Genomic DNA, 71,739 nt, shown 5'->3' with positions numbered 1-71,739 from the left:
TAACAAGACTAATTTCTAAATAATAACGAAGCAAATGACACATGGCTCATTTTACTATAAAGTTGTGTGGGGTGCTGAAACAGGATAAATGCAATATGGTAAAAAAAACATATATATATATATATATGCAGGCTTTAAGTTTCTGTGTTTGACCAACTGATGGTATATGTAGACATAACACAAACTTTATTTATTTAGGATTTCAAGCAGCCAACGCTATATTCATCCCATATATTATCATTGTTACCATGGAATCGCACAATAGACAAGAAAGACGTTTTTTTCTTCTTCATGTGGTAATAGTCTAGCCTATTGAAACAGTAATGTAGCTTCGCCTCAAGGAGTGCAAAAAGCCAGACAGGCAGACGAACAATAGGGATTCATCAAGCGGCCGCCTCTAAAGCCCCGGATCGTGACAGAGTTAAATGAATTGGTCTATCAGTGCGACACCTGAGAGACAGTCTTTGGGAGTCTGTCAAGATAAACTCTTAAGGATCTTGCGGAGAGTGCATTGCAGCAAGGTCATCGTCACATTGCATCAAACAGGGCGCTGGGAGGAGAGCTTTTGTTCTCTCGTGTGAAGTCCCATTTGCCAGAGGTAACAATTAAGACTCATCTGTCAGCGCACGCTAATGTGTTCATTCCTGATTCCACACTGGAAGACTTCACTTGCTCATTTGCGGTTTCATGGCCATCATTAAAGTCCAAGGTGTTCCCGGCAAATGTTGCTCCCAGATTGCAGCAAAGTCTGTAATTTGCAGCTATAATATTGTTCGAGTTTCGGGGTCTGCTGCCTTTGAGGCTGGGACCTCTTCTTCTCTCAGCTTGAAATGATCATTCGGTTAAAGGTGTATTTTGGTGTCACATGAGTTTGGCACCGACCAATCTCCCGGTCTCCTCGCTGTCCCTGGGTCGCCCAGTCTGTTACAGTGAGCTTTATCAGATGTGACAGCTTGGGTCCAATAAAGTGGAGGTCTTTAACAAGTGTTCTTTTAGTTGAATTTGTGCAGAGGGCGAATGGAAGATTGCATCTCCTCGTCTTGAAGCAATTTCTTTCTCAGATTCCTGTGTTGTTTGATGTTTTATCACAGCCGAAGGTCAAAGTTGGCCTTCCGAAGGTACCGACTATTGCCATGGAAAAAAAAAAAAGTTAAACTGTGATAAACTGCAGCCCTGTGTAAACTAAATTATGATGCAAGTGTTACACACAAGCCGAAGGGATAGAATAGCAACGTATACTTGATTTCGAGCAGCAATGAAGCTGCACTTGAACGAGCGGGTTGTTGTGATTCAGGCGGTTTGGGAATAACAGACTGCGAGTCAAATCCAGCAGGTCCGTTGGAGAGTGCGGCGCCGAGATAAAAGCGAGGCGACATTGTTAAGTCTTGATCCTGATGCAGCACTCCGCTGCTTGCACATTTAGAATGTAGAAATCAGGCTCATCCATTGTCTTCTTGTCCCCACTGCGCAAATGCGGAGAGAATCCAAACATTCTCCCTCCATCTCAAGATTACACTTTGCTTGTTTTCTCGCCCGGCCTCTCCACCCCTCCCCTGGCCTCTTCTCTTTGAAACTCTTTCATTTCACAAACATCTGTTGGCAGAAGGGAATCCCTAATCTCCCAAGGGCTTTTTCTTTCAAATTTCATTATTGAGACTGAATGCAGATTTGAGTTACTGCAGATGCCGTCGTGTTTTTATATATATTTTGTTTCATTCTTCACTCCACTTTAATGGATTTATGAAGAGAGAAAAAATCTAATGCCCACCACACAGTAAATTACTAAGGTTTTCAATCCCGCAGCTAAACAGATTTTGATGGCTTCTGTGATAATGTCACTTGATTGTTGTCAGCTCGGGCTGCCTGCCGGCCGCCATTATTTTGATGCAGAGGGAATGCATGTGTTCAATAAGACCTCGAGGAATAGTTTGACATTTGGGAAATGCATCTACTTTTTTGTACAGAGCGTAAGAAGAAAAGATCAATGCTACTCATGTTTGTACACTATGTGAAGAAGGAGCCAGGTTAGCTTAGCATAAAAACAGAGGGTGGGGACACAGCCCATTCCTGCCGGTGACCACAATGTATCGTTTGTACTTTTTAGTTTAAGATTAAACAAAATTCAGCAAGAAAGTGAATAAGAGTACTTCTCAAAATGTTGAAATCAATTGGTTCATTTCAAACCTCAATTAACCGTTGTATTATTTTACCGCTTGGGAGCAGTCGACACAATATTACACCTTAGAACACATATTTCACATAATGTAATCCATAATTAATGAAGGATATATAATGGGATATGGTTATACCTGCTTTAACTGAAGAAAACTAACTTTTTGAGGGCTTAAATTAACAGTTACACCACAAAGGTAGAAAGCCCAGCAGTTCAAGGCCGATTCAGTACAGATGAAAAATGAAGACTCTGAAATGACATTCAATGCTGAAGGATGAAAGAAGAAGTGTATTCAAGTTAAATCAAATTACAGAAGATCTATGCTACGCTTGTATTCGTAGTTTTGAGCCTACACAGTCCAAAGCAACGCTTTTTATAATAATTTCATGTTTTTTGTTTTCATTTCTGAAGGAATCAGCTCAAGACTTTACATCTTGAAGAAATTACCGCTTTGAGCACGAGTGTTTTTACTATTCCATCGTTTGGAAATACCGCAGTTATTCACGTTACTGTACTGGTCTTTCTCAGACAATATGAAAGAAAAAAGTGCTTCTATTCCTGTTCAAACTCCATGTAAGATTATCAAACTTTTTATGTATTTTTTAAAGTCAAAGCTTCACTGCGGTATCAACTGCATCGCCTGGACCGGGAACATAATCGCTAGGCAGAATAGAGACACTGGAAGTCCAAATAGAGACATTCTGAGTAAAGTGACTTCATGAGTTTGCCCATTAAAATACTATTTAATGTAGTTCTTCCCCTTTTGCACAACAAAATGATGATTTGTATCTGTTGAAGTATTAAAAAAAAAAAACATTCCCGTGCCAGGATATTGAAATACGTCAAATCATCTTCAAACCGTTTCCTCACAAAACCACACCAGAGGAAATCATGTGAAGGGAACATTTGAAACATTTGAAAAACGTCTCACTTTGACATCACACAGCTTTGAGAAATATGCCGACGCTGTTCATGTGCTGTAGATTGATTGAATAAAAATAAGAAAGCAAACAAGTTCCCCCCATTCATTTGTGTCGATTTCCTCTTCTTCCGGCTTTGGACGCGTTTCCAATGCAATCAGATGTTCCAAGAAAGCAGCCTCCTCATGCCAAGATGGTAACACTTCAGATTATAATATCAGTCTTGAATTAATTTGCTTCTTTCATCTGTCAGCGCTTACTGTGCCTTCTGTTAACGACTTGACAGTGACAGCAGACGCGCTCTCGCCAAACACAAATAATAACAATAAAGAAAGAAGAAGCCTAACAATAGCAGCAGCAGCTGGTAAATAGGTGAAGTCAAACATGAGGAGTTCTATTTCCGAGGAGCTTTTCAATATATAACACAACAGACTCGGTGTGAAGTGAAGGTGTTTTTATTTGAGCCTCCTGACATCCCGAGGAGGATGCCAGCCATTTAAAAGATTTACAGCCAGTAAGTTGGCCCGGAGTCCCAGGACAGAAAGAACCGATTTTTCTGAAAGAGGGAAAGAGAAAACCTGAGACTGTGGACACAAGGATGTAAAAACCAGCTGCTTCACAGGAAGCGGGTGACCTGCTGACTTTGTGGTGCCGGAAGATGCTTCAGGGATGAACATTATTATTTAGACTTCATCATAGGCACAAACATTTAGCAATATATAGCTGAATCTGTGTTTATGGACACTTTATGTAGAGGTTCGTTGAGCATTATTACCTCACTGACCTGACCTGTTTGGATCCAGCACTCAACAAACCCTGCGCTGATGTAAGGCGTTACTTTTTTTAAATGGATTTCCAAACAATCAAACTTTCCCAGTCAATGGATGGTCTAATTTTGGATCAAAAATATTGTAAAAATAGGAGGATTGCTGTTATACTACTTATCATATATCACAAATAACACCAGTAGCAGTTTAAATTGCAGGACTCGCAGAGGCTTTATAATTATATGTATATGTGCATATATTTTAATGGTGCATAGTTATAGGTCTAGAAGCTGTAATAACAACAATAATCCACAATGCTACAACTTCCCAGCACTGCTTTGGCAACACAGACCACATGTTTGTGACTACAACACACACTGAAGCAGCTACAAACATCCCACTGCTGTGATTGGTTCATTGGTAATCAGCAGGTGTTTTCTGCAGAGCATGCACAGACTGAAAATGTCTTTATGATGAATGCTTGAAGCCATGGGCTGACTAGTCAATTGCTATTGAGCAAAAGTCTAAAAGTTGACCTAACATTTGAAAGAAATGAAAAAGGTTTTCTTTGTGCTTGAGGTGGAGAGCAACAACAAGTAGGTGAGTGCAGCCATGAGCTGGAAAGTTAGTAACTGTGTAATGTACATACTAAGAGTCCATGCTTGTTTTTATTCATTTAATAGCAAACTGACTTCAAGTTGTCAAATTCCTTTAATGATGTTTTACAGGACTTATTGCGAAAACGGTTTCAAAATCCCTGCAGGGAGAAAACATTTATCCTCTTTTACTGAGAGCTTACATGGCTCTTAGATACTTCTAATGAAATGTTATTGTAGTCATTTTACTGAAATGTGTATTTATTCGGCTGTGTTAAAAATACCCACAGAATGGTTTCATGAAGTGAGTTTTTCCGTCATTGTCTCACATTCATAAGCGGCTTCACTGTCAAAGCAATTTGGCAAAAAATGATGAAGAATATAGTTCAGAGAAGTTTATCTTTATCTCCCATTGATTCAAATATATAGCATTTTGTATTGAGGTTTGATTTGATCAAAACTATAACCATGCTATAAATGTAATTCCTTTTTTATTATTTACACTTAATTGGTGGTCTATTACTGTAGTCAATGATCCCGTGGGACCAATTCCCATTAATGATACTTTATTAAACATCATTATCATCATTAGTTTACACAAAAGCATTTGCTGGTATTCAAATATATTACTCAATCGTGAAGATAATTGAGCACAAAGGCCAGATTCTGAATGCAGAATATAAATCATGGTACAGAAAACAAACACTGGCTCTCGTATATATTTTGATTTCAAAAGCAAAGAACACAATACAAAAAAAGGTAACACTATATATACACTCATACACAACTGCTAACTTGTAATTAGCCGCTGTGCAGCCGTCAGCAGTGGTAACATGCAGCTGTTCAACACAATGGAGAGGGTGTGTACTTACTGTGTTCTTCTGAGCAGTGGACCATGGCTGTGCTCATTATACAGTGTCATGCTGCTGATGCTATCATTGTAGGGAGTGGGGGGGTCTCTCCGCTGTGCTCATTCCACTTGCGCACGCCGGCTCAAACTACAATACAAAGTATTGATTCATGCTATGTGTATCTTATGGTCAATTGCGTGGACGTTGTGGTAATTGGTGGCCATTCAACAGAAAACAACCCAGCTGGGTGGCCTATCCAGTCCTGGAAAGAAGAGGGTGAGTGGTGGGAGTCATTACAAGAAGTAATTGCTTGTAGTTTAAATTGGCTCCGTATAGAGTCAAAGTTATCTCAACGGTGACTCACTACCGCAGATTCCTTCCCCCCCCTGTAAAGGAAGGAGAAAAATCTCACTTTGGTATGGAAATGAAAAACAAAATTACAGTTAAAAGGGAGGCATTCATCTCCTCAGGGGCGGGTTTGGGCGGAGGGCTCGGGACAGGGGCGAGGCAGCCCAGCAGTTTAACCCCTCTCCAATTAGCTGTGAAAGTCCTTTGATTTGAATGCAGCGCTACAGAGCGGCAGTACAGTACATGTCCCTCAACCCTCATTATTCCGCAGCCTAATTTTCTGACATAGCTCGCAGTATCTCCCCAGATGTAACGAGGCTGTTAATTACCGCTGCAGAGCCGGAGAGGAGCCGTGTGAAGGACGGAAGAGTGAGTAACCGGACTCTTCTCCTATTGAATCCTGTGGTACGAATCTGTGAAAATGTATCGGTGTGCAAATCATCCAAACACCACCGAAGGGACTTGTGCAGTGGGAGAGTGTATGCTAATCAGGGCGGTGTTCCCAAAATAAGAGCACATAACTTAGAAGATATTCCTTGTTCTACATTAATGCTCATTGGGGAGAGTGTCTCATCTGACTGCTGCTTAAAGGACGAGTGCAGCACCTCTCTGTGCACCTGGAGTCAGGAAATATGTTTCTTATCGTTAACCGACACCTTACATGACATCAAAGTGCTCAAAACAACGCGACACAGGTGACTCCCAGAGAAATCCTGAACTCCCATCTTGTGATTCCACCAAGGTGACATTGCTTGGGAAAAAATATATTTCCATCTTCGTCTCCGCTGTGCAAGTAAAGTCCTTTGTGACAGCGGCTGGTGATCCAAGCACTCTTCTTGTGCAGCTGTGATGTACAAGAGCACTGCTAAGAGGCAAAACACGGGAGTTTCATTATTTAAATCATAGGAAGGAATAGACAAAGTAAAAAGGGCAGGGCAAGGGGACGTCTGGCCCAAAGTTACTGAGAAGCTCATGAAATAAAAAACACCACGAAAAAGTATTCTTTCCCACATTTTCTCTCTCATATCCGCACTTCATAAAAGTGCCAAGTGCAGCTATTCTAGACCGACCTAATAGACCATAACTCCATGCAATTAGGGACAACTTAAATGGAGGACACTTTTCTGATAGATAAGTGCATTGTTATGGGGTTATTGCAGGATTTTATTTTATTATTATAACAATGTAAGTGACGATGGTTGCGCCGGAGAAGGTCAAGCCATTATCTTTTAATTACAAAGGTCATAAAAATAGCAAGTTAACAGTGAGGTGGTATGATGTAAAACGACTTGAGTACATGAAGTAATGACCTACAGTATAATCTGGGATCTGTAACACTGTGTAGCATTTAGAGTTTGAATTTATTGTTTTTAAATAAAAAGGAAAATAAACTAACATAAACTGTCATCATTTCAGTGTGTTTCTCTATGAAATATGACCTGTGTTGGACATCGCCGTCACAGTGCGTTTTCCTCTCCGTTCCTTCTACACCCTCTGCTCTGTTTTCTTGCATTATGAATCTAAATGGATATTTCTGGCATCATACAGTTTAATTATTCCCTATTCTCTCTGGCGCATTTGTGTGTAGAATAACTTCCTAATGATATTTGACACAGTGCTTCGCTTTGGAGAGAATATATAAGCCTTCAACAATATAAATCCCCTGTGCTTCGTCATCAACACAGTATATATTTTAAGCATCTTATTAATGATTTTCTTAGTGGCCTGTGATGCCGGGGTCAGACTACACAATGTTGCTGTGTTTTGAGATGATCATTATGTCAGATAAGGCAATCTCAGAGTCATAAATTATTGCAGTAACTTCCCCAAGAGACATAGCAGACTACTCATTAGCTCCCAACCTATTGTATCTTGTCATCTTTATGACTACTTTTCATATGACAGAGCGCATTTAAGTCTGGCCCACACCGGATGGTAAAACAATTCATCTACTAACAATTATCTCTTGCCAGATCTACGTTGTTATCAGCTGCCCCGCCAAAAAAACAGAGCTTTTAAGAAGACAAGGGTGAGGCGTAAGCAGGAAGAATGGGAAAACCGGGGGATCTTGACAGTTTACTAGATCTACTAATAACTCTACTTCTGTAAATTAAGCAAAACAATGTAGACTATGCAAGTTCTAGTGGATAAATCAGAAAGCTATATGCTGTATTGTGTTTGCAGGCGCATTACTGCTAACACTTAGCACCGCTATGGGAAAATATGCTTCAAAGCCCGGCGCTCTTCCTGGAGGCTTAGCGGCTCGCGGCTAACTAAGCTAACAAAGCTAACATCAAAAACGGCGCAAACAACAAGATTGTTAGCCTGGGGTGGAACTGGAGGGCGTGTGCCGAGTTTCTGCGACAATGCAGGGGGTTGGACGTCATCATCATCATCGGTAATGTCCTCATAAGCATGCACTAAAACGTGCACGTGCTGCAAAAAAAAGCACAGAAAAGTGTTGAAAAAGGGGGCAGCTAAGGAGGTTTTGGCTTCCTCCCATATGCCCCCCTTTAAAAGGTTTTCCAGGCACCGCCATGTGGTATGAGGACCAGGGTCAGACCCAGAACACGTCGGGAAGAGCTGGAAAACGTTGCTGTGGAGAGGGATGTCTGGGATGTCCTCCTGCAGCCTGGTGACCCCGCTACTGGCTCCTGCTTAAGCAGAGGAAAATAGATGGATTGATGCTTTATCTATGTAAAAACCTTTAAATCCCACAGTCATTCAGATGTAGACATGTTCACGCTATTCGTATCGAAGAAAAAAATGTATAAATGGGCGCCATGAATTCTTAGAAACAGGAAATGTAAGTAAGAAAAGTTTTCGGCTCGATGAATATAGGAGAATCCATTTGAGATTCATTCAAAGCTCGAGGCAGCAGTAAAGGATTGACAAGTGTCTCAAAGGTATTAACACCGCAAAATAAAGAATTTAAATGGGTCATTCTTGAAGCATATTAATCAAAATGTCAGTAAAACTTCATAAAAGAAACTATTAATCGGCAAAAGCTTGTAATTTCACGAAGTGCAAAGGGTTCACAAGGTCGTTGCCTCTCCTCCTTATAACCAGTTCTTCACTTTACCTTTTCATTTCTGGCCTCTACAACCGAAGGCCACAGTGCCTCCTCGCCTCATAACTATGCTGCAGCAGTTCCAGGATTATCCTATGATTTCATAATATATTGATTTCACTGTCTTGTTACCAGAGCCATTAAAATTATACATTCATTAAGCCAACTGGCCATTATTACATGTAAAGGTTTTGAAGGCTAAAATGGATGTGAAGAAGGTAAAGGCCGTAAATGAACAAGTGGGTGTGTGAGCAATAGAAAAGGTGAGCTCGCAGTGGCAAGGTTACCAGTTTCCAATATCTATGAGAGGCCTGTCCATTTATGTGATATTGAGTTTTCACCGCGAGGCCCATTTGGGTCCTGTACCACTGCTCATTTCATCTGATTTACTGGGCTGTGCGTGTGCTATGGCATCTATTCATCTGTGTTTAACATCTCCAGGGCCACGGGTTCACCTGCCTCCCCATGTTCCCACTGGAGCTTATTAACCGTTGTCGCTAACGGGAGCACTCCCAGTTAATTACATAAATGGATATGTACACGCCAAAATGTAGCACATCCTGGTTTTATCTCCTAAATCATTTCACATAAATCTGACTCAATGTCCCCCAAGCAATGGCTCCCAACGATGATTGCATAGTTCACTCCTGCTTCTTTCAGGTTATTTTCTCAGATTGGACTGCTTTCTCGACACGTTGTGTGTTAGATGGAGAAATGGAATATTATCATAAGTCCCAAACACAAATGAATGTCAATACATAGCACTGTTAGTAAAACACTCAAATGGAGTTGTTAAAAAAATTTAAAGCCTTATACTTTTTATTTAACCTCTAAGTTGGTAAAAGGTATACTTCTTTACATTTTAAAATATCTTCCTTAATCACCAATCAGCGGATATTCTTCTATTTATTTTTTCCTCATCTTATTCGTATTGTTCAACTATACACAATTTGGTTTCCTGTTATTTTGGTGGTTAAGCATCTTTCTTAGCCACCAAGCTGATGTCAACAAAGTTAGCTAATGCTCGTTCACAGACATTACTCTTCTATTAATCTCCATTGCATTCTTCATTTAAGTGCATGAGTCTTGTCTACAAGCAACTTGTAATTACTTCTATTACATTTTCAGGCAAGAAAGTAAACATTTGGATTCTCAATATAAGTATTTATATTTAATATATGTGATCAGTTTATCCAAATAACTGCTATTTGAAAAAGCTTTTGGAGCAATGAGGAGTTGCTGGCTGTGTGAGACCAGAAATGACATGTCTACTGTGTTTTTGTAATTAGTCAGGTCGAAACCTCATGTTTTTATTGTGAGGTTAAATTAAATCAAGAAGCACCAACTTGGCAATAGCTAGCTAGCTACTTACCTGCTAGCAGACAGACAGGTTGGTTTAATTCGCCCTCCAGTTGAACTAATACTTTGTCAGCCCTTCTGGTAGTGAGAGTATTTATGTGCTTTTACACGCCCTGTCCGACCGGCAGGTGTACTGGTATTCTTTGGTACTTTTGTAGGTCCTCATAGAGCAGCTATCTACTCCGGGATTTCAGGCCATTTTCAGATGTCGTACCCGTGGTCACTGATGGCTTATGGACGTCGCAGTGTAGCAGCTGAATGTTCCCAAATATCATCCATTGTTTAAGATAAGATATGATTAAGATAATCCTTGATTATTCCCACGCTGCTAGCGCTAAAACCGGAAGAACAAACACAATTGCGTTTGACACGGTTGTGGAAAATGGAAGGAGCATATGGTGATTACCCTCATGCATACTGCTGTAGCATTACTGTATAAACATATGAAACAGTAGCAAACGCTTTCTAACCATACAGGAGCCAACAATATTATATATGCAGTCATATCTACTGTATCTTGAGTTGACAGTGCAGATTAATTAATACAAATTAAGTCTGAGGGCAATTAAGTTGAGGTACTTTTCAGATATGTTGATCCAACAGTCATTTAAACTCTCCGGTGCATTTGGTAAATGGGAGGGCTTAGATAAAACCAACATTTTATAGACGGCGCCTGATTGCTTTCTGAACCCCCCTGATGTCACCGGCTTTACAGAACAAACATCCGGCTGGACGGACTCACGCTGAGCTGGTTTGCTTCAGCCACGAGTCTTTTTTTTTTAGTGCTGATCCATCACAGAAAATAAAAACTTAAGAGGTAAAATGGTTCCCACCTCAAGCACAAGACATCTGTGTGCAGTACATTCTGTGTTCATCTTCTTACCTCTGCATTTGGATAGATATCTACAGGGACTTCTTTAAAGCCCATGACAGCATGCAAAGTGACCAATAGTAAGACAGTTATTAATATTTTCTTTTATGTTCAAGAACAAGTAAACTCCCACTTCCCTCTTACCCTCACATAATTAAATCCACAATGTTATAATCAAAATTATTATAAATATGCTGACAAAAGCCTTTGATGCTTAATAACATATGTTGCTAAAAAGTATAAATAGAAGTCACAGGAGATGGCATTGTGGAGCAACTTCTCTACTTTCACCAAAAGTTGCACTTGCTTTCGAGGAAAGAGACAAAGAGGGCGCTAAAAATATCTGTATTTGATGTTAATGCCAAAGGAAATATGTGCGTTTTATTCTTTCTGAATCTGTAAACTCACTTCCTGTGAGCTTTAAATTTCCAGACAAAGAGACAGAGGGTGAATTCTCGGGGTTTTGTTCGACAGTGTTTATTTTGGATGATTTCCACTAATTCCAGGCAAACAAGAAGAGAGGTTCATGAACGCTATTTTTGACCAACTCAAAACCATTAATTGGCAAACTGCTGGGCATGTGTGAGGTTTTCAAAGTTCACTCTTTTCTAACCTTGTAGGCAAAAATCATTTCCTTTCAGCCCGAGGTGCTTAACACGTACTGCACCTCCACGCAATCAGCAGCTGCATCTGACTGTTTTTCATAAGCCCAAAAAAAGAAGAAAAAAAAAAAAAACCCTATGCACTTGACAAGCAGCCAAGGTTGAGATCCAGCTCACCAAGGACCGAGTGGGTGGGGAGGAGCAAGGATGGGAACAAAACACAGCTGTTTGTGACCAAGGATTCATCACAGATGTTGTGGTAAATGGTTGAAGTTCATGTTCAAGGTCCTTTTTCTTTCTTAACGAGACAAACGCGGGGAATAAAAAGCACGAATATGAAGAAGATGTTATTGGACGGGCGACGAGTAGCTGATGTCCGTCACCTTGCTCCGTTTTCACCGCAGGGTTCCTCGTGCAGAAGACCTCGCTGCCTTTGTCACTTCAGGCCTCACCGGCTCAACCATTACTAGAATATAAACGTAACAGCAATATTCAAAATCAACAATAAACTGTCTCAGCCGGGATATCCTACCCTATCCGTTGGTTGAAGTGAAGCACCTACCGCACATCTCGCATCCCGATCTCGCTCGCTATCGTGTACAAAGACGGCGTCGTCGTTCATCTCTTCAAATGTGGTGCAAACATTCAAGTAGATGCAAAGAGTTTAGTGACGGCTGTGAGGAGACGAGATCAGAGAGTTAACTACAGTTCATGGTGGTGAGAACAATGAGTGACGAGGGGGGGGTTGAAATACAACACACACACACACACTCACATAGCAAAAGGTATGCAAAAATAGCTGCTTTCGCGAAGAGCTGTTATTCAGTATTCAGAGTTACTTGATGCTTTCCACCTCAAAGAACGCATCTATTTATTATTTCATATGCACGGAGGAGGGTAAATTGAACCCACACATGCACGTTTCCATTCTTGTTCTGCTGCTTTCTGTGAGGTATAAATGCATGCAGGATTCAAACGGAAAAAGCATAAAATCACACCCTCTTTTTTTTTTATCCAAGATAGCCCCCAGAGGAACAAAGGAGACATCTAAATCCTTGATATATAGATTTCTATCGTGTCACAGACTTAATGTCTTTCTTTGTAATTGCAAGACAGTTGTTGCCAAAGGAAAGCAGTGATCCACTTAAGCCCCGGAGATTTTCTGTATAATTCTGTCAACTGTTTATGAGCCCTGCTCTCATTGTGAAGGGATTGTCAGAAATGAAATAATAATAACGACAATGGCTGTGAAGTTAAAACACCAAAAAGACAACCTGCAGTTCTGCATTCATTGACACGAATGGTACATTGTTAAGTATGGATCGATGGCTTTATATGAAATTGACTTCCACAGGTTCTCTTCCTAAATGTCACCTGGATTGGCATGTTCGCGGATGTGGTGGATTTTTATCACATCTGCCGAAAACGAAAGCCTCCAAATCCTCTTCTGATGGAGGCTTCATAAGCTCCATGGGTTGATATATAAAAGAAAATGTTCCTCCTGACATAGAGAGTGGCCTCTTCATCGTCCGCCGTCTTCGTTCAGACTTCACCGCCGGTGCGTTTTTTTGGGAGGCTTGGCATTTGCAGTTAACACCTGAAGGAATCTAATTAACAAGGGATCGGAGTATTTAATCACGTATTACGAGTTTGCAGTGCACCCTGTACTTCATTTATTAAAAGTATTATGATTTGAAATAAAGCCATCATTCACTGTCACGGCTCGGGCATTCTGTGCACACTGAAGGGCTAAGCTTGTGGGAAGAGTTTTCACAGTGAGAATGAGGAAGTGCTAGATTATATGTCAAATGCAGGAGAAAAGAACTGTTTGCTACCGGTGAAATGTAAACAAGGATAAGTATTGCTTTCAAGTACAATAGAGACACAACTGATTTTAAAGCTACTTTATTTAAGAGGGAAAATATTGTAGTTTTTTACTCCACTACATTAATCTGACAGCTGTTGTTACTCTACATGTTTAGATTTTTGCATTTGCAAAAGAAAATGCACAGCAATTGTTAGTGATTCCACAGAGAGGAATTGACCCTCTGTTAAGTCCCGCCCCTTAAACGCAGTCGGGCCAATCACAGCGTAGCAGCGGCCAAATCTGAGCAAGGTCCATCCACTACTGGATCTCATGCAACCGTTAAAGATTGTCTTCATTTGGAGGCTAGTTTCCTGGATATCTCGTCATGGTTAAACGTGATACTTGTTACCTGGAGAGGTAGGAAGGAGATGTGCTTATCTAAAACCGTATAATTATACACAGAAACCTGTGGAGCTAACATTAGCAGAGTACGATAGCGCATCATTAAATAGTTATGACTTGATAGCTATGCCAGCTACTAAAGGTATAATGAATAGTTTTTTAATGATTGCAACAGTGGAGAGCTATATTTATGGAGGGAGTGCAGTGTGGGCTGCAAGGTAGCGCTGATGGAGAGACGGCAGGGCAGGGGGCGGGGCTTAGGGAAGGGTCAATTCCCCCTCTTGACTTCTCACATGGTTTCATTTCAATACCTATTTCACAAAAAAAGAAAAGTTAGAGAAATGTCTCATTCATGAATGCAAATTTCTGTCACAGAACTTCTCCATCTCATGACCCCTCATATTCATTCTGTGACCCTTTGGCGGGGCCCGACCCCTAGTTTGGGAGCCAATGGACTAAACCACAGACGGGAACCGTAATAATGTCGCTAACTAGCTCCACCTCGAGCGGCTAAAAACTGATGCATCGGTATCAACAATCTAACAATAACTAAACAATGTAATAATATAAATTCAGACACATGGGACGACACATACTTTTACGATTTAAATTTCCAGTACAGTTTGCTGATAATACTTCTGTACCTTCACAAATTTTTCCTGTCCTTAAGTAAAGGATCTGTGGACTCATTTATCCCGACAAACAGCTTTTCTGGAGCATGACTTTAACGCGTGCGAAACATGTCGTTATGTTTAATTATAAAATTTAGGAGGTACAATTCACATCAGATTGAAGTGGATATATGTTATATGCTGTATCCATTAATTATATCCAGTAGGCTGCTTGTGCGATTAAATTTGATTAGTTAGAGTGGCTCCTGATTTATTCTCTCCTGTTCTTGTACCAGATGTCTAATAATCGCAGCTGCATCGGTTCCAGAGATGTAGTGATGCAACCGACACACGTGCACAAGTCTTCTGCTCGTAGGTCTGCTGCCCAGATGCATGATTCACTTCAGGAATTAGTCTAATCAGTGCAAACACGCATCTGAATCAAATGTGACAGAAAGCTGGCGAGACTGTGGGGATTTCTACTGATGTATATAGCCTACTTCTCCTCTGTAAACATATAGTGTATATTAACTAAATCCATCAAATTAGCATTTGTTTGGTAGCATTGGGAAGGGGAATTGCAAAAAAGTGTTGCTTATTTCCTTCTTATTTTCATAGTAGACGTGCATCAATTGCAATGTGATGGACTCAATGTGATGTTTAGTGGATACTGTTATATTCTACCTTTATGGACCACGTTTTAACAGCTTGTACATGAGGAAGAAGACAAATGGAGAAAAACGAACACATGGTCCCTTGATTATTGTGAGTGGCAGCATATTTCGTCGTACAGTCGATACACACACTGTGGGAAAAATTAACAGAAAGAATACACTGGAAGAAATGATGGTTTTAATTTGCTGAGCTCAAAACAAATGTGCAAATGTTTGGTCGAACAAACAAAGCAAATTTGTTGCAAATGCAGCTGGATGTTGTGCCGTAATTGCTTAGAAAACGGGAAAAAGAAAAAAAGACCAAAACTAATCAAAACAAATGCCAGGCATTAGTTACAAGTGCCCAGGCCTTGGCGGGCATGCAGGATGTTACAGCCCAATGACTTCTTCATTTAAATTATGACCGGGCAGAACAACAACAGCCCAAAAGACAGGACCACAACCATGACAAATCAGGCCAAAGTCCAAGGCAAAACAAGTCACAGCATTTCAGCTCACCCACTGCTTCAACTCCTCCTAACTGTGGTCGTCTTTCTTAATAACCTGATTCATATCGCTGCGGATATGACGCTTTGCTTCTGCTAGAATTAGCAGTGATTATGGGGGACGTGTCAGCCCCACGAGAAGCAAATATGAAGGCGGTAGGAAAAGCAGGTGAAAGTGGGGCGCAAGAAATAGCCATTAAAAAAATAAATAGACACTTGAAGTAAAGCACAAAGAATCTACACGAGTCTAAGGGTAAGCGATTTGGTGCCTTTCAGCGCTTCCTGCTTTAATCACTTTGGAAATGAAGCTGATTAACAGTGGTGGTAGGAGGCTCATAGTGCAGCATATCCCTCTGCCTGCACAGCCTATTCTTTGATGTTGTTGTTTTTGTGTGTTGCACCGCCCCATCATTTGAATATCACACAGAGAGGGGGCTCCTACTCGGCCACTTGCTGCGCCTTTGTTGCCGTGATTAAAGCAGGTGTCGCGCAGGGTTGTGTTTGTTAATGACAGTTTGCATTTAAATAGCTGTCACTCGTCTGTCAAGGGGAGGGGAGGAGGGGAAATGTTTGTTTCCGGCCCTCCAACGTACTCAGAATGCATCTCGTTTACATACGCTTAACCTAGCTTTGCAAATGAGCTGGCAAACTTTTGCAGGAGTGTGTGTACCTGTGAAGACTCTCCACTGATGCCGGCAAGCGAGAAAAGTCCAAACTTTTCAAAAGGGAGGCAAAGTGGATGCTAACCCAGTTGAAAGTGTTGACTTGTAAGTATTTGTTTACAGCACGGAGGCCTGGATATCATGTATGTATTGCACGCTTCTGTTGCACAGCATAGTGAATAAAACACATCTGAACTGACGGGAGAAGAGATTTTTATTTGTCCATCAGTCAAAAGTTACACATTGGGCCCGATCTTACAATGCCAAAGTATTTCCCTGCTATTTAAAGGGCTCGTTATTCAGATAGTAAGATGCACCTACATAATTATGCAGGTACGAATACTTATATTTCCTGCATTCTGGTGGGTTTTATGCACCAATTTATAGAGGATATCTTCCGATTTATGTTCAGGAAAACACAATAATCTGTCAAACACTGACAGGCTTCCCCACAGATATTTTTTCTCCCAAAAAAATGTGCCTTGATGAGTTTGTGAGTGCTGTTTTTACGCCTTGAATGGCCTGCAGTCGGCGTCTCTTCTCCTTCCTCCCTTTGTGTGAGTGAGTTGGCTACGTTGGCTACTTCTAAGTTTTAAGTTCTCGTCCCATTAAAGCTTGAGTTGGTAATCTTGAGAATCCACCAAGCCCAGTGCTGCAAACTCTGAACCAATGAAAGTAGCGAGCAGCACCAGCTCCAAAAGCTGCTAAAAGGAGCAAGAAGAGTCTACGTTGTTTGTTTGTGCCTTCCGATCATAAAACATTGCAGGGTAGAGAAAGATCGTTTAAGATCCCTTTGTTTAAAAACAACAACAGAAAATATATTGGCCAAAAAATATCCAACTATCGTTGGTTGTAGCTTCTCCAATGTGATGATTTGCTGCTTGTCTTTAATGTAATAGTAATAATAACAGTCAAATGTCTCTGGGTATCGGACTGTTAGTTGGGAAAAACAACAGTTTGAACACGTCACACATCAGTAAATTGTAATCAGCATTTTTCCGTCACTTTCAATCTGCAAATGTTTCAGTAATGAGAATAAGGGTTCAAAGATGTAATTGCATGTGAACAAATAATGTATTGTGTTTTGAGATTTCTCAATATTTAAAGCTCCAATAGCTTAACCCAACACTGGCATAAAGTCACCTTATTAAGTTGATATGTTGAAGATGTTTGCCAACAGTTGCACATTTACATATTCAGCGGATACAGGGAGACATTATTAAGTTACATATCAAGTGACCTGACGGGAGTATGTTTTATTATAACTCATTTTTGGTCTCCACCAACTCCCTTAGGAAACATCTGCTTAATTATCCCTTATCTTCATGTTGCACATGTTGTAATGTTATTATTTAAAACACATTAAAGCTTATTTGGCTTTATTTATCACTAAAGACATTGAGTAGAGAATTGTTTTATTTGCCACTGTCACACGTCTCAGTATTTCAGAATAAGTTGGGAAGTCTGTGATTTAATGTGCGGGGCTATGTGTCATGTTTCCTAAAGTTTTCTTGCATTTTAATACACTGTCTGAAAACAGAGCCTGGCCCACAGAGACTGCTCCGTGGCACAGTGTAGCATCCTTTCAGAGGAAAGTGACAACCGAGAGGCAAACATGACATTTTCTTAACACTAAAACAGGTGGTATTCCTGGGTTGTATATATATTAAGTGTATCTTACAGGACACAGGAAGACTGGTTTTAAAGAAAATGATCCGAAATGGCAATTAAACATCCCAAAAAAGCAACGCCTCGCTGAGGTTTTAACTCTAATCAAGGCACGAACGATGTCAGACCCCAATGTCAAGAACAATCGCATCGTCCTTGAAGAGCAAATTCCTATTTGACAATGACTGTTTAGCCGCCCTTCATGGGTCAACAACAAACAGCCAGCCATTCATTCATGAGCCTCTTTCATCATAAAAAAAGTTGGAAAAACAAAAAGGAGGTTGGGAGGGAATTGCCTTCTGGAAGTAATTAGCCATAATCATGCTGTTCTGTAGCTATTGGTGGCATTAGCTTACCTTCGCTCTTAATCACTGTTTGTTTATAAGCACCCAAGGGTCTGGAAATGTTAAATATAAGCAGAGGACTGAAACTTCAGAGGTGGCTTCATGGATATGTATATACAACATTTTCAAGTAGCAGAACAGAGGGTCCTGAAATGGCTTTTGTGCACTTTTACCGACATGCTACTAGCTAAAAACTCTTTTGTGTAAAATGACATTTTCACGTGTGCTTCACAGCTCGTCAGTTAAAAAGAAAAATAAGAAAACACTGGAGATATCTGCACCTCAAATCCTCCATCAATTGCATTACAAATCTGTATCCAGTATAAATCTAATTCTATTTATTAGCACTGAGATACCCGGTTGCTCATTACACTCACCTATTGATTGCCTCAACCTGAGAGAGGGGAGATTTGCAGTCAACTTTCAACACCCCGATCAATAATCATCTCCCTAATTGGGTATTAGCAGCAAGAAAGTGGACTCACTTGTGACACAAACAAGGCAAGAAAGGCTCAAACTCTGCATTCTGAGGCAGCAGGGTTTCGGCTGTTATTCATCCGAAGCTTGCTCTGGTATTTTTAATTTGAAATTAGGGTGCTATTCCTGTTAAGGATGTGCAGTTCTTGCTGTCTGTGAAATATCATAATCCAGGACTTACTGAATAATGGTACAGATCCCACAGGACGGAGGCGCGTGTTGTCATTAATTTGCAGACTTTCTTCTGTTCAGGAAATGTTTGGTAGAATTTCCTAGGTGCGCTGGCCAATTGTGGAACCAAATAATACAGAAATGAATTGACCGCGGTAGAGAGAAAAAACACTACCATGTGTGATTTTCGAAAATCACACTTTAAAAAAAAATCTAAACACAAACACTGTTTGGTATTTCACATGTTTCCTCTTCACGAGATCAGCGACACTCGATTTGTGACTCTTCGTTTTTTAATTAAAAACTATAAAACATCTTTGCATTCTTCTGCTGCACATGGTATTTATCTGTAATTGATTTGTCTCAACCGGTGTGCATGCCCTCTCTCTCTCTCTCTCTCTCTATCTCTCTCTCTCTCTCTCTCTCTCTCTCTCTCTCTCTTCCCATCTGGCTTCTCATTGAATCAGAGACAGATTCAAGGAAAGCAGTTGCACAGCTTCTCGCTCTATCTGGATAATTGAAACAAATGCCTGTTTGAAACCAAGAGAGTCTGCTTCATTTACAGACAGTATGATTCTACAGCACTTTTGGAGGCAACAACTCTCCATCAAAGCGACCCATTCATAACAACTAATAGCGGCGCTCAAAGCCCGGTTGGAGGGAGAGAAGAGAAGAGAGCATAATGTAACAGATTGAGATTTCCGCGCCCCCTGAGATGTTGGCAAATAAACAGAAAATATGAATCAGAATACAATGGTTTCAATGGAAGTCTGGTCTAGCGACATGTTGAGAAATGTGCACGTCGACTCAGAATTAAAATGCATCCTCCGTATGGGGTCAGATCAGCGTCGACATTAATGACTCACACATGATTTTGTGATTTATGTATAAATGGCTCCACAAAAAGTATATTTCAATCCACGCAAAATCAGTTGTCATTACATCTGAATATAAACAAAATAAACAAATGATGTATTGTTTTGAATGAATGCAATAGAAATCTAGAAATGTATGCGTTGAAAAGGATTTGAAAGTCATAGCGAGTGTGTGCATCAGAGATTTTTTTTGTAAATCCTGTGTTTTCTTATACTTCTATTTTGCAAATAACTATTCGTGTGCACTAAAAATAATTTGTGGGGATGTATTTTGTGAATTAATATATAAATCACAAAAGAACATTGTGACCCGGGTGTGTGCATTCATTAATATTGAGACTGATCTGACCCCATAGATGTAATTTTCATTGAAACAAACTTCAAGAAGATAAGCTTTCCCTATTGTACAAAACCGTTGATGAAACTGAATGCACTCATCCTTAACTGCCATGCATCTCACTCTATCTTCAATATGTTTTTCTGATATAATTTCAATTTTAAATAGTTTCTAATGCTGCGATTTGATTCGCATAAATGTTAATAATATCCCAGGCCGGTATTTAAAATGGATTTAGCAGCAAAATCTCTTAGTTTCTGTGTAATCCCTACGATCACTGGCTTCGCCCACAGAGTGAAGTAAATCTGCTTAATCGTTTGCGTTTTGGTCATTAAGACGTTGACCAACAGCAAACGGTGCTGCCAGTGAGTCCAGACTGCAGGAAGCAGTAATGCTCATTAGCGCTGTTGCACCTCCAACATTTAGCTCATTTAAATGTGAATCTTTTTTTTTATGGAGTTCTACATAGCTTGGAGAGCGACTCCCTCTTTTAGACTCCTATGTCTGACTGCTGCTATAATACAGACTGAGTTTTTCTTAATATATATAATATAATATATATATATATATATATATATATATATATATATATATATATATATATATATATATATATATATATATATAGAGAGAGAGAGAGAGAGAGAGAGAGAGAGAGAGAAACGTGTTTTCAACTCTTCTGTATGTTTGCACATGTGGAAGAATTGACAATAAAGCTGACTTTGACTTTGACTTGACTTTTTGACTATAGCACTAGCGCTACTGTCGCTTGTATTTCATGTTTTTAACACATTATTAGCTATTTGATTGCTTTGTACATGAAGTGTGCCAGACTGTGACATGTGCAGACCCGGTGCTTTTTGTTTCTTTGTTTTGTTCAGTCCCCCTCTCCTCCACGCTAAAGCTACCGCTTACCATCACACAGAAAGAAGTAAAAACACGTACAATAATTCATGTCTGCGATCGGTGGTCCAGAGTTTGTTTTTCTTCCATTTTTTTCTGGTAGCGTGTTGGTTCAAGTGACCTGACGTGAACACAGAATAATTTCTATCTGAACTGGAGGCTAAAGCTTGGGTCCCGACCAGACACTGCGGGGGACAGTTACAAGGACTGGCCGTCCGTGCCGGGAGCCGGGAGCCGGAGCTGATGGCCGGGGAGCCGCTGCACCCCGTCCCCTCTGCCGGTTCATCCGGCTCCCAGAGGGCCGCTGGTAAACACTGCACGTCAACCCGGAGGCCAATTAGCCTGCAAGCGCAGCCTAGTGAGAGGCCGGCTGCAGAGGGGAGGGGGACTTAATTCAAAGAGCAGACTCTGTGAGAGTTCAGCTATCCTAATCGCTAAAAGATCTCCGGTCCCAGGAGAAGCATGCAGGCTTTCAAGTAATATAAAGGAGTTTATTGTTTGCAAAAAAAAAAAAGAAACGGCTGAAATAATGCTCCATGGTGATTTTATATAATCATGTGATGTTAAAATAATAACAAGCAATGGAGAGGTATCTAGAGGTTGTTGGTCCGCGACCCTTAAAAGGCAGATCCATCTACAAACTGATCTCCTGTCCACAAGTCAACGCACCTTCTGGTTGTGCAATTTCGTCTATGTTTTGACTTTTTTATCTTCAGTTCCAGCGTCCATCGCGACAACGGTTGAGGCTCGCAAACCGTAACGCCGCGGCCAGCGTGAGAAACGCAGGTTAACGGGAGAGCATGTGAATCGCAAAAGCTGTTAATTAGAATCACACAGTATCCAAGCAACGGTAACAGGGCACGGAGTTAAATTAGCTATTTAGCGGGGCGCCATTCTGTTTCCGTTAGCTCTCCGGTTGACCCCCGTGCCCCCGGACACTTACTCCACACCCATCATGCTTCACTGCCAAGTACTGAAACCATGATAGCGAGACGTGTTGCGTGGGCGATGTGTGTGAACAGCTTTAAAAGATGTGACTGTCTTGTTTTGGTTTTTCTTTGCTGTTTTTCATGCTATTTCCTTAATTATTTGTTTCTCAATAAGTGTATTGTTCTCTTCAAGCGAAGACGTGCGGCTGGGGAAACACATCAGAGCCAAAAAAAAAACACAATGTTCAAGACCTAAGGATTTTATACAACGCATTTGAGACATGCAATTATTTTAACTTGCAGAGCAGAGATCAGATCAGGAAGCAGAATGTAGCTTTAGGCAGAAAAAAATGAACACAAATTTGAATTTCAATCATGTGAGATCCATATAGATTCTTAAGTAAGAGGTACTTAAAAGTATACATGCATAACATCTACTTTTCTTAAGACAGCAAAGATTGTACAAAAGAATAAGAAATAATTGTATACATGCTACATTTTCACTATGTAAATGCTGGGTTTACCATTGCACCTGTGTACATTGTATGTACACTAAAAATTGCACATCTGTACACTGGTCCGGTGCACACATTTTAATATTCATAAGACGCATAATGACATATGTTTATATTTATTTTGAATTGGATCCTACATTATATTTAATAATGTTATCGTCGTTTTTGCCCCTATTCTTAATATTATTCTTTATTTCACACCAATCTTCAAGAGTGTGTCACCCTGCGTTTCACAGCACATGTGACAAATAAAACCTGTGAATCATGAATCATGTGTGCTTTGATTGGAATAAAAATCTTGTAATACTACGGAATACAACAGTTTAGATAAAAGTGTACTTTTTGGGGTCGGACCTTTGTTGTTGCAACAAAACGTCCAGAATGCAACTTGCGCTCACACAGAAGTAGTTTTTTTTTTCCAATTATGTGTGCAGAAGTTGACTGGCCCGCTCAGAGCCCTGACCGCAACCCCATCAAACACATTTGGGATGAACCGGAACGTCGGACCTCATCGGCCACCTTCAACCTCTGTGACCAACCTTACTAATGCTCTTACGGCCGAATGGGAGTAAATCCCTGCAGCCAGGTTATGAAATAGTGATAGTGGAGGCTATTATAGCAGCAGATTACTGCCAGTGGATTTGGAATGAGATGTTCCACTATTGCATAGATGGATGTGTGTGTGTGTGTGTGTGTGTGTGTGTGTGTGTGTGTGTGTGTGTGTGTGTGTGTGTGTGTGTGTGTGTGTGTGTGTGTGTGTGTGTGTTGTCCACATGACGTTGGCATTAGGATAGGAGGAACTTGTGGGGCCATACATATATATTGAAACCGTTATTCTGGTCTTTACTGTAAATGATAACGTTATCGTGATGTGTTCACATGTTATCTCTCGTAAAATGTAGTTAGTGAGAAACTTGGATAAATACAGTTATTTGAAGGAGATGTTATCCCAGCAACATAAATATATATTAGAGAAATGACCTGTTAGCTGCTCATAATACATTATTAAAACTACTAAAGGCAAGATTTTTTTTTTATCAATGGAAATAATATCTTTTATTTTCTAATCATTTGAATTGTGTGCCTTTCTGAAGAAACAGAAAAAGTTAAAAGGTTTAAATTATGTTTAGGACGGTGGCCAATATCAGCCAATCTGGATGATCAATGATCTGAAAGTAGTTTCAACGGCAAAAAAACAAAAACATGATTAGGGATCTGTTATTAAAGTTATATTTCCTCCCTTTTTTCTTTTGTGCCGTCCGATCCAGGACTCTGATCCGCGATCAGATCCGAACCGTGAGCTTTATGATTTGTTCCACCGCTACTCAAGTGTATCTCTTGGTTATATATCGCAATGATGTAGTTCTACCACACAGTTCCACAGTTACATTGTATGGCGTGCAGGGAGCTCTTCCTCATCAGAATCAAGGATCTGAGGACAGACAGGTGTTCTGTACAGATTGCAAAGCCCTCTGGGACAAAGTTTGGAGTCCGAGCTGTAAAAGTAAAGCCGACTGCACAGGAATTGATTTGACTTCCCATAGCATCAAGCCACAATTCGGAGGCCGGTCCGGCTTTCATTCTCACCTCCAGCGCCGTCCCGATACCTTTCTCGATGCCATTATACAAAAAAGTTTCGGGCAGCTCTTCAAACAAACACACTCAAACGCTGCTGAGAGGAGTTATCCTGTAAAAAAAATGTGTTTTTGTTATCTTCCTGTGTCATGATAGTTGATTGTGAACTTCCTGCTCGACACAGGCCGTAAACCCGAACAGACACGAGCAGCCTAACGAGACGTAAGCATGTCTGCTCCAAGACGCCGAAACCTCCCTCTCTCCCTCCCTCCCTCTCTTTCCGTGTCTCTGCTTCAGAAAATGAGAGGGGCTTCTCAAAAAAAAAAAAGTCGCCCGGTTGTCCCCGAGGATGCTGAGCTAGCACGGTCTGCCAGTCTATCACACAGGAGCACACCGCCTTTGTGACAAACTGGCAGACTAACATCTTTCATTCCTGTAGCTCCTCTGTGCTCTTCTTTTTCTTCCAAGACAATCCTCACAATAACCTCGGCGGTGAGAGCATGACTACACAGCGTTCCCCGCTGCTTGCTGTTGATTCGGTGCAGCGCACTGGCGGATATCAGCGCTCCAACACTCCACATTCACTTAGGAAACGTGTCGAGTATACAGCAGAGGGCTGTCAAAACATCACGAAAGGTCAGAGTACAGATTTAATTATTTTTCATTGTGCATGCGCATACAACGCTCAGTCACAACACAACATCCCAGCTGACTCCCAGATTGCTCGCAGGCGGAGAAGTCACGCTTTGTCTACGTTTTTTCCAGAGGATGGACTCGTGCACAAGCTTCATTTTAACAGGTGAGCAGCCCGGCCATCCTCAAATCCTTCAGAGGCTGTATCCATTACTGGATCCATGAGAGGTGGGTAAGAGGCAGGGAGCATGGAGGGGCTGCTTCGCTGCACACCGCACACACAACCTCTCTTTACACTCTAACTGGCAATTGTTAAATTCACACTCGTATCAGTCTTCTTCACAATTTAGAGCCCTGTCAGGTATCTCCTTGTGGACAAAACTTCCCCGCAGTCGCTGATGTCTCGGAATGAAATAGCAAAGTCATTCTACTGTCTGATGGCGTCGCTTTCCATTCCTCTTTTTCTTATTACACAGCGGCCTTAAAGATTCATGAGGGGACTCGCATTCAAACAAGCTTAATATCCGTCCTTGTTTCATACTAGTAACAACACAGCCTGGCAGAGGGAAGTGAATCATAGCGCCCCAGTGACTTGGAAGTGCCCAGATATGCAAATGTGCGAGTCGGTGCAATAGATTATTCAAATGCGGAGAGACGCTTTGCCTTTGGGGTCGCCCCGCTGCCGGGCCGTGGTCACTCCCCGTGCGTAATAACACCCTTCGCTCCGGATTCGGGAGGGAGCGGTGACTGTTTCCAGTCACACGGGTGACACAAGGTGACACGGTCTCGCCGGTGGCTTTGCAGGCCACCCACACAAGAGCCGCATGGATGAAGGGCTGCTTGACATCCTTTCACGAGACGTCTAGCTTTTTCGGAAATAGAGATCTGCTCAAACTCGTTTTGGAATTTATTGAGATGCTTAATGTTGCCCACCAAATGCTGTGTTGTTTGTCAGAAGCCAAACAGAAAAGGGCCAAATTGAGGATGTGGTTTAAATAATGAAGCTTGAATCCATTTGCAGACCCGATGCATCGTCATGTTGTTTATTGTTCCCAGAAACATCTCGGGATGACGGTCTCATTTAGAAATTGGAGGTCTGTTGAAGGGAAGTAACAAACTTTTGACAGCATTAGTAGATTGCATGCAAAGTCAATGCACAGACGCGAATGGGTGCGGACAACGCAAATTTGAACGGCGCGAATGGATTATAGGCGAATGGCGCGAGTTGAAATATTCATATTCATATATAAAATGATATTTCAAATGACGTGAATGACGCAAATAAACCACATACACTCCAGTGAGTAAACTCACGCGATAAAGCGTTTTCGCTTTTGGGGTGAACGCAGCATAAGAGCTTGACAATTTGAGAAATGAGCGTATCTGCTTTCTCCCCAAGAGTAAGACGGAACCAGCAGCAGGTTAGCCTAGCTTAGCACAAAGACTGGAAACAGGGGGAAAAAGCTAGCCTTGCCCTGACCGAAAGAAAAAGAAACCTCCTTCCGGTAGCTTTAAAGCTCACTACTCCAAACATATTATCTCTTTTGTTGAATCAGTACATAGAACGCAGTTTAAAAACGACAACTCAACATGTTGGGGTAAATTGTCCCGGATTATTCCTCGGCTGGGACCAAAAACTTCCCGGACTGGCAACTAGTTTAACATGTGTTGATCACAATAGGCCATGTTCAAGCATTACAGCGGACTCAAAATGTGAATATTTTCTTTATTAACTTGTAATTCCTGTTTATTTGTTGCTGATTTTCAAATAAGATGTATACAGCTTGGCTAGACTTTCAAAACGTATAGTTGGACGAATCTATTTTCATAATCGCCAGATGTCTCCTTTCGCTCTCCAATTAAGAGTTTGAAACTTTTATGAGATCCACCACTCCTGTCAATTAAAAGTGCCAAAGTGCAAGGTGAGGCTGCTACATTCTGCATGGTTATTTGTCAAATTAGCAACTAATAGGAAACCTTCCCTCTCCGCAGTTTGATCCATCTGCCACCGGTCTGAGGCTGCAACTGCTAATTACTAACGCCTACACAAGCACCAGGCGAGGGTATTGATTCCTCGTCTTCACATCGCAAACACGTTGAACGACACTGAGAAACCGGTGGCGATGGACCGGCGCATTACAGGGCATCACGCTGGAGGAGGGTAATCTACTGGGACGTGCACACACTGCCGAGCTCACACTCCAAAACTACTTAGGACTGTAACACATGAGGACAGGTGGCAAGTGGTTATTGAAGGAGGAAATGTGCACGCACTGGCGAAAAGTACAGTATCAGCAGATGTAATTAAATCCCTGGTATTAAAAAAGCAAAGATAAAGTGTGTGTTTAGTAGATCGATAATGACGGACAGGGAAGACAAAGAAGATTAATAGAGAAAATAGAGCACTTAGGCAAGCAATTACTATGTCAGGGAAACCTCAAAGGGACAGAAGAAATCCGTTAAAATAAATGTAAGAAAGGCTTCAAGCGCTATTACTTAGGATTATCACTATTGATTTAGTCTATATCTGTGTGTGAGTGTGCTGTTAATATCTCTATTGATTTCCCACTTTTGAGCAGCTTTTGATAGACACCACTCACACGTTGCATCTCGGTTTAAGATTTCACTACATCATCTGGACCGCTGAAATGCATGTATTTTTGTGTGTGAGCGTAATACAGTAGAGCATCAAAAACAACTGGGAGCCCCCCCCCCTGAGTCAATATGGATGTTGGCCAGGACAAGCTAATTTCTTTGGCTTTGCTTCAGATGTTTTGCATAACATGACTTTAACTGACAAAATGCGGGAGGAGGAAAAAAGAAAAGAAAAAGCCCTGATAGAAGCAGAAATGGAAGTAGAGCTTACTGTGTGTATTAATCCCTTCCAATCACCACAAGGGAACTGAACTGTACTTTATATTACTGCTATGTTGTCGTGAACTTACAACAACCGCAGGCCTCTATTACCTAACGATGACAGCTGATGCTAACTAGCACAAATTAAAGGGTTCCGGTCTTTTCCATTTTGATTATGGTTATTGTTGTTTACTGTGGTTTTTATGTGCCGGACCCACAGGACCTGCAGACTCAATCCTCTGCAGCCGGCTTTGTTTCTGGCTCTATTGAACCAGAAAAGATGGACTCTTAGTGGATATCTGGGGGGCTCTTGTGCTTCTCATGGTCCTGTGTTCAATTTCATTACACTAACTGACACACTTAGACATTAACTGTATGAAGTCAGGAGACAGTAGTGCTATCTCACACCGTTTCTTAGCTCTCTTAAACTCCCAGCGCTATTGATTCCAGAGTCTAACATACGATATATACTCTGCATTATTGATTTCTGAATACATACATTATAATCAAGGTGTTACATCAAATATCGTTAGACGATTGTCTCCTCCTTTCCGTGAGCACGAGAGAAGAAGCTTCCCAAATGCTGGACAGAAATCTCCAGCCTGAAATCACTGCTGCACTTACTCTCTCGACTCGCGGTGCGAATAAGAGCCGCGGCCAGCCGGTATGCTCATCTCCAGATGTCAGCTCTCTAAGTTTCAACAGTAACTTCTTGGTCTTGCTCCAGCCGGCGTTTCTAAATGCCCCCTCTCTGTAGACACGTCTGCACATTTTCCTTTGTAAAGGCACTTAAACGGAAAATGATGGAGGACGTGTCAACCTGGTCCCTCTTCTCTTGTCATGATGATGCATGCAGTGGCAGCTGCAACTCTGGTGCATAAAGAGCACCGTCGAAACGCTTGGCCGCTCAGTCAATTAGTTGGTCTGCAAAAGATTAGTCAGCAACTACATCAATACAATGGATTTTAATATTATATGTCAAGCAACAATGCCATACTTTTGATTGTCCCAGCTTTACTCCCCCCAGAGGCCAATTTCAGCTTCATCCACAGAAAGCTCCTCTTGCTCTGCTTCCCTTCCTTTGGGAGCGTTCGGGCCGATTCGGCATCCTCCAAAAACTCCGGGAACCCACTCTGCTGAAATGTATTAATATTAAAGTAGTTCCACAGCATCACCTTCCTGCACCCCTGTTCTACGCCCGGGCCGACTCACACCGCGCTGTGACATGTGCAGGATTTTGATTTGAATCCGATAGGACCTGAAAATACTTGAAAATCAGCTGAGTCCCACCAGCTAACAGTACCGTTAGCCGGGTAATCAACACACCAATAAATGACCCACTTGGCTTAATTTGGTAGAGATATACCGGTTACAGTATTTGGCCAAAGGACAATTGACTATTGATTTTTAACGTGTGCCAGAGAGAAAAGTTCCAACAAGTGAGAAAAAGATTGGAATAATAACGCGAACATGACAATGGATGTTAAATGCAGCCGAGCCATCAGGAGCAGATTTAGCGATCACTGTTCACCACTTTGTCCGACGTGGTTTATGGCCCCATTCCCTCGGGTCTGTTAGTGTCTAGTTTATATTTGATGTGTTCAGACTTCTCGCGCGTGCACTTGTAAACATCTTGGATCGGTGTGAGACGGGTCCTTCGGGTCGGGTCACGGTCACTGCTCTTCAGTCGCCTCACGCCTGCTGTTTTATTTGCATGCTAAGCCGCTCTCAATCAGCCACTGGAAACCTGGCGCTCTGCAAACGCACCAGATGTGAATACTGTTGAGACCATTTTAATACTCTTGTAGAGCCATAATAGGCTGATTATCCTGTTTCCACATTTAGGATAACTTACTCTTTAAAATGGTACTAATCTGGCCCTTTAACATTTCCTTTAAATTGGTTAGGTGCAAATCCTCTGTAACGTTTGACCTCAACCCTTTCCTTCTATCATTTACTCTATAAGATAAAGAAGCAACAACTACTTTGGACACATGAAAAACTATTTACAATTTTAAATAGCGTGCTAGTATTCCACAGCTCAATCCCTCCTTTGTGTCACTTTGGCTAGCTAAGTTAAATTTCATCGCATTTGCCTGCTGCTTTTTGATAAAAACATCTTAAACTCAAAAACCACTTACTGCAGTTCTCCTGGAGCTTTCAGCACCATGCCATGGCTTTTGTCGGAGGATGGAGTTTCATCAAAAATATTTGTTATATTCAATTTATTCATCACGTATATACAACTAAATTGTGTTATAAACCATTTATTCATTCTACACTGCTTCTAAATACCCATTAAGGGTTTAAATGAGGAATTTAATATGCAAAATATGTAAAGCATTTATAAGAGAATATCATTTAGTAAGACAAATAAAACAATCAGTTTCATTTTAAGAAGCCATTTGATGTTATGAAATTACAAGTCTCATTAAATCTCCCTTTACAAGAAAATGATTCAGTGGTTATAATACTTGATTTACTCTAATTTCTTATTTACTATGTAAATAAACTCACTTCATAGGATTTCCTCCGTTTAGCCAACACAATGCGTGAAATATTTGTGGATTCAACCTTGCTGTTGAATGTTCAAATGTGCCTGGATTGAAAAATGTCTGGGATGAGAAGAAAAAAACTCTGTTGGTTTCAAGTAAATATGCTGAATTGACTTGTATGAGCGTGTGTGTGGTCCTCTGACCTCCGTGGCATTTCCTGTATTGTCCTACAAGGCAAAAACCAGCCATCTGGTACCCCGGGCAAGTTCAAGCAAATGTTAAGAAGTCCTGTATTTGCAACTATTATCTGGCCCCGCTCCACTGCAACAAATCCTTTCACTCCATTCTACTTACATGGTAATAAAAATAAATAAAAGCTCCATATTTCACATCTGATGCACTGTGGAATTAAGATGTTTGCCATTTGAAAGGCAGACAAACAACAGCTCTATTAGAACATCATACACCACAGCAGTGGCAGATGTATAGTAGCATAATTATACAAAGAAATTGCAGTTATTTATGTTTCAAAGGCACCAGTTCAAACACTCCTCACCCCCAACCTCCTGCTGTTATTGCTGCTGCTGCTGTTGTTCCTGCTGTTTGTGTTGCTGCTGCAGCTCCGTTCGCGTCGCTGTTAGCGCTATCTCTCTCAGCTGGCTCCTCCACCTTTGCCTCCTTCACTCGCGACCCATCTCATAGCCAGCTGTTAATTTGCAGATCGGGGGTGAAAACAAGCGAAGGAATCAGAAAGGGCCCCTCCATCTCGTGAGTGGGGTCATTTCTGTTTTCCTCTTTTTATTGTTTGGCTACAGAATAAAGAGGTGTTGATGGAGCATGAAGGGACTTCAGAGCACGCTGCCGATCTCTACTAAAACACAGTTCACCATATGATAATTAAAAAGAAATATTAAGTTCAACCACTAATGTACAATGAGAGCATCTTGACGATCCCAACTAATTGCTGATGCATTACTGGCCTCTAGTGGCGAGCGGGGATATGAGTGTAATAAATAGAGTAAACAGAAATAATGCTGAAATAGAGGCTCTCAGGCAGTATGGTGATGTGCACTGTAAGTTATTTATATGACACTTGACAGGGCCAGTGTTTACAAAGTCACTTCAACATTGACTTTACTCGGCGCTAAAGGCTGTTGGCTCTAATGAGAGTAATCACGCCGGCAGAATTCCTCTCATTTCCATCAGATAATTACACATTAGCGTCACATGAGACTGAGGGAGGAAAGATAAATTCAGTGATTGGAAATCCAGTCAAAATAACCATCAGACGGAGAACAGCTTCTCACGCAATCTATCGGGTTTCCAACAATGGGCAAAGAAACTAAACAATACACATCTGCGGACATGCATAATTCATTTCAATAACATTAAGCTACAGACAGAAGATATTTGTGCAGATTACAATGAGCTTGGGTGGACAACAGTGTTTCAAATGTAACCTGGAGGTCACTTGAATTGCTGACCTCATTGAAAAACGTGCAGCCAATGAATCCCACCCAGTGTACAAATCACAGGACAACCAGTGGTGATTACGGCATAGTAACTTTATTCACCGCACACAGCGATGGGCTGGACTTGTTCCTCTTGTACTCGTTTTGAAATGCATTTGGATATCTTCATTTCTTCTTCAGCATCGGCGCGTCGTCCCTCGGCACTGGGAATATTTCAATTTCTTTGATGATCCTCTGAGCGATAGTATCGTTGTTTGCCGACAGCATCCTTTGGGACATCAAATCGAACGGTCCCCCTGTGTTGTCAAATGAAGCCTTTATTAAGAGGGGTTCCACCCAAAATAATCCTGATGACCTTTAATCATTTGTCGTTTAATGTAGCATTATCCCTTGATGTTCTGCGGTCACATTTGAAAGCATACGCACCATCAACATCCAGTACCAGTCCTCCGGCTTCTCTGACTATGACCACTCCAGCAGCAATGTCCCAGCAGTGGATCCCGATCTCAAAGAAGGCCTCCGTCGCCCCCGACGCCACCAGACACATGTTGGTGGCGGCGGTCCCGGACCCACGGAGCCTGTCGGGACACAGCGGTTTGAGTTGAACGGGTCAGCTACACATTGCCCTTTAAGGCGGCAAACAGCAGGCTAACAATGAATGGAGGGAATCGGAGGAAGAAGGTCTCAGATCTCCGGGTTTGTCAGCAAACTCTGGACAACAAGGAAAAGTTGCGGCCCCATGAAGTATAAAAATGCAGATACGCTGATCCTGCAAAATGCAATGCGTACAAACAATGTGTTCTTTCTTATTAGTATATTGAAGAAAGTCAAATCATTTTAATAATTCAGCCTCCAGAGTGTAGCTTTTTTGCAGCCGCAGGTGTTTCGGCTCGTCTAATGTTCATATTCAAATCAATAAGTTAATTTACAATTTAATTGACTACATGGAAAATAAGTCATTTTAGGGTAACTATCAGGGTATGCAGCACAGGGATAAGCTTTAGTGTGGGGCTAACTTATGATTGACAGGTCACTACCACGGCGTAGCATCTGGGAGTTGACTAACCCTTTCAAAGAGTGTTTTTCAGTTAATTGTAACATTTTGGGCGCCTGAATATATCCAATTCAGGGTTCGGCTGTTCTTAGCTCCACCCTCTTGTTTCACTTCTGGTTGCCCAAGATGGCGAATAGCGAAAATCAAGATGGCGACGGCCAAATTGCCACACTAGCGACTTCAAAACCGTAGTCCACAAACCAACGGGTGACGTAAGGGCGAATACATCCACTTCTTACATGCGGTCTATAGCCTCGGTTATGCATTATGATGTATTATGGATATTTTACACTGTGTGGGTTTTTCCTCGTGGCAGAAGGACATTCTCAAAGCTCCTCAGAGTTTTCCATTTGTTCTAAGCCCATCCACGTCCGCACGGTTAGAAAATGTCGGATGAACCCTTGGCGTGACCATCGGCGATACGTCACGCTTGTGATCGTTTCACAGAAATGACACATTCCTAAAAAACCAAGTTGAGACCACTCACCCGTGCACTGGGATGCAGAGGATCTTCCGCATGGTGGAGAAGATCTTGGTTACTCTTTCTACGCTCCTGTCAACTCCATGCTCCGAGATGATGATGGACTTCTTGATATCTGCAGCGACAGCACGGCAAAGGGGTTATTGTTATGTATAATTATCGGTGGAACTGTGCCTGTAAAGGTGCACACACACACACAGCAGTCAAAAGTCCTCCAGATTGAATGTGCGTAACCTTTTTAATGGTTCTGCTTGAATATTTCATGACGTTCTGAAGGTCCTTGATGTGAAAGTGGTGATTGTGTGTGAGGTTTGTTTCCAGATCGTACATTTCAAAAGCGAAAGCGAAGGACGGCACATCTTTTTTGTGGTCCGCGCAAAGCTCCTTTTGTGTTATTTTTCCGACTTTCTTTCATTCGCAGAAAAAAAAACTGAACTAGTAACTGTTGACTGATAGTACACAGAAGAATGCTGTTACCTGTTACATCGGACACCTGAATCGGTTCATCGTTGCAGAAAGCTCCCTTCCCCTTTCTTGCTTTGTACATTTTGTCTTCCAAGCAGCTGTACACCACACCAAACTCCAACTGAAAACAAAAGGTCATTCTTTCAGGTTCCACATACCAAGTATGGATCAAGTACTTTTAATGACCGTTGATTGATTTGACGTACCTCCTTATTGACGGCAAAGGCGATAGACACGGCCACGAAGGGGAATCTGTGAAGCAGTAGCATCACATGCGTCAGTACGTTTGTCTTACCCTGTGCATCTTTTAATAGGCTTTTTTTTAAGTAGGAGTATGGGAAATTGACCCTCATCACTTTCTCTAAACATATAATATAATAAGCTACTTGAAAACCTGGCGCCCCTCATACAGACACCAAAGGGGTTTGCGGAGGGGCGTGGCAGAGCGCCGGTATTTGACACCCCGGGAACGAGACCTAGCTGGTTTGGTTTGATCCGGTTAAAGTGAATCCATTAAAAGGTAAAGTGTGGATACATTGGTGAGCGTCTGGCGGTGAAGTTGCAGATTGCAACCAACAGAGCACACCACTGCTCCCTCCTCCTCCTCTTTTCCAAGACAGCAGGAACACCAGAGGCCATTCTTACAACAACACTCAGCAGCTCATGTTACTGCAGATTCAAAGTCACATGACTACAGACGCCTTCAGGTGACATCAAACATCAAAGGCCCTTTATAGAACCAGAATTTAGTTTGTCCAATCTGGGCGACTGTAAAAAAAAATAATGGCGGTGCAACCTGGTGGGGTGAAGATGATGTATGTAAGTATGAAGGACTCATTCTAATTTAATCAAAAACACAACATGTCCTACACACTGTGCCTTTAACGCAAACAAATTGTCAACACACACACACATCACACGTCATACCCATGAACAAAGTTCGTGGTGCCGTCGACCGGGTCTATGATCCACGTCGGTTTATCCGTTAAGAGGCACGGCTCCCCATTTGAGACGGACTCTTCTCCAATGAAACTGCAGCACAAAATAACCAGGGAGACATATCACAATATGAAACACACAGTACAAAGATTCATATGCAGGTGTGTGTGTGTGTGTATGTGTGTGTCTGACTCACCAGTGTGTGCCATCTCCGAACTGTTCTTTCAAAGACCCGATGATGATTTTCTCCACCCTCTCGTCAGTCTTGGTGACGAGGTCTACAGCGCAGCTCTTCGTCTGGACCTTTATTTCTTCCTCCCCGGCTTTCCTAATTACCTTTACAAAAAAAAAGGAAAATAATTGGCACATGCTTCAGGATCACGTGGCTAAAGCAGGGCGTAGTTCATATGTTGATCCTCGCAATATCTTACAAAATATCCGAGCCAATTTTGGAAACACCAGAGAGGAACTTCTTACGTACCGCTCCAGCCGCTCGTGCAACTTGAACAGCAAAGTCGTATGCATTCTGCCACGGGTCCGACATCATGTGAGTACAGGGGGTTTACTGACCAGAGCCTGGGAAACAGATAAAGCTTGTAAGTGCAGCTATGACTATCAGTCCAGCTGAGGACAATCAGGCCAATCAGGCCTGATTGGCCTCAGCTGGACTGACTTCCAGGCACCGCCCCTGAGCCACCCACAACCACACCCCTCTGCAGCTGAGCATAACCACGCCCCCAACACCACAAGGCTTAACAAAAAGAAGGTTATTAGGATGTTGCAAAATGTGTAAACAGTGACACCCGTCTCTGAGGACCCACAAGACAATACTTCTATTCCTGCATGCTTACACCCTCCTCTCACAGTAGAGTGAGTTGGGCAACACTTCCTGGTATCTGCCTGTCTTGCATTCTGTTAAATCCCCACCAGGGGGCGCAGGTTTTAGATTTTAAAATGTAAAGAAACAGCAGGAGGTAGGTCCGGTTTTAAAAAATGGGGTGGGGAATAAAAAGTAAAAGGTTCTCCAGTGAGGGAATACAAAAACGAAATGCATGTGAATGCCTACTCCATCCTACTTAAGAAAAAGTATGTGGGTATTATTAATAAAGCTAAGTCTAAAGTCTTCCTTGTGCAGTAACATGTTTCCTGTCAGTGATGATTCTGGATTAATGTTGCTGCTTCATTATGTCGCATTTTACTGCAAACACCTGAGAAGTAACTAAACTCTACACTCAAGTAGAAATCTAGATATTGGTGCGTAAGATGTAGTTGGGTAGAAGTGTAAAGTTGCATAAAAGGGGGATTATTGTACAAATTGGAGATAATTGTACTTCACAGTACTTGAGTACTTCCCATCTACACATATTTATACTTCTACTCTACTACATCTCAGAAGCAAATATTGTACTCTTTACTGAATTTCGAAAAGAAAAAAAACTCTGATAAAATAGCATATGAATCTTGATGTTGTTGTTGTAGAAAACACATACTACACAGCATATGCATTATATATGCTATTGCAAGTTTTTGGTGATAAGTTACACAAAAGCGACAAAAGGTTATTCGACAATTATCCATCCATTATAGCACACACCTTTTTTTACACGGACACACACAAAGGTATCATCCATGCACTGTTATAATGAAAGAGAACCTTACCTTGAGAAGACAGATGTACAAGCTGTCAGAGGTAGCTCTAAGATGCTAGTGCGCCTTCCTTTGAAAAACGTAACCTTAAGTTCCCTTATTGGAGCGATGAAGCAACTTCTTTTTTCTTTTTTTTAAAGCTGGTATGACAGAATGGGAAAAGTACTGGCACCGCCCTCCGGGGTTTCTTCAACCCAAACCCAAAGGAAGCAGCATGCTATGTCGACAGACCTGCAACAACACGATGTGCAGCAAGTGCAACGAGGGCATCAATGTAAGCAAGTGGAAAATTTTGGAATTTCAGAAAGACACACCCTGTGCTGCGTACTTGCTTTTGTCACATATGAACATGCCAAAGCTGACATGGCTAGTAATTAAATGTTGAAATGCGCAGCATGAGAATTTGCAGACTCGTCGCGTTGTCGTCGGCTCATAAAACAGATTTTCTGCCATAAAAATCTTGCACAATTTCTCTGAGAAACAAGAGAACGCTCCAGCTCCTGACTTGAGGTTTTAACATGGGATTTGACGCGACAAAACAAAAGTTCCTGTCAGTTTTATATTTCCTGACACTGTCACAGCCATTGTGCTTTCCCTTTGTGTCCTTTCATAGAATTCCACTTTGAAAGGTCCCCTTGTGAGTCAGGTTATGCATGCCTGTTTATCATTGTGCAACAACAATATCCTCATGAACTGAATGAAAGTATTTACTGCAGATGCACAGATGTAGAGGTGTCTCTATCTACAGATACGTTAAAATGTGTATCAAACCGTTATCACAGCTCACTGTGAGGTGACTTAGATGCTCATTTATTCTCCTCCTCTGGGAGAGAATGAGGAAGTATCGCAATATCAAGAAGCAAATGATACAATACAGAATAATTAGGTACCACAGAATCAGTAAAATGTGCATCGCTAAACCGCTCTTTCATTCAAGTGCATGTTGCCCGTAAATCCTGAGGGAGTCGAGAATATATTCTCTAAAATCTTCAAGTTACTTCCCTTAAAGGAAAAGATAAAAGCAGGAAGTCATACATAAAAGCTGCATGTCTCAACATGATAACATTGGGCCTGAAAAAACAACCTGAAGTGTGAGGATAGTGGTGATATGTGTCTCATTTAAACGGCGATAGAGGATCCCGATGCAGGTCGATGGATCGCCGATCAATGAATGGATCCAATGTACATCACCACCTTCTGATTTCAATCAACACACGCCTCCTACACAGAGCCCAGTAATATACCTCTCATCATATTTTAAGTTGATATGAATGCAACCGGTGGTGTTAACTGGACATGTGTTCTAGTCTCACATCGATCGAAGGCCCCTTGACTTGAAGTCTGTGTTTTTTTCCCCGGGGCTCGTTCAGACATGATGTTCATCACCGCCACACCTTGCATAACTCGAAGGCTCGGTGAGGACATACCCGCTTTGACTGTTGAGCAAAGACAGGGTGAGCGCTCATGCAAATGTTGGATTATTACATTTGATCTACTTGTTGATCTCATCTGGATCCTCATATGATCACAGTGTTTGGTAGGAAACACCAGAAAACCTGCCTCGCAAGCTTTGGAAGCTAAGATAAAACAAACCTCCAGGTTGAAGCCGACAGGATCAGTGTGTGGTAAAGTTTTGTGTTTGACCGGGAGCAGCAGGAGAGCAGTTGTCATCGCCTTGTCCCCGTTGTGCACTAAATATAAGGGCGCTCTCTAAAATGTTGGGAGACAGGCTGAGGGAAGTGATAGGACAAGCAAAACAAATACATCAGTCCTGCTGTCTCCCTTGGCAGGTCTGTTATGAATAATTTATCCAGGATGACGGATGCCTTGGATGTTTGGTTCCCGGGAATCACAGCTGTAAGTGAGGCCTGCCGTGATGCCGAAGTTGCTGAAGGTCAATGGTGCACCCTGAAAGATGAGCAGGAGCTTCAGACATGTCGTTTCCTGTCTGGAGTTCTTTACAAGTCCCCCCTTTGACTTTTACATTTTGCCGCTTCATCATAAAGTGCTGGACAAACTGAAATGTTGACCTGATGGAAAGTCAGTTTATCACCAATTCAAGTCATCCTGTGGGGACCAGAAATGTCTGGGACAACTTTTATGTGAATCCAGCCAAAAGTTGTCGAGACGCTTCACTAAAAAAAAAACAATTGTCAACCAGCTGGTTGCGCAAGGAGAACTCAGGGGATCACCAGTCTGTAGGATTCATCCTCTGGGGACCATGAATGTCTCAACAGATTTATATGGCAACCAATTCAATAGTTGTTGGAGCATTTGACCAAAAAGCAAAAGTGTTAGACTTCATGATGGCCAAAGTCTGTAGGACCGTGAATGTGAATGCAACTTTCATGACAAACCATCTAATAGGTTCTAAAGTACTTTGGACCAAAGTTGTGAACCACATGTTCAAACTATATAACCACAATGCGTATGTGGCTATAATATAAGATATATATATATATATATATAATAATAATGTCGACAGATAAAGCCATTGGCAAAGCGCGAAAACACACATTGTGGTTTTGAAACAAAGCTGAAAAGCTAACAGAAAGGGAAAATTGTTCTAAAATGTCTTCGGGAGCCAGACTCTCGCATCTCCGGGGAAACATTTCAGGGGTGCAGGAAGAAAACAGTGTCGCCAACTTTTCAAAGAACAATGGCTGGTGCTTCTGAACGGCAACCAGGACACAAACATCAAAAAGACCGGGAACCGGGAACCGGCAACGCGAGTAGGTGTTGATGTAAAAAGGTGGAGTCGACAGAGGGGGCGGGGTGCTTTGCTTTCAGCATGGCCGACTCTGGAAATCATTCCCAACACTGGCGATTACGTCTGAACCTCCTGCTGCAGACTAACATGGACCATTGATTTCTTCGGAGGGGGGCCCCAGCAGGATAGGACCTGGGTTTGCTCAAGTAAAGTGTTTTAAAACCATTTGTTAGTCATCAGCGAACACAAGCTGGGATAAAAAAAAACAAGAGCAGACAGTCTGTGGAGAGCAAAACTCTGGGCTATTTCATGGAGCACATCGGCCCAGGGGTGCAGGCCGCCGCCCTGCATGTGCAGCGTCTGAAAGGGCAGCAGAGACTTCTACATGGTGTAATGGCTGTAAATGCTTTTATCTCTCTACTCCATCACAACGGAAGCAGTCAGTGTGGTTTTTTTGGGGGGGTTTTGTTTTCTTCAAGTGTTTTATAGTGTCAGAGGCCTGTTTTCTATTCATTCGCTTTTCTGTTTGCCACAAGAGACGCTTTCCTTTTTCATATTTTCTACTTTATAGATTTTATGAAAAGGAGAAAAAAAGGCAGCGTTCTAGGTCAGAGCAAATAAGGACGTCTATTTATGTCCCGAACACACGGCCGATACAGGCCACTGTCAGGATGTCAGCGAGGTGTTTAAGGAGCCTCGCTGGGGAGGAATTTTCCATTCTCCAACTGTAGCGCTAGATAATCTCAGATTTCAGAAGATATGGGCTGGTGTAGCGGCTTTTGCTTTGTCACGGTGACTTGGAGAAGTCTTGGCAGATTTCATTATGAATCTTCTTTACTTTCTGTATGTGTTGGGGAATTGTTTATTTACAAATTTCCGCGAGAACAAGGAATGACAGCAAACGCCCACATTTAGTGGAAGAAATTCAGCACTTCTCTGCAGAAACGTTGGCACTCAGCTTTTTACATCCCGTTGCCAATGGTGAGTCTTCTGTTTACGAGTACAGCCGACATGTGGATGCATGCTGACACCTGTCTGCGCGGCTTTAATGACATGCATTTATCCATCTGTGGTGTGTCAGAAAGAGGCTGGGCTTGGCAGGAGATATTTATAGTGCTCTTTATTCTCTCCCTTCATTACATCCATTCATTCTATTTCAGTCTGGACTTGAAGAAGTTAGACAATAAAGTCATGATATGCAGACATCGTTGTTATGTACATATTCTTGGATCAGCGATAGTGCAAACTAGTGATGGCACTGAAATTCATTTACATATACATGTGTTTATCTTTTTATATCATCCATAGCTTCCCAGTGTATTCAAATCCAAACATTCAAATTTAAGGACGGAGCGCAATTAAGTCCAGCCCACGCCGGAGGGGAAAACGATCTTTTGTCTCGTGTGAGGGTGCCTCCTAGTTCAACAACAGAACGAGCGCTGGTCGGTTGCACGATCCTCAGAGTATTAAAACATGAGACTGACACTCGGTATGCCTCACGTTACGTGTGCTGCGAGCACTTTGTGAGTTCACACGCACAAAAGTGTGCAACTCATGTTATAGTGGAATGTAGTTGGCGATGCATTAGAGAGCTATGCAGTATTACGTTTGCGGGTGCCTTTGCTAACGACAGTAACTGGCTAATACAGAGCTAACATTGGCTCACAAATTTCGTATTAACTGCACTTCTGGTAGACATGTGGGCCGATCGCAGAGACACGTCGCGCCATAAAATCATTGTTTTCTGCGTTTTTAAAAAGCCCAGCAAGTTAAAAATACTGTAAACTTCTCAGCGCTAGGCGCTCGCCAATGTCACACGGCCAATCAAATCAAAGCAAGAGGCGGGCTTTACTACTTCACCGCCGATGTCAGAGGGGCGTTTTTGAAGCGCCTGTTGCAACCATAAGATTATATATAAAGAAGTAGAGGTAGGTTTTTTTTTGCAACCAATAAATGGAGGTTACCATATTTGAAATGTGGATGTCAATCACAGTAAGCCCCGCCCTAAAGCTTACCCTGCTTTATGTTCTGTTTGACTCTAAAGGAGCATAATTTACTAAATGAACATCGTGCTGTATTGAAGAAGACTTGAAACTTGAATTGAGACCATAAACTCATGTTTACAATGTTTACTGAGGGAATAAATCAACGAGAAGTAGAGTCATTTTCTCATAGACTTCTATACAATCTGACTTCTTTTTGCAATCGGAGGAGGCGCTCAGTAGAGACAATGCCGAGAACCGGAGGTTGCCGCCTGGTTGCAACGTGTCTCAGTGTGATCGCGGCCATAAGGGGGAAAAATAATCATCACACAACACATACGAGTATACATACAACCCCACTTTATACAATCAAACTTAGCAAAACCAACATTGACTCAGCTGGTGCTAGTTGTATAATAATTGCGTTCACATTATTCATAACCTTATTGATCGTCTCACGTTGGTATCCTACGTGACAGCTTTTTGTGAAACGCTGAGTACATACATTTTACCAAATATAATAACCCATTTTCAAATCTTAAATGGAAAAGCAATAATATTGGTCAAAACCTGAACACATGTATGCTAAAAAGACTACAACAGTGCTGTATGCAGTTACGCAATCAATTAAATAGTTCTGGCTGCATTGTTCCCATAAATAATTATAGATAATACAATTAGCTAAAAGGTGTGTAATAGGAAACAGAGGCCTAATTCCTCCACCACACACCATGTGGTTACTACACAATAACAAGTCTAAATCTGTGAGAGGCTTGAATGCAGAAACACAACAAGGACTTCTAAGGAAAGCAGAAAGAAGCTGAAAGTCTGACTAACAAACTTCACAGGATTCTATTCCAGAGGTAAGTTTATCGCTTTGGTTCTTAAGGCAAAGACGTAACCGTGACTTTTTAAATACAAAACAGTCGGGTGATAAAAAACAAACAAAAAAAACATGTGAAGTTGGTAGAAGAGATGATGGAATTTTACTAGCCATCTGTGTCGTCTCTTCCAACGGGGAACTCTGTAATCTCCTTGGCGATGCGTTCTGCTATAGCTCTGCTGCTGGCGATGATCAGCCTCCGAGACATCAGATCAAACGGTCCACCTGGACGAGAGACAGAAGAGGAAGTAAGTAAGGCTGTAATAAAGTTCAACTTCACAATTTGCTGGAACAAGACTATAAACGCTAACATTTGGAAATGTTTGGTGTGCAAACCTGAATAAACCAGCTAATTCTTCCTTATTGTAGATATTTTTTAATTGAAATTTGTGTTCAATTGCTGTTGTAATTTGGGTTTTTACATATTGTTTGCTCAAAATCTCATTGTAAGCCAGCAAAGCGGATGAAGCGTCTCATGTGGTCTCACCTCACTGCTGTTGGTGTGCGCGGACTTACCAGGTAATAAAAGTGCAAAGTAACTGTTTAAGTCAACTCTCTTGAGTAATAAGATGTAATGTATTACTCATCAAAGATAGAAAAATACAATACTAGTCACTCCAGCAACAGTTGAGCCAGTGGACATTTTCTCCTGCTTATTGCACCATCCAATCGATGCAAGAAAAATAACTTATTCATTTTGAGATGCCCATGTTGTAGAAGAACATTTGCCGAGTACTCAACTATTCACAAGAGGGAAAGCAGAGCGATAGAGATAGAGATATATATATATATATATATATATATATATATATATATATATATATATATATATATATATATATATATATATATATATATATATATATATATATATATATATATATATATATATATATATATATATCAGATGGTGAAGGCGTGGGAGACACATTCCCAAGATCATGATCCTACTCATTTTTTAAATTCTACCCTCTGCCAGATCAGATTTTTAAGCGGGAGAGTTGATCGGTGGGTTTTAACCTCCAGTTATTGTCCAAAGAGGAAAGGATGTGCTGGAGGACAACTGTCGCTTTAAATGCAACTAGTTTAATCCACCACATAGTCAGGTCCTGAAGTATTTGGATGGTGATAGAGAATGTCTAGTTTTGCCTATTTACACGACTGCATTGGATTGGATTTAAAGCAGTCAATGTGTGGTTGAAGTGTAGACCTTCAGCTTTAATTCAATGGATATAACAAAAACAATCGACTTAACCATTTAGGAATTACAACCATTGTTACACAGTCCCCCATATTTTCAGAGGCTCAAAAGTAATTGACAATTGTCTTACAAATTGTTTGCTCCCTCGTTATCTCATGACATATTAAGCCAATAAAAAGGTTTGGAGATGATTTCAAATGTTGAGTTTGCAGTTGGTATCTGGTCCAGGGAACTCTCAGCATGAGGACCGAAGAGGTGTCGATGCAAGAGGAGGACGCCATTCAGAGGCTGACAGACTACACAAACCTATCAGGCAGATAGCAGAAACATTAGGATCTACCAAATCAACAGTTTGGTACATTCCTAAAAATAAGGAATGTACTGGTAAGCTCTTCAACGCCAAAAAAAACGGAAGACCACGGAGGACATGTAAAGTAGACGGAGCAGAATTATTTCCTTGGTGAAGATAAAACCTTCATAACAAGAATACAAAGTCAAAGTCTACAATCATGAATACAGAAGGTTTACAACAAGGTGCAAACCACTGAAGAACAGAAAGACCAGATCAGACTTTGCCAGAAAACATCTGAATGAGTCTGATCAGTTTTAGATGAAAGGTTCTTTGGAAGATGAAACCAAGATTATCTTGTAACGGAATGATGGGAAGAGAAAAGTGTGGAGAAGGAAAGGAACGGCTCCTGATCCAAAGCAAACCACGTCCTCTGGTTAACATGGTGGAGGCGGTGCCGTGGCATGGACCGGTGTGGCTGCCAATGGAACGGGGCCACTGGTGTTCATTGAGGATGTCTCAGCTGATAGAAGTAGCAGGATGAGTTTTGAGGTGTTACTATCTGCTCACATTCAGCCAAATGCTACAAAACTGATTGTATTGATGAATGATGACCCAAAGCATACTGTGAAAACAGCCCAAAAGCTTCTCAGGAAATGGAATACTTTCAGTCACCTGATCTCCACCCAAGTGAGCATGCTTTTCATTTACTTCAGATCAAAGTGAAGGCAGAAAGACCCACAATCAAGCAGCACCTGAAGGAGGCTGCAGCAAAGGACTGGCAAAGCATCTCAAGGGAGGAAACTCAGCGTTTGTGGGATGACTTTGGGTTGAAGACTTGAAGCAACCATTGACTGCAAAGGATTTTCCTCCAAGTATTAAACATGATCATTATATTCACTATTACGTTAGTTTTCCAATTACTTTTGAGCCTCGGAAACTGTGGGGGACTGTGTACAAATGGCTGTAATCCCTCAACAGTTAATGCGATAGATTTGTTATATCCATTGAACTGAAGCTGAAAGTCAACACTTCAACCACACATTAAAACCACATTTAAATAAAATCCATTGCAGTCGTGTAAATTGGCAAAATTTGAAAAATGGTGTCAGTCCAAATCCTTATGGACCCGACTGTATACACACTCTCCTCCTTACTATTTAAATATATAGAACAAAAGTCTTTTGGCAGAAATTAACAATGTGCTGACTCTTTTAATAGCACTGCCGTTTAAACTGTGCAGGTTTGACTTGACAGCAGCTTCCAATAGTCTTGAATCTAAGCTGTCTGTTGCCGAAATTTCACACCATATTTCTCAAACCCCAGCGCTTCCTATTTCAAGGACAAAGCCACCAGCAACACCCTCACCCCCACCATCTTTAACTGTTGCACAGTCATTTGTGAGCAGAGAGGGGGATGAAAACCAATAACGGCGAGAATTAGCAGCAATAAATAATTCAGAAACGTGTAATAACTTCCGTTGCGTTTGCCCTGAACAAACAGCAGCCTCTTTCTCGCTGCGGTCTCCACCAGTCCATCACCCCGAAGCGCAGCAGTTCCTTCAGTTCCTCCCAGTGACTCACCTGAAATGTCCATGATGACTCCTCCAGCCTCGGTGAGCACCGCCGCCCCTCCAGCCATGTCCCAGCAGTGGATGCCCATGTGGTAGTAAGCGTCGGCCGACCCGCACGCTACCAGACACATGTTGACAGCTGCGCTGCCCGGGGAGCGGATCCTGTGGATGGAAATGGGATGTCGGCTCTGCGTTTGACACACAGTTAAAACTCCTGGTGGTCTACTGAAAGTTTAGTGTGCGTATGTGACTGTTTTAAGAAATGGTCCTAAAGATGTTAATGGACTCAAACCACATTCGGGGGAACTATTTATGGTGGGCGTTTCTTTCTTCTTTTTTAACGGTGGTTGGTATTTTAGATTTCGTCATTGCTGCTCTCAATTCGGTATGTTTTTTATTTCTTTTAATTAAGATCAAGTGTATGTTTGCCTTTGTTGATGGTGGCTTGTCTTGCTACCATTGCCTCCCTCTATATAGTGCTTTCAATTGTTAGTTGCAGAGTCCCCCTCCCCCATTACCAAACAAAAAAAACCTGCTGCTGCTTCACATTAAAAGCTTGTTCTACTGGTAAAACCTGGGGGGGGGGCTTTATTGTGAAGCACCAACAGGAAAGAACATGTTCAATGAATGATTGTAGTCAACGATAACAATAATCATTCACTAAAAAAGTGTGTCTTCAAAACGCTCCTTTTTTGCAGATGATTTGCATTCATGCATTTGTTTTTTCAAGAGTGACACACCTCCAACCTCAACTTACAGGGCGCTGCCGTGGAAAACTACTCGCTCGCATTGTGAAACATCAGATCAGATGCTCTTCTTTACCAAAACATGGCTTTGTTTGTCTGTACCGTAAACAGGTTACTCTTCTTGTCAGCCCTGCAAGGCAAAGCAGCACCTGTTTTCAGACAATTTTTATTTTATTTAGTTTGAACGTTTCCTTAATTATCTCCAGAACCACATCGTTGTTTAACTTCATTTAACGTTCTACAGTTCCACAACCCTTGTGGAAGATACATATGGTGTAAAACATAATTAAAGTAACCGTTAAGTTGAAGTATTTACGTAAACTCCGCCGACTATACTGCTGCTCCGTCAGCTTGCCGCGGCGGCCGTAAGGTTTCACCAAATCCATGATAAATACCCTTTACAAAGTCGGATTTCCCTAACAAACACATCTCAGTAATCGTGCAGGCTTGTGGAAGTCTAACAAAGCAATCAAAACCCTTACGAACTCCATATTAGTACCTGTAAAATCACAAATCGCCCGGAGGTTTCTTTTTTTCTTCTCTGTCTCACAAATCCCCTTCCTGTGACTTACGTGTACCCCCCACATTTCTAGAAACACCTCACACAGCAAGGGGGAAGGCTTGGCTTATGCAAATTTTAATACCCAGCAGCCTCGGGGGAGACAATGTTTTGTCATAAAACAAGTAACCTTTCTATTTTTGAACCGAACGACACGTTTTTTTGACTAAAACACCTTCCCAATATATCAAAGCTTTGTTTTACAGTGGTTGCAGATTCTGATTATATAGGTCCTAACCTTTCCAAAAAGGTGTCCTATTAGTATTTGGGATGTTGGTAAGGGCCTGAACCATGGAGTTTGTAAAAGTCGGCTACTTTTTTGGGGGGGAAATCTAGCATAGATCATGCTGGACATTAATAGTTTTGATCAAAATATGTTAAAAAAAGTGTTGTTTTTTTTAAATATACATTTTATTCACAAATAAATTCTGAAAAAAAATTATATAAAATAATACAAGTAACATACCTCACCTGATCAAACAGGAATGAAATGTTAAGGATTACAGGACTTGCACCAGTGTGTGTTTACCCATGCACGGGGATGGTGAGGATCTTCTCCACGTTGGCCAACATGGTTTTAAAACGCCTGGGATCCTTATGGAAGTTTGTTTCCGTCAGCACCAGGGATTGGCTAATATCTTGGAATGAAACACAGACAAATAACAGTCAAATCCCGCTCACTCTTCTGAAAACAACATGTACAAATACTGGCTCTGGAGGTGTTGCTGTGTGGAGATGTTGGTGTAAGCAGAGAATCTGGCTGTGACGAGGCCTCCACCTGGTGGACATGTTGAGAACAGCAACACTGAAGCCTGACGCTGTTATCAATATTTACCTTGCTGTCCAGACACTTTGATTGGTTCTCCATTGCAGAACGCTCCCTTCCCTTTGCGTGCCGTGTACATTTTGTCCTCGATGCAGCTGTAGACGACCCCAAACTCTACCTGAGACCCGAGAGGCAGCACAGAAAACAGCTGTGATGAATGTGGTGTGGGAGGGGGGCTAAGAATAGAACATCAGCCATACAAGAAGAGAAAACTACTGTACTACACATCAGAAATCCTCTGGGTTATTGGGGTAATTATTATCTGAAGGTTTCATCTAATTGAGATGTTGCAGTGTCAGAAAAACAAACGCTTGACTCACAAACAATGAAGCATACCTCTTTCTTCACAGTGAAGCCAATTGATACGGACACAAAAGGGAACCTGCACAAAAGGAATTTATAATATTTTTTAAAAAAAGCATTCCTTTAATGAACTCCCTTTAGGTTTAAGCTCAGAGGATTCAATTTCTATTATCAGTTCAGTTTCATCTACATTGTCTAATTATCCCTGACGGAGAGGACAATCCGAGAGAGAACCCAATTAAAAGATAAAAATAGATAAGGAACGACAACGATAAAATAAATCCAGTGCCCTATCAGGCTTCTCAATGGTTTATATAAAAGGGATAATGTACAGCGAGCCGGTCATTACTGCCAAATGAACCCAGGGTTCAGGTGGGGAGCCGGACTTCAAACGTAAATCAATCATTTTAAACAATATATTAATTAAAAAATATATTTTATTAATATGAATTTTAGTCCTCTCTCTGGGTACGGAGATGAGAGCTGTATCCATTGCAACTGTAATACAGAGCAGCGGCCTGATATGAAGCAATAACAGGCCTGTAGAATCCTGCAGTTGACCAATCAGAATCGAGTATTGAACAACGGTCGACAGTACCTGTGAACAAAGTTGGTGGTACCATCAATGGGGTCGATGATCCAGGTGGGATTGTCCGTCAGAACACTGGGTGCACCGGCTGCTACCGACTCCTCACCTATGAAGCTTCAAAATCAGATAGAGAAAAAAAAACTATTTTTATGCATCCACGGGTGTGAGCTGTAAAATCAATAATACTATTGTCTACCTGCTGTGTTTACTTTGTCTTTTCTACAAGAGTATGATGTCATACAAGTCTGCACCCTGCGGTTATTCTTAATGGGCTGATTTGAGTATTTTAAAACACTGAGTAGATTTAATTATGACTACTTTTAGAGTGGCAACAAATTAATGAACCAACAAATTAAGAACATTTATTTATGGTAGTGTAGAGAAGGCGTTGCAACCAAATTAAGACATTTATATTTGCAGTTAACTGCATGAATGAAAACGTATACATTTGAGTTATTATACCATAATACACAGTCACATGTCCTGCAGTACTTTCAAGCGGTTCTCACAGCACCTCTCGTGCCTCTCGAGTCAAATACCTGTGAGCGGGGTACTTCTCCTTGATGGAGGAAATAATGAGCTGTTCCACTTTCTGGTCCGTCTCGGTCACCAGGTCAACTGGCGAGCTCTTCTCCATGACGGCGATGTCCTTCTGCAGCGCCTCACGGATCATCTGGCCGAAAAACACAACAACGACAAACTCAGCAAAAGGGATTTTCTCTTGGATGACTGAACTCATCTGGTACTTTAATTAAACCCTAACGTGTCCCACTGTTATGGCCACACACTGTTGGCAGTGATGGGTCAGAGTTGATGTAAGGTGTTAGCTACACAAGTCTTTATAGGGTTTTAATGTCACTTTTGCAAGTTAACACAAAAGAATATACTAATTACATTTTAAGTTGTGCTTAACTACTATTTAATCACGAATAATATATATTGAGGACAAAATAAGTTGTTCCAAAATAGCACTCTTTAAGTAAACGTATGATTAGTAGGGCTTCAAGTATACTCAAGTATGTTCAGGTTAAATCTACTTTGCATATTTATTCTTCACCTGTGTAGGTAGATAAGTTAACACTTAAATATAATGTAGCTGGATGACGATTTAACTTCCCATACTCGCATTGATAACATTAAAAGAAACTTGCTATATTTTGTTTATTTGGGAAATGCTTTCGCTTTGCTGCAAGAAAAAGTCTTGTTTAGTTTTCTATTATTTCTGCATTTTATTATGAATTTTGTATCACAAACTCATAATTCATGGATGCGAATTGAATGGTCTTAACTGAACATACAAGGGGGGAAAAAACGTAATTTGTACTTCCTCATTTTTAAATACATTTAAAGATGAAATTATCTTAAATCATTAAAATTCCAATGCTCGAACTGTCCGTCGGTCTTTTGAAATGCTTTCACCTTTCCATCAGCTGCCTGAACAAATATTAAAAATGCATTATTTTCAGTCCAAACTTTGGCTTCATTCATGTTTGAAACAATCAAACTCTCCCTGTATGCCTTTCAGGCCTCTTTTTATAGAGCTGCACGTGAATATTGTTACTTCAAATCAGTATTCCTGGATCTCATTTCTGTGATCATAGCATGCTCCTGCAAGTCACTTCTGCTGTGATATCGATACAAGTGGATGCACAACTCAAATAAAGTGATTTCCAGACCATTGCATTAAAAAATAAAGCATTAACAGTAACATTCACTCACCTGCCCAGCCTTTTTGGTGACTTCCACACAGTGATCCATACACTCTTGCCAAAGATCACTCATGTTGATTTAGGGATGAGGAGCCAAAACAAATAAAAAGGTAATATTCCCAGATACTGACAGGTTGTAACGTGTTGGTTCCTGTTAAGAAAAACAAGACACTCGCGGTTAGTTTACGTTGCACGTCACAGTTAGACGAGCGGCTGAAAAGATCAATTAACGCTAAGAAGCAAGCAAATCGGCACGAGCGTTGTCAAGTTAGCGTTAGCTTCATTAGCTTTGAAACACATAAACTTTAGGTGACAACAGGAACAGTTCCACACACACCGTTAACGGTTTAGCCAGGCAGCTCCGTGGTGTCTTAGTTTACGTTGTAATAAACTACAGTGGTGAGAGATTCAATGGGCTAAAGCTAACTCAACCCACCTACGGACTCACTTCTTTCCTGACTTTGAGTTAGCTTGTGGGAGGGCGGGACCGTTGGTGGGTCTCTCGCTCTCATTGGTCAATAAATACCACCTGGTTGTGAATTCGCTGTTCTCATTGGCTAGAAGGCTGTCATTTCTCCATACCGGAAACTGATAAGTCGTAACGGTTTGTTTTTGTTTTACTTGTTGACGGAAGCATGAATGTATCAGAAGCAGGCGAGGAGAGGCAGTAATAATAGATGATTTGAAGTGTGAGTTTGTATGTAGTATCGTGTCGTGTATATTTTTGGATCTGCAACTTATTGATATTTCATATTTGCACTCCTAAATCTCACTCTTTCCTACTTTGCACAGCCACTGCTGCTCACTAACTCTCTGGATAAATAGTGTTAAGTTGTAACGAGACATAAAGTGAACAAATGCTTTCTTTGCAATACAAAAACAAGAAAATGAGTCATACCCAGTAGTGTCTAATTCTTTCGCCTGTGAATGCTAACAGGAAGAAATGGGGAATATCACAGGAGGTGTCTGGTTTGTTGTGTGTTTGTTTGTTTTGTGTATTAACTGTATGTTATGTTACATGTATGGAAACAAAGAATAAAGAATGTATTTGAAATAAACATTGAAGTCGCATTGTTATATTATTGTCTATAAATCCACACAGCAGCATAGCCTAAAACTGCAGATTATTTTTTGCTTGATCATATTATTAGTTACATGACATGACACTCTTTTCTCAGGGTTAGGGGTTAGATGTCCATGGTGTTAATTTTAGCACGCATATGCAAGTTGCTTGAGAGAGCTTGCCTTGTTCTAACAGTGTACTTATAGTAAACACACACACCCTTTTTGGCCAGAAGGTGGCAGCAGCAGCACTTATTTGGATCTGACGTGCAAATATATAGGGTGTCTTGTGTAGCAACCTTTAATGCTGCAGGGTGTTGACATTTAAGGAAATCCATGTTAAAACCTATATCGCTAAAGCTTAATATGCACATTCTTCAATGTGCATTAATAACACTTTGCTTATAACTTTAGAACTTCAAAAGTACGTTGTGTTACTTTAGTCAAGTACAATTAAGAAAAGGAAAAATAGCAATTGGTGGCTTTTCTGCATTTTGTTTTGTTGCATTCTTTTGTGGCTACTAGTTTCATAAAACATGTGTAGATCATCGTGAAGGACTCTCTTGGGGGTAAAACTACAATTACCCCCCCAGGCAACAAATTACACATTCTTAATTAAAATGAATGAATGGTCTTTGTGTCTTAACAAACAAAGTCATGACAATTCAAATGATTTCCTCTACGGTCTGTGGAAATGATTTCAGTAATAAGCTATTTTAACATTAAGCTTACTTTTACTTGAGTTAATAATTCTTAAAACTTCCCCTAATGGCAAGATGTTGGTTCTGCTTACAAGAAACTCATTTACACACAGACTGCTGTACTGTACAGTATGCAAAGGTACATTATATCATTATTATATCTACATTTCAGTTTTTAAATGAAGCAGTGTAAGAAAAGAGCCCTCAGGCGGACTTCATCGCATAAAGAGGTGACAGAAAATCATCATAAGCAGAAGTCTTACATTCAACAGTTAGTCATTCCTTGAATCTAACCTTCAACCTCGAGAACTGTTTCTTTCTTTATTTCAAGAAAAAGCAGAAAAATGACACAGTCAGTCAATTCACACTTTGTGTGTTTGGTGAAAACATTCAACAAATCTAACTCAGGTCTCTCTTAGACTCCCTAATGTTTCTGTCAATATATTTTAACAAAACTAAAGTAATCTTGTGATAGCTGCAACACCAACACAAAACAGCCAAGTCAATTGCTTGACTGCATGTGATTGATTGGTCACAAAATCTGAAGCAAAATATTTAGGATCACATCGGGACATAAGGACTCACAGACTCACACGCTCAAAATAACCAGTGCGACTGTCGCGCCAGTTAACCGTTATTTATTAAGCATTGAAAGTCATTCAGGGTCCCCTCATTTGCATTGATGATGAGAAATAGGCAGAAAAAGATAACATGTGTGTGTCAGCGTGCTCACATGTATTCAAAGTTAATGAACAATGTTTCCCTGATGTCCAACAGTTAAGATGTTGGCCATGTTATCTGCCCTGAGAATGCACCAGTGCTTTTGTTGCAGCTGTTTACTTTTCTCCAAATGCCATTTTCAGAAAATGCCTCACAAGAAGAGGTCATCACAACACAACCGAATGATACTTAGAATGTTATAGCTGCCGATTTGAACAAACCCCAGATCTGTTTTTCTTCAAGGAAACGGTTCACATAGACTCTGTTTACACGACTTCCTGGTAGCGACAAAGCCCTCCCCCGGCCCCACCGTGGACAATCAGACCACAGCCTACTTACGTAAAGCTAATTCCAGAAAGAGAAAACAACTGTCTTTCAGTCCGGGGACCAGGAAGCATACAGCATCGCCAGAGCAAGACCGAAAGCTGGCACCAGGGAGGAAAAGCGGAGGCGTCAAGGGACAGTAAAATCCTGAGAGTTTTCCAAAAGGGACTCAAGTGCTCAAAAACAATACCGCCTTTGTCCACAGGGACCGCCAGAAATCAACACAAAATGAAAGTTCCTTTTGGTAGCTTTAAGCCTTGCAAGTAAAGTATACCAACTATGAAGAACGAAGGAAAACGACTCAGTGTAATCGATGCATTAACCTGTATGAACACTTTCTGTTCGTCATTCTATGTTTTTCCCATTGATGAAAAGTTAAATAGTAACAGGCCACTTCACAAAACAACAATTACTGTTTTCAACAGGATGCTGCGGGCTCATTTTGAGACAGACTGTACACATTGTGCTAAATTGAGTTGACAGTAGTGATTATAATAACAATTCGGAGTATCCAATAATACAGACAACCACGTATTCTTCCTCCAGCCCATTACAACGTGATCCAGAGAACAGCGGACACTCTGTGTGGGGAGACTCTTCTTGGTATCATAATGGGAGTCATGTGAATCTGCTTTTTTGTGTCAGCTGGTAAAAAACCCACCTCATCTGCCTTTAAAGCAAGTCTCAGTGGGCTGTCTCTCAGTCAGGTCAACTAGTATCTTGAGAGGAGGGGACGCAACCGATCACGCCACAACGGGACTCAATTTGTGCGGAAATCTGACTTCAGCATCAAGCCATTCATTGCAAGTGGACCTTCTGCATGGTGAGCATTTACTTGTATGTTTTGGCTTGTGTACTGTGTACCTGTGTACATTATCACGCTATGTTATGATTGCATGTGCTACATACTATAATTTACAGCAAAAAAATGTGTGTCTTTTCTGTGTCTCCTTGATATGCCGGGGCAATAATTGTTTTCTAAAGGTCAGCCATCATTATGTTAAAATATCCTAGAGGGGTATCTGAAAAGAAAAGAAAAAACGTGGGAGGAACTTTTTGGAAATGAGAAAACGTTTGTCAATCACGCAGCAGCAAACACACTTTGTCAGATCCATAGAAAGTACCTGGAGCCAAATCAAAAAAATAACCTGTTTTGTTGCTGTTGATCTACAGTAAAGTGGATTAAAACGTGTACCAACAAGCAGCAGGCAGTCCAGAGACTCACCACCATGAGCTCCTCTCCAACATCTCATTACTCTGGAATGAGCAGTGTGACAGTGTGTAAGTCACTTTCCCACATGGCTTTCTCTTTCCATGTGATAGGCAACATGTTCACTCCTCCGTCTTTGTGTCCACTTTCAAAGGGTTTATTATGTTTCTGCTCGGCCCTGTTCAAGCACAGCTGGGGACGACCCCCAACATCAAGCACATTGTGGTTGGAAGATGCTATAATTACATCACACTATACCCCAACATGAGGTAACGTATGCTGCACTTGTACTTGTGTTCTCACTCTTACACGGACTGCAGTGTAACAGTTTAACAGCCTTTAACTTTGTGATTTGAGCCGCAAAACATGAAAGACTTGATTTCCTCCCACTGCAGAATAATCTTGGCTCATGAATGGCAGGGACACTTGAGGGCATGTTGTTACACTTTTGATCAAAATCAAAATAAATGTCATAGGACTTTCCGGCTGCATGCTTCCACGACTTGAACAACAATCTTTAAATTCAGTGATTTCTACTTAGTTTTCTTATTAAGAAACGCTGATTTGTCATTTCTTGTGTGCGTAGATAGTCAGTTATCACTTTTGTGGGATCACGAGAGGCGTGAGGCTTTCATGGTTTACACTTTGAAATGTCATTACATTTAGTTAAGAACATATTATGGCTTAGTATCAACTCACACATTATGTCCTGGGATCTGACATGGGAGATTTGCTTAACGAAGTGTATTTAAATTATATATATATATATATATATATGAAGCTGAAACAAGTGAATGTTGCCATATTTCATTATTATTTGATTCATTTGTTGGCCTATAAAATGTAAAAATAATCTACGGTGATATCTTTATATGTATTGTTTGTCCAACCAGCCATCAAAAACACATTCTATATTTTATTTTGATATAAAACAGAGAAAAGTAGCACATCTTAACATTGGAGAAGCGTTCAGCAAATTCACCATTTCTTTTTTGATTCAGCAAGTGACTGACTGCTCTTCATATGTAGGTTGGACTGTGAGGACATCTGGAGACAGTTTGAGGAGTCGGTTGTCCGGCAGTCCTCTTTTAACGAGACGGTGGATTATCATCAGATGTTTTCTGCGATTAATCAGACGTGGCCGAGCGATGGGGTGAGAAGAGCTCCAGAATTATACATATATATTGGTCATTGTTCACCGATACCTCATCAGATGGAAGACCTTTGAGTTAAACTGCGTTATACTTCCTTTCCCTTGTGTCTAGTTTCTCTTCTGGAGTAAAACCAGGAGGCTGGTGGAAAGCTACACATCTATTGGACGTGACTTCTGGACCCTGGCGGACACGCTGGTCGGCTACCTGTTCACTGGCCTCGTCTGGTGTGGACGAGAGGACAAATCTGGTGGGTCATTTCTAGTTTTACGAGACACTGAAAACTGAAAACACTCACAAGAAAGAAAGCAAAGACTAGAGAAACGTCTGGCCGTAGCAGAACAACAATTTTTTTTCTTGTTTCTGCTGCCCCCGGTGGCTGAAAGTCAGTTAATGCATCTTTAAGTTGATTAAAATAATGTATAACAAATTTTCCTGAACGATTCTTTTAAAATGACAACAGAAAGTGTCTTTGATTCTGCTTTTATCCATATTTTTCATTTTACAATCAAGGAATGTGGAACAGATCACTGATATATCCAAATGAAATATCCTAAATGTTCCACGTGCCTGTAGGATTTTTTATTTAATTTATTTTTTTGTCACTGCAGGTCAACTCAATGCCTAAACTTGTTTTCCTCACCATTCATTCATGTCTTATTTGAATATGATCAAGGTGATGACACTTTTCTTTTACTAATATCTGTCAATTTGACACCACAGGTTTTAACTTCAAATCTTGTCCGACGTGGGCGGAAATCAAACATCACCCGGTGTATTCCTTGTGGAGGCAAGCCTCGCTGAATGTGAGTTTACGGTCCCAACAGCTGATATGTTTCAGTACAGTGCACACAGCTGTGTTGCTCATCATTCATACGCAACATACTGCTCCAAAACCAGCAGGGGAATAATTGCTCTCATGCAAATTTCTTCCCCCGTTTGTTAGTTTGCAGAAATGGCACGTGGCAACATCACCGTGTTACTGAACGGCTCTATTCGCAACGCCTTCAATCGGGAAAGGTGTGTGAATGAATGAAGAAGCATCTGTTTTAGCAAAAGTCTTTGTTGAGTGTGTATAAAATATGTATTTCATTCTTCTTCTTTTTCAACTCGCAGCATGTTTGGAAGTTTTGAACTGGACGCTCTGGACCCATGCAGGGCGGAGTCTGTCAACATAAAGGTGGTGACCGACCTGGACGGACCTTTTATGTGAGGATAAAAACAACTGATGTGTTGTGTTACAGCAAACTGTTATCTCGACTTTCACATTAATCATTACCACTTTCCAATAAGTCACCCTTTACAAAGGCTAAGATATAACTATTGACTTACTTGTCAATAGTTATACCTCACACACTGATGACAAGTAAGTCAATAGTGTATGACTTACTTTCATTTCATGCCACCAGAACATATCGTATTGAATATATCGACAAGACCCTCTAATGGACGTCAAAATCCATTTATTCCCTTGTAAATGCTTTTTAACTGCAACATTATGTCTTGTTAGAAAGCTTAGAACCACACGACTATCTTGGGAGATCGAGACTATGTTTCCTGGTTTGACAATAAAGTTGAATTGAATTGTTACCAAAAAACAAAGGATAAACCACAGAGTCGCTCCTCTTATTAGTTTATAACTAATCGAAAAAGTATTATTATTATTATCATTGTTTTTGCCATTAGTTACAGCTTTATAAAGTGCTTAATATTTAAATCCATAAAGCATATTGTTTCTTCCTCTTCTATAGAGAATCATGTAATCAAGGATCCGTTGTAGACTTGATCCAGATCCTCCGGTCCAGAGGTTTCCACTGGACTTGCACAGACAACGACGAGTAAGTGACTTTCATCAAATTAAACGACGCCCTCTTGAACTGCGCACACATAGACAGACAGATGTGAATACAGATGTTGTTTACGTGTAGATAGTGAACTTCCTGATGACTAATGCCAGTGATATTTGTCCACAGGAGCCTGATGATCCTTCAGTGTATCCAGAACCCCAAACAGTCCTCCTGCCAAAAATGTGCAAACAGCTTCTCACTCAGAAGGAGCCTCAAGATGAACTGAATGACCCACAGAAGTTGTTCTGATAATATTTGATGGTGGGGAAAAAAAATATAACTAGCGGCTCAAAAGATGTCCTTCTTGTCGTGTGTTGATTCCATTTCATGATCAGATTAGATCAGAGAGCCTCTTGGAGGGCAACGGTGATCTGTTTCCTGCTGGATTAAACTTGTTATCAGTTACACTGAAGCAAAAAATCAACATGATGACAATCTCACGGTGTGTCATCGTGACCTAACTTCTGTCCTCTCTATGTCAAAATTTACTTTCAGTTTTGCCCTTGTGGTGTGTTTGTTTTAATCGGTTGGTTTAATCTATTTGGAGTTTATTTTTGCCTCAATCGTGTCGTACATGTCCTGCTGACTGTGTTTATGGGTGCAAAGGTCACGAGGGAAAATAGAAGCCGGAACTTCTTTTTTAAGGTCAAAGTGTTAAGAGTTGCAAGTATTTTGTTCAGTGTGCTGCGACACATCAACACATGCAGAGTGCAACACATCAAACGGTAGAACTAATGTGCCACTGTAATAACATACTTGTTTTATTGTACTCTTTATTTGTTTGTTTAACATATTTTATTGTAAAATGTACCTATTTTCTATTTTTTAAACAATGTATTTTACTATTGCACGGTGTTTATTGTTATGCACCAAAATGTATTGTGTATGTAACGCACTGATTCTGAAATATTCCTAACCAACCAAAAGAACTCATTATGCAGGCATTATATTAATGTATATGATTTAATTATAATAACTGATGCATTAATGTGTACATCACTTTAACATTGTAATATATAAATATGGGGCTAACTTTGATTCATTTACATACTGCTGGATAGCTTGTGAATTTTTTAGTTGTTTAACCTCTGATAATACATTATAATGTATTTGTCAGTTTCCTTTTGTTTTCTTAAACATAAACTGCAATGCTACTAAGTATTAACTAAAACTATTAGACAAATGTATACAAATATTTTCCTATTATACTATTATTGTACTTAAGTGCTGTGATTCTACATGCCATTTATTTATGATACAAGCTAGTTAGCACAATACACATCCACTGCATGATAAACCTGTATGTATTGAATCATGAAATAAAATAATCATCCTGCAAAACAGAGATGTGGAACCAGTTTACTGGTTAACCTTTTGCTTTGTTGACAAAGATCTGTGGCATTTTGCAACATGTTCACTCCCGTTCTCTCCTGAAAGTTCCTCCATGACCTTTGAGTTCTTTCACAGCATTGATAAGCATTTCATTGCATGAATTTCCCCCGAAGTACTGAAGCAGCTCCTTGGTTTGAATGTATGTTATTAATGTGTCATCATGCCTGATGCAAGAGAAGGTGAAAGAACAAGAGCAGACTTGTTGGAAAATTACAAGTCAAGTGAGACGCAAATGGAGAATGAGCCAAATTTGTTGAAGCTTGTAAATCTGATAACGTTTATTGGTGATGTAATCCACACAGCCCGGGGTTCATACCAGAGACTGCATAGCAGTAAGTGACAAAGGAACGGAAACCATGGTGAGAGAGGGACCAGGATGTGGTGAAGAGGTGAGAGGACATCATCAGTGTGTGACGTGTGTGCAGCACATTTGCACACTGCAATGGCTGAGAGAAGTAAGATTGAATTTAACAGCTCACCGATCAATGTGTGATGCAATACGGGTTTACCGTCTGATTTGAGAAAATGTCTGTGTTTCAAAAGAGCACCAAAATCGTGTACTACACCGAACGCATACGTGGAGTCTGTGTGAATGGTGACACTTTGCCGTGTCACGCTGCCGGTGTCCATTGAATTTCGTCCGTAGCGGTGAGTTTTTTTACCATGGATGAGTTCGGAAAGGGGTTGCTCGAGCTGGGAATAATTCGGAATGAACGAGCGACAATAGGAACACATTCCCAGAAAAGACATTTTTTGTTTCTTAGTGTGTGAATCAGATTTCTCCATCAGACAATGTTTTGTTTTTAAATTGCAATCACTTAGAACAATGAAAATAAAGTTATATCTGTGCAGAAAATAACTAATATTTAGTTACTACTAAATAGCTCATTGTGGAAAACAAACAGCTATTTTTGGCAGGGGGTTTCTTCATCACTATTATAAATGTAGGGGAAACACTGCAGAGAAACAAAGATGGCAGATTTAAAGTGGACCAATACAAAGTATCAGTAGTCACTTCTCGACATTATTGAAAAAGTCTGCCTGGTAGTCGTCATCGCAGCCTGGATGCACATGTATTAGGCTGATTGCATATATTTAAATATCACATGTTTATGAACATGTCACGTTTGACTAATTTAGGGCTGCAAAAAATAAGAAGAAATGGCATATAGACCTTCATCTGGGCTTTTTTTATAGAAAGAAAATATGTATAATAACAGATTTATAAAAAGTCTAAATAGTTAAATTTTTTAGACAACATTGTGATTATTATTTATGTACAGGGTGTACAGTATTTATTTGATGTATGCATTTATATTGAATTATAATTGTTATTATTTATTTTTCCATTTAGTGATCTATCAGTATTTTTACTTATGTATTAATAAAATCCGGGATGAGGCGTGGTACCTTCAGTCTTATCTTAATATATGATAATACATTATACTTTATTGGTAATATTTTGTATGAACAATTTGAATCTGCAAAGTAACTACAGGTATTAAATAGTGGAGTAAAAAGTACACTACGCGTGCCACTGAAATGTAGAGGACTGCAGGTATTAAGAAAATGGAAACACTGAAGTGAAATAAAAGTACATCAAACTACTTACTATGTACGTCATTTTCCACCAGTGCCTAACGGTCCTGTTTGTGACCCTCGGACCTCATATTGGGCTCCTCCACCTCGACAGAAGGAGCCTACACTCCCACGAGCCAACGCACACGTGTGCGCGCGCGTGCGCTCAACGAGCATACTTTCGTGCGCTCCTCCATAAATAGAAGCGCGAGCGACTTCTCATTGACAACAAACTGACGGGTTCCCAGACGGACTACAGTTGCTTTCTAATGGAGCGCGGAGTGACTCCTCTCCCGGAGAAGCGACGCAGGAGACGCGGTCTGGCTCTCCTCGTCTTCGCGGTCCTGCTGCTGGTGGTCATCGTCGCCGTCGTGGTGGGAGTGACGGTCCGGCGGAATGCACACCCACTGAAGCCGACATTCATTGCGAGGTGTGAGGCGTTCAAGGGGTAAGCGTTTTTAAAGCGTTTTGTGCACCCTAACCCTATGTGGTCACCCTATATGTAACCCTAACCACACAACATGGAGACTGAGAATGAGTCCATCTGGAATAACATTTAAGATGTGTTTGCATACTCAGAAGTTTAGTGGGTAGACTAATTAACTATGCGTGAACTTATGCAGTCAAACACAACTTTCATTTTGGAGCAGGATGTGGTCTGTGGTGCTGTTGAACTGAGTTTACACTGACAGGTGTTTCTGTTATTATCAATGAGGGGAAACTAAATTACAGAAACAGCTTTCTGGATGGATGGATAACTTTATTAATCCCTGATAGGGAATTCAACCATCATGAAATACAATAACATGCATTAACAACAGGTGCATGAACACAGTTAAAATCACACCAGAATAAATAAACATAAGGCAAATGGCAAAGTGTATTTGTATAGCACATTTCAATAACAAGGCGATTGAAAGTGCTTCACATAAAACCATTAAACGCATCACAACATAATGCAGAGAAAACAGGATTTAAAAACAGTTACAAAAACATTAAAACAGTCAAAAAGCAAAATTATAATGGAATAAAAGTTGCAGTGCAGTTTTAATAAAATGCAGTAGTGAGATGCAGCAATTGAATCTGGTTCAATTAAAGGCAACAGCAAACAGAAAAGTATATTAAAATGCAGAATTAGTAGTTGTGAGAATAGAGTGTGTGGTTGCACTGCTTCCAAGATTGAGCAATATTGGCATGCACCTGTGATTCACATGATAAAAGGTAATTAATGCATTAATGATAAGTGATTGCTGGGAAACGAGACAGTAAATGCGATGCTGGAGTCAGAGTTTGGTCTGGTTGGTACTCCGACTCCCCTGGCCTCCGTCCTGAACACTGTCTGTGTCTGTCCACTGTGTTTCTAACTTGTTGTCTTATTTATTGTAATCAAACATATCGTGAAATATAACATCACTCGAGGGAGGGAGGAAATACCCTGTTTCATTTTGGTCAGATTAATAAATATAGCAACTACTTCAAAACATATGAATGTATCTTTCAGGTACGACTGTGCAAAGATCTGGGGTGTGTTCGAACAGGCCTACGTCGGGCGGGACCCTTGTGAAGTTCCCGTGGAGGCGTATGACCCTTTGATTGCCGCGGTCCCATTCAAACCTGCATGCAACCGAGTAAACACTCTTCACAATGCACATTATCCCCTCTTTAATAAAGCAGCACAATACATTTAACATCCGTGTTTTGTTTTTTTTAGCTGATGTTCTGGAGCAAAACCAAGGATGTGGTCCATGACTTCACTGAGAAGAGAGATTGTTTTGTCACCGTGGAGGAAACCCTGTTGGGATCGGTGCTGGATGGGCTGACCTGGTGTGGAAAGAAGGGCAGCAGAGGTGAGACTCATCCTCCAGTAGACAACCTCATGGCTAAGTTTAGTGTTAACTACAGAAATAGATTAAGAGATAAAGGAGGAGACAGCAGAAGGTATTTACTATGTAAAGTTGTACTTCGGTTTCGGTCTCAGAAAAGAGAATGAAAAAAGAACAACGTTTTATATTTCACTAGCAGGTGTAATGCTACTTTATCATGCATCCTGACCCTTGAAGTAATAGCACAAAAAATGTAATTAAAGATCATCAGCCAGATGAAAAAAGAAGGACAAGAAAAAGGGGCATAAGTATCAACAAGAAACATCAATATCAATATCAAAATACAATAATAATAATCGCACAAGTCCAGTCCCCATACCTAAAACAAACAGAATACATTTAGTGAAATAAAAACAAAATGTACACACATGTGTAGGTAGAAACTACTCAGATGCATACGTACATATGTCAAACATATCTCGTCGTCAACCCACAACGACTGTGACATATTTCCCATGTTTTTGGTTTCATTGAAATGCAAAAGTGTTGACTCTGTGTCTGTTGTCGTAGAAACGTTCACGACCGACTGCCCGGGATGGTCCGACTGCGTGAACAACACCGTTCGCTCCTTTTGGAACCGAGTCTCCGCTGCTGTGAGTTACCGACACGGATCTTTTAGGTTTAGGCGACAATACGACAGATGTGGGTTCAAGCGGCGGTTAGAATAACACGCATGTGTGGAGCGCGAGGTGAACCAGTGTGCTTAAGTGGCTGCGATGGAGCCGAGGAAAGGGAAAGGTCAGCATCTTCATCAATGAGGCTTTGTGTCGGTCTCCATGGAGCCGCATAGCGGAGCGCTCTCCTGAGCGAGCGGCAGCAACCCACACACTCAGACCTGGTTCGGTTTGTCTGGGTTTTATTCTGCGATAAAATGAACCAACGCAATAAGCACTTTTTTTTTTTGTTCACCAAAATAAAAACACACAGATTCAATCCAAACATAACACATGGACATGCAGAGACTCAAAGCGAACCATACACAGCATATACAACGAATATATTTTTGCATAAGATTGAAGCAAGACAGGATAAAGACGCTAATAGCTTTAGCATTAGCTGCGGCTGCATCTTTAAGAAAGTACAGCAGATACACAAAGTGCAGCAAGACAAATCGTAAAATCTTGGATTTTTTTTTTTCCTCAGCAAGCTGCGTTCATAACCGATATTGTTATCATACAAATGCATCAAACGATGACGTGGAAAACAATGTGAAAGGGTTTGCTTGTTATGAACCTGCGGAGGATCGTCACCTGGATCTTCTTTACAGAGCTTTGTATCGAGTTGCAGTTCATTGTTTAGCCGTCCGCTCTCACAGGGTTATTTTTCAGCTGCAGCCGCCGGCAGTTTTCACAGAAAAAGCTCTTAAAACAAATATGTCATGAGTGGGTAGAGACCAAAACCAGAGCAAAAACAGAGGGAATATGAGCCTTACATTCATCAGGTGGACAGAAACAACACTCAAAATGAATCATAATGTTGCTCCTTAACTGTTGGATGTGTAAACAAATAACAAAAGTTCACTCTATCAAAATGAAAGAGTGATGGTGCTCAGTGTTGAGTTCACAGCTTGTTTCTGCTGCCACCCGGTGGCCAAAAACATGAATCAGCTATTGTTGGTTTAAGAGTAACAACAACGATAGTTATACATTTTAATTCATGAAGATTAGGCCTCATGCTAACACTGACATACTATTTGATTCATCACTTTGTTACACTGCATAGATAAATGTAGAAAATACATAAATAGTCATTAGGGTTTTCTTTGATGACTGACTTAAAATCCATGGCCCACTGTATGAAGAGGACGAGATCCCAATGTGTATATATATATATATATATATCAGTGGCGGGCCGTCAGGGCCTGCTAAGCCTTCTCTGTTGGCCCAAACAGAATCACAAAGTTATAGAAATTTTATAATTTAATTGTTTTTCACAAATACACTACATGTATTATAGTTATTTGTCCCTATTAGCTTATTTTCTCATTGCACAGCTCCTGTCTCCCTCTGTTCCTCAGCTTCCAGCCTGGTTTAGGATCTGGTTAAGAGCGCTCATCCAATCACATTTCGGCCAGCTGTTAAACAGTTGATCGAGACTATGACTCAGATGGCACTGAACGCGCACGTAGAAAATCCACGGCCCGCCACTGATATATATATATATATATATATATATATATATACATATATATATATATACTGTATATATATCAGTGGCGGGCTGTGGGTTTGGTATCTACGGATGCGGTTTAGGTTAACAGCTGATCGCGGCGCGGCAAGTTTGTCTGCTGCACCTGTGACCACACCCATGCATGCATCAACAACCACCGGAGTTCAACAAAATACAAGATTTGCAGCTGCTGATAGAATAACAGAAAGAGAGGAACTGTGTAGAAACACGTGGACAAGGAAAGATTGTTCTGAATGACGTGGGGTCGACTGCCCATCGAGCCAGTGGAGTCTCTGTGGCCTCCGGTTGTTGTTGTTGCTTGGAATGTGTTGCTGCTCACCTACGTATTATCGTCTCTGTGTAATATTTCCTCGCGTGGGAAATCCCTATAAACAACCTGGTTGTTTTCCAAACTGTACCAGAGAGGAAATCCGTGCGAGAGCAGCTTTCCAAGTCGTACGTCTTGTTTTGCTGCTTTATCTTCTCCCCGATTTTATTCTGAATGAACACCAAAAACATCAGAGCATGTGTTTTAAGAAGATACCTATATTGAAAAGGTGATAAACGGACATTAACGCCAAAAGGGGGTCAAAGGTGGCTCCTTTGAGACACTTTGTAGTCATGTGACCTATTGACTGTTTTGCTTCTGTCGGTGTGTGTTTGTTAACCTGATGAGATTCATTCTAATAGGTGTAGGTGCTATAATGAAGAAAAACTGCTGCATGAATCATAAATATCTACATTGAAAAGTATATAATGGGTCTGAGAGTGTGAATCTGTGTGTGTAGTTTGCAGATGATGCCTGCGGTGACGTCTCTGCAATGCTGAACGGATCCATCGCCACGCCGTTCCATCCTGCCAGGTGAGTTCCTGTGTGTAGTGTGTAGTTGTGTATAATAATGTCCAATAATCAAGCATTCAAACATAACTAAGAAGTCACATCGGTGAGATGTTCTTCCTGTTTTTTTTACATCGCATCCTGTGTGTGGTTCCTTTTCTCTCACTTTGCTGAGTAAATTGTGCTCCTTCATTGTCAGTGTCTTTGCGAGCATCGAGGTGAAGCGGTTCCACTTTCCCAAGGTGAAGAGCCTGAAGGTCGTTCTGGTCACACAGAAGAACTCTGTGTAAGATGTCTCTCCTCTTACGCAAGTTTTCGGTGGTTAATTTGTAATGCGATGAGTGTATGCTCGTTGGTCAACTTCTGCACAGACACAAACTCATACATCAGATCCTGAACTCGTGTTTTCTGTTTCCTCTTCAGGACAAACTGCACAAATGCATCTTTAAAGGACCTGCAGAAGGAGCTGGATCAAAGAATAACGTACAACTGCAAGGAAGTGACCGAGTACGTACACGGCATGTTTGTGTGAGAGGACGTCACCACATATACATGCACTGCATGTCATGTCATGTTCTCTCTCTCTCTCTGCAGGGCCCGGCTCCAGGAGTGCAGCTCTCATCCAGAGACACCCTGTGGATCCTGTTGGTGAACCACTCCCCAGATCATACGAGACACAACAATGACCAGCTGTGAAGTCCATCTCTGTAAATTGAATAATACGCTATTATGCAATTATTTTTGTACCTGTGGGCCAGTTTGACTAAATGTAAAATGTTTTGTACACATGTCACTCACACATTTTATAACATGATAACGCATCTTTTTGCTTTTCTTTGGGCTTTTAAATAAAAATCTTAAGGGTGAAATATCAGTGCTGCTATCTAATGTTACTGACACACTCCTTGCCAAATAAAATGTGTCCAAAATGTCTTTGGATTCTTAAATGTTGTGTGAAATATATTTTACATTTTACATGAATCCCCAAAACAATATGGAATGGAGGTAAATTGTATACTCTCTCCTCAATATGCTGCTTTTATACCTTCACTGAGGAGAGGCATCAGTCTGCCTACACTACATGATTTGTCATATTACATATTTTTTTTCACATGAAATAGGCCTGAAATAGGCATTTAACCCATCCTTAGCAGGAGCGGTGGGCTGCTGAGTGTCACCCGGGGGTTCAAGGGGTAAGTGTTTGTGTTCCCTAACCCAGCCCTTCTTTGCACCCAAAAAATGGTTCTGGGGCCGCAAAAACTATTTAATATCACAGCTTATAAAGTTGTATAATATAGTCATATATATTATATGTACAAAAAACTATAGTTTGTTGTATTTATGAAATTATAGAACAAGAATAAAGACAATCATTGACATTGTATTGCTATTTTACCTGTTTATAACTATCAAACATTCCTGCCTACAGCATTAAATATGTACAACAAGTCACCTCTTGCCAGATCCTCTGTACATTGATTCATCACTGTACACATTTATGTTACACTTCACACACTTCATATACTTACACACACATACTTTGCATTTTTGCACTTCTCTAATATTTAAGTTTAATTTAATTTCCTAAATAATACTCTCTGGGCTCTACATATCTTTCATCACAGCTATTTTAATAACATTTTTTATTTTTATTTTATTTTTGTATATATCTCTCATCCCTGTTGTTGTTTTAATATGTTGTTTTTAGTCTCTAAATTGCTACTTTTAATAAAGTATATTCATTCATTCAAACTTTTATGAAGAGGAGAAACAAAATAGTCACGTGTCAGTCTACATTAAGGTCTATTAAACACACAACTAAGCAACCATGAGTCCTATCTATATATGTGGCTCATGTGCTAGAGTGTTAGTCCTGTAACCACAAGGTAGCAGAGTCAATACCTGTCATCCTCACGTGATGTCTCCATTTTAAAGCGCATATCTTTTGCTTCGTTCACACTGAGCGTCCTCACTAAAGGACTTTTAGATCACCGCAAACGGAGGAGGACGGATACGTTTTCACTAGCGGACGCCTCAGTGTCTCATGAGCTGACAGTAGTGGAGTTTGGAGACGTGATCCACGTCCTGAAAGTAGATTTACTTTACTCAATTTGCTGCAGCAGTTGAGGAATCGCTCTTCTTTTCTTTATGTTTTATCCGTTGATAGTTTAGCGAGGGCGGGGCTCTGCGAATCACTAGTAGCTACCTGCAGGGGGAAGAGGCTTGACAGCGACGTGACACGTGCACATTTTAGTAATAACCATGAAATATAACATCACTCGAGGGACGCAGGAAATGCCCTGTTTCTTTTGGTCAGACTAATAAATATAGCAAATAAACTGTATTTCAAAACGCATGAATCCCCTCAGACTATAGCAGCGCTGTCCTTTATTTTTCAGGTACCACTGTGCAAAGATCTGGGGTGTGTTCGAACAGGCCTGTCGACCTGGACCCTGAAGCAGTTTCCGTGGAGGCGTATGACCCTGTGATTGCCGCGGCCCCCTTTAAACCTGCATGCAACCGAGTAAACACTCTTCACAATGCACATTATCCACTCTTTAATAAAGCAGCACAATACATTTAACATCCGTGTTTTGTTTTTTTTAGATGTTCTGGAGCAAAACCAAGGATGTGGTCCATGACTTCACTGAGAAGAGAGATTGTTTTGTCACCGTGGAGGAAACTCTGTTGGGATCGGTGCTGGATGAGCTGGAATGGTGTGGAAAGAAGGGCAGCAGAGGTGAGACTCATCCTCCAGTAGACAACCTCATGGCTAAGTTTAGTATTAAGAAATAGATTAAAAGATACAGAAAGAAGAGTAGCAGCAGCCTCAAAATACTTCAGTAGTAGTATTGGAGCCACCAGGTCTTACCAAGGCAGAGATTAGACCGGCATCAGCAGGTTTCATGAGGCCCTAATTAGGGGACCGAGTAGTTAAGGTGAGTTTAGGTGAACTACCCAGTAATCTCTTTAAGAATAATATATTGAACCCATATTTTCTTTTCAATTGATTACATTTCCAGAACATGTGAATAAGGTTAGCTGTCTCAGTTTTGCATCTTGGGCAAAGATCTGAAATGTATTCCATGATACGAACATCAAAGTTGAATTATGGTGCGAATATCATCTCTATTTGACGTTTGTTCTTTTATATTTTTTTCTTTTTTGTACGCATGTTTGGATTGTTTGACTGCATTTGTGTTTATCGCTTATTTTCTGTCTCAGAATGTGATGTCCCGAGGTTTTTTTTTTTTTTTTAATGCAAAAAAGGTTTTGACTGTCACAAGAACCCAAGTTTTGGCAGAGAGTCTCCGCTGATGTAAGTACAACAGATGCACAGTTGGTGGGATATGAAGCAAACCCAACCTTGCGTCACCCTAGGAAGTTGAACGTTTTGTCGTCAGCAGGCTGCGTTTATAAGCGATATCTTTACCATACAGGGGTAGAGACCACAAAACACAGGGAATATGGGCCTTACATTCATCAGGTGGATAGAAATAAAACTCCAAATTAATCAAAACATTGCTCCGGAACTGTTGGATGTGTAAACAAACAACAAAACCTCACTCTATTAAAATGAAAGCCTCACGGCGCGTCAGTGTTGTGTTCACAGCTTGTTTCTGCCGCCCCCTTGTGGCCAAAAACACAAATCAGATATTGCAGGTTTGAGAATAACAACGATAGTTATACATTTTAATTAGGCCTCATGCTAACACTGACATATTATTTTATTCATCACTCTGTTGGACCACATATATAAACGTAGAAAATACATGTATATATATATATTTATTTAAATACACTGCTGCATGTATATTCACTGCTGCATGAATCGTGAATAGTGTGTCTGTAGTGTGAATCTGAGTGTGTCTGTGTGTAGTTTGCAGATGGTGCCTGCGGTGACGTCTCAGAGTTCCTCTTCACCTCCTGTTGTCAGTCTGATCTTTCCAGAGGCTTATTCAGAATGTCCAATAATCAAGCATTCAAACATAATTAAAAAAAAAAAATTGGTGAGAAGTGTGTACATGAAACAGCTTTAGGTCCTTTAGGTCACTTTGCTGAGTAAATAGTGCTCCTTCATTGTCAGTGTCTTTGCGAGCATCGAGGTGAAGCGGTTCCACTTTCCCAAGGTGAAGAGCCTGAAGGTCGTTCTGGTCACACAGAGGAACTCTGAGTAAGATTTCTCTCTGCATTGTGGTCGTTAACTTCTGCACAGACACAAACTCATACCGAGGTAGTTGATCCTGAACTTGTGTTTTCTGTTTCCTCTTCAGGAAAAACTGTCAAAATGAATCCTTAAAGAAACTGAATAAAGAAGAACGCGGAATAAAGTACGGCTGCAAGGAAGTGACCGGGTACGTATACGGCCTGTTTGTGTGAGAGGACGTCACCACATATACATGGATGTTGACTGCATGTCATCTCTCTCTCTCTCTCTCTCTCTCTCTCTCTCTCTCCAGGGATCAGATCCGGGAGTGCAGCTCTAATCCAGAGATACGCTGTGAAGACTGTTGGTGAACTGATCATCAGATCATACGATACGCAACAATAACCAGCTGTGAGGCAGAATTTGAAATGTTTTTAAATAAAATGTTAAAAATCCGAGGCTGGGAAATTGTCTTTGGATTCTTAAATGTGATGCGATTGTTGATGCAAAAGAACACATTTTAAATTAATCACACCAAAACAATATCGAATGGAGGTAAATTAAACTTGTCTGATCTCTCTTTAATATGCGAATACTGATTGTTCACGTGGTGACGCCTGACCTCTGACCCTTGATTGTTGGCTCACATCATTGCAATAGCCAATGGAGCGACAATGATGTGTATAGTCTTCAGTCCAGAACATACAGTTATAGCAGATCACTACGGAAACTTCCCACCGGAGTCATAACTAGGGTAAAGTTCACCCAGGAACATCATAAAACATCATATATTAAGAGGAAATCAGTTTTTCTCACAGTAACATTCTGTGTACCACTTTAGTGTGTCGATGTTAACAAACAAAGACCATTACATTCAGCTTCTTTTACGTTGTATTTTCACCATTAAGAGTTTTTAGAATCCAAATGAAACGCTGTGTCACTGCAGCTGTTTTCACTGCAGCTGTTTTCACAAACACAATGAAATGTACATAGAAAGTAATAAAACCGTTTAATACAGTTATTCCTTATGGCCTGATGTAGATCCTACATGACTATGAACCACCACACATGTCAAGACATTTGAATTTCCCGTCCTGCAGATCCTTTTTGTGCTCTTATGTCATGCCACACTTTCACCACCAGATGGCAGATGATGAGCGGCGCTGGTTTCCTCCCTCAGACGTAAAGCTGATAATTATGTTAAAACAGTTCAATACTGGACTCATCTGACCCGGAACATCTTGTTTCTCACAGTCCTCGTTGTAAAAAGTCACGCCGGTTGTGTGAAATGATCTTGAAGAAACAGTTTCGGTGAGTCAAATGACAGATCATGTAGCGGTTTGACGTTTTCAAAATGTGCAAATAAAAGTCGACTAAATCCTTTGCGTAAATCGTAGAATTGTCTGGTAAGAAAAAAGTGAACGCCGTGTTTTTCAGTAACAAATTGATACAAAACTCGACTGCTAATCCTGAATAAATCCGTTAATCTTCAGCGAGGTGGTTTTGGGGCTCTTCTCCCCGACCACACAGAAACTAAAACCTCTTTAAACGTTAGTTTCCTTTTCTTTTCCTTTCTCCTCCTTACTTTATGATTCACATGAATCAGGGGCACGAAGGTCAAACAATGCAAATAAGCTCCACCGCTAAACCGCCGAGGAGAATAGAAAGTGCTCCTTTTTAGACCCGTAGCTGTCGGCCACAAGATGTCTTATCTGTGATGTGGCTGAGGCGAGGAAGGCATGCGACACAGACGGGAACACGGAGTGCGACTCTCTGAGGGTGAGATTGTTGTGGCGGGAAGAAGGAGCTCATGGTGACATCCTCTTTCCTTTCTAGAGACTCGCTGCCGTGTCACACGTATACCGTAAAAGAGGATGCTGTCAGTGCTGGGAACCCGCTGCACAGGTGTTGTATGAGGAGAGGCCGCCCCTTCAGTAAAAAAAACCACGACATGGCGCCGTGACCGCGGTGTCGGTAATCATTCTGAGTCGCTGCACTGAGAATACCAGGGGCGCTGCTGTGCCAAGGCAATGATGCTGATGTGGCGATTCCACACATCTGGACTTTGAATTTAAGGGAATTTAAACTATTCTATGTGACACTTCTCCCTTTTGACATTTATCATTTGACTATATGGAGGCACAGTACAATGAGGGGAAAGCATCTCGGATATCAACGCCTACAAAGCTTCTTGTGAAGATAATAATAATTCAAACTTTTATAGCGCTTTTCTAAGTACACAAAGACGCTTTACATTGGGGACAAGAGACAAACTATCACCTCACAGCATGAGGGACCCGGGTTCAATACCGGGTCGGGCGGTCCATGTGGAGTTTGCATGTTCCCCCCGTGGCAGCGTGGGTTCCCTCCAGGTTCTCCGGCTTCCTCCCACGGTCCAAAGACATGCAGCTTAGTTCATTGGAGACTCTAAATCGCCGTATCGTAGTGAATGGTTGTCTGTCTCTGAGCTTTGAGATGAACTGTCGACATGTCCAGGTTGAACCCGGCCTTCGTCCAATGTCAGTCTGGCCTCCACGCGACCCTGAATATAGGATAAGCGGTTCTGATGATGGAATGGAGACGTGGATCTCTCGGATCAATTTGAGCAGCGCCTTTGGTTTGCATATTTTACACTTTATGGTAAATGTGTCACGCAGAGTGTGACTCAACGCTGGTTTTGGTCTTGATTTGGTCTCAACTGCTCAAAGTCTCGGTCTTATCTCGGTCTCAATACACTCTGGTCCTGGTCATGACGGTCATCTTACAACGCTGCATAATTTCAATAGGCTTACAATAAATCTGGCTCCAACCAAAAGTAGCCTGTAAGGAGTGTAAGCCCATTTAAGGCACTTGTAGAGTATTGTCAGTGAAACCAAATGTTCTAGAAAGACGCCGAACCAAAGTTAAATTAACTTAATTGTACTTTAAAGTTATATGTATTTTCTCGGACATATTTAGAAAACATCCTTATTCTGTTTGTTTTGTAAAACTTTTGACTTTAAAATAAGTTCTCTTGGTGAAGTGGGATATCCCATAATACTCTGCTGAAACCTCCCGAACATCTGCAAAAAAAAATAAAATTGAAGTGGAAGCTCCAACTTCAACGTCAGAAATTAGAAAAACTTAATTACTGGTGGTAAAAAGTGTCACATGGGAGTTTTGCAGCCTGTTTTTAATTTGGGCATCACGTTATTTTATCGTTTTTTTAACTAGTAGTTCTCAAGGGAGAAAAAGGTGGACTCAAAGCTCCACGTGGAGATGTTTCTAGAGATAATAAAGGAGTATCGGTGGCTGGAGGAGGAGCGCGCGTGCT

The 71,739-nt window shown here is 41.0% G+C and overlaps 4 protein-coding genes across 5 annotated transcripts; 2 read left to right on the top strand and 2 right to left on the bottom strand.

The window, feature by feature from the left end:
* Positions 1-31,522: 31,522 nt before the first annotated feature.
* On the bottom strand, positions 31,523-36,197 carry LOC306750525 (inositol monophosphatase 1-like). Its single transcript, XM_079233965.1, has 9 exons — positions 36,047-36,197; positions 34,869-34,963; positions 34,584-34,723; positions 34,376-34,480; positions 33,655-33,700; positions 33,461-33,569; positions 32,990-33,098; positions 31,875-32,026; positions 31,523-31,744 (listed from the first exon to the last, which is right to left on the bottom strand). The coding sequence occupies exons 2-9, from the start codon at positions 34,932-34,934 to the stop codon at positions 31,614-31,616; spliced, it is 858 nt and encodes a 285-aa protein (XP_079090091.1). The 5' UTR covers positions 34,935-34,963; positions 36,047-36,197; the 3' UTR covers positions 31,523-31,613.
* A 4,872-nt stretch (positions 36,198-41,069) lies between these two features.
* On the bottom strand, positions 41,070-52,282 carry LOC306750527 (inositol monophosphatase 1-like). Of its 2 annotated transcripts, none has more exons than XM_079233968.1 (9): positions 52,227-52,282; positions 49,415-49,555; positions 48,235-48,368; positions 47,705-47,809; positions 47,140-47,185; positions 46,813-46,921; positions 46,507-46,615; positions 44,683-44,834; positions 41,070-41,834 (listed from the first exon to the last, which is right to left on the bottom strand). In XM_079233968.1, the coding sequence occupies exons 2-9, from the start codon at positions 49,475-49,477 to the stop codon at positions 41,716-41,718; spliced, it is 837 nt and encodes a 278-aa protein (XP_079090094.1). In that variant the 5' UTR covers positions 49,478-49,555; positions 52,227-52,282; the 3' UTR covers positions 41,070-41,715. The 2 variants fall into 2 exon arrangements, with proteins under 2 accessions (XP_079090094.1, XP_079090093.1); XM_079233967.1 differs by lacking the exon at positions 52,227-52,282 and adding an exon at positions 49,742-49,838.
* A 1,158-nt stretch (positions 52,283-53,440) lies between these two features.
* Positions 53,441-56,652, top strand: LOC306750754 (ADP-ribosyl cyclase/cyclic ADP-ribose hydrolase 1; the record flags this gene model as incomplete). Its single annotated transcript, XM_079234227.1, has 9 exons — positions 53,441-53,492; positions 53,576-53,690; positions 54,451-54,574; positions 54,687-54,822; positions 55,296-55,378; positions 55,519-55,592; positions 55,689-55,781; positions 56,324-56,410; positions 56,546-56,652. 9 exons carry the CDS (start codon positions 53,441-53,443, stop codon positions 56,643-56,645), a joined length of 864 nt encoding a protein of 287 aa, XP_079090353.1. The 3' UTR covers positions 56,646-56,652.
* A 2,992-nt stretch (positions 56,653-59,644) lies between these two features.
* Positions 59,645-65,729, top strand: LOC306751089 (ADP-ribosyl cyclase/cyclic ADP-ribose hydrolase 1-like). The gene is made up of 8 exons (XM_079234616.1): positions 59,645-59,837; positions 60,891-61,017; positions 61,101-61,236; positions 61,783-61,865; positions 64,230-64,303; positions 64,479-64,565; positions 64,703-64,786; positions 64,874-65,729. Exons 1-8 carry the CDS (start codon positions 59,659-59,661, stop codon positions 64,929-64,931), a joined length of 828 nt encoding a protein of 275 aa, XP_079090742.1. The 5' UTR covers positions 59,645-59,658; the 3' UTR covers positions 64,932-65,729.
* The last annotated feature ends 6,010 nt before the right edge of the window (positions 65,730-71,739 follow it).

The sequence above is a fragment of the Taurulus bubalis genome (assembly GCF_910589615.1).
Source record: "Taurulus bubalis genome assembly, chromosome: 18".
NCBI lineage: Eukaryota > Metazoa > Chordata > Actinopteri > Perciformes > Cottidae > Taurulus > Taurulus bubalis.
The sequence above is the reverse complement of the archived record's forward strand: the minus strand, read 5'-3'. Positions and strand labels throughout refer to the sequence as shown.

What these genes read in the sequence shown, in the direction of transcription:
- LOC306751089 (XM_079234616.1), top strand. Translation starts at nt 59,659, where the DNA reads ATGGAGCGCGGAGTGACTCCTCTCCCGGAGAAGCGACGCAGGAGACGC. An exon ending in TCAAACCTGCATGCAACCGA is followed by an intron (nt 61,018 to 61,100) that starts GTAAACACTCTT and finishes TGTTTTTTTTAG; the next exon opens with CTGATGTTCTGGAGCAAAAC. An exon ending in GTCACACAGAAGAACTCTGT is followed by an intron (nt 64,566 to 64,702) that starts GTAAGATGTCTC and finishes TTTCCTCTTCAG; the next exon opens with GACAAACTGCACAAATGCAT.
- LOC306750527 (XM_079233968.1), bottom strand. Translation starts at nt 49,477, where the DNA reads ATGAGTGATCTTTGGCAAGAGTGTATGGATCACTGTGTGGAAGTCACC. An exon ending in CAAAGTGTCTGGACAGCAAG is followed by an intron (nt 46,616 to 46,812) that starts GTAAATATTGAT and finishes TTTCATTCCAAG; the next exon opens with ATATTAGCCAATCCCTGGTG. An exon ending in CTCACCATCCCCGTGCATGG is followed by an intron (nt 44,835 to 46,506) that starts GTAAACACACAC and finishes TTCCATCCACAG; the next exon opens with GATCCGCTCCCCGGGCAGCG.
- LOC306750525 (XM_079233965.1), bottom strand. Translation starts at nt 34,934, where the DNA reads ATGATGTCGGACCCGTGGCAGAATGCATACGACTTTGCTGTTCAAGTT. An exon ending in TTCGGAGATGGCACACACTG is followed by an intron (nt 34,481 to 34,583) that starts GTGAGTCAGACA and finishes TTTGTGCTGCAG; the next exon opens with TTTCATTGGAGAAGAGTCCG. An exon ending in CTCTGCATCCCAGTGCACGG is followed by an intron (nt 32,027 to 32,989) that starts GTGAGTGGTCTC and finishes GTGTCCCGACAG; the next exon opens with GCTCCGTGGGTCCGGGACCG.